Raw genomic sequence first — 56985 nt, forward strand, 5'->3', positions numbered from 1 at the left:
CCATGCGGATCTCCTCTGGGGCAGGCGGGGATCGAACTCATGCGGAAGTGGCTTTAGCTTCTTAGTGCTGTGCTTTAGCCCGCTGCGCCACCAGGGAGGGTCTCATCAGATTTTTTTTAAAGATTTTTACTTTTGTGCAAAAGAACTAGAGTATAGGCCAGAGAGGATTGAGGGGTTTGAAAGGATTTACCAGAGACAGTGGGGAGCAGAACAAATGGATATACTGAAATTCACTGCTGAGGGAAGCAGCAGGCGAGAGGGGAGGTCTGCTGCACCATGTGGGTCAGCTCCCTGGCCAGCTCACACTCAGGCTATTATGGTAGGCCTTTGTAATGGGAGCACTGAGACTTAATCTCTAAGCCCAAGGTTTTATTTTTTAAAAATCTCTGTGCTGGGTTCTGGTTAACTTGATTTTAGAAGGGGGCTTACATGGAGGGATAGTTAGTCCTATTACAAAATTACTAATAGGTCTCCCCCTTCATTTTCAGAAGTGGTCTGAATTGGATGATATAGTATGTAATTATGTTGTATTACCGGCTAGCTTCTAGAATGTCTGGTTGCCAGTTCCTTCTAATCTCTTGTGAAGAAACAGAGATGGCATTTGTGATGAAAGCTTAATACTAGTCTAGAAAGTTTTCTAGGACAGGTTTTTGCATGAGTGCCTTGCCATGTTTGCTTAAGGAAAGGAAGGCTAAGTGTAAGAACCTGTGTGTGTGTGGCCCACTCCAGGAATCCAGGGCAAGTAGCATAGAAGGGAAAGAAAACTGCCCTTACTAGACACACAGGGTGCCTCCGCCCCACCAGGTACCAAGTAGAGTAACTGTGTTCCCCCATTTCACACTCATGCTGTCCTGGGCCTCAACTTCCAAACTAGTTAGAAGCAAATATCTAGCTTTACAGAGCAGAGATCTAAGCTGCAAGTTACCCTCGCATGTCAGCGAGGGTATGTCTAGCTCTTATGTGCCACTCACATGACCGTGCCACAAAGCGGGGTCGCACCGTTACTCCTCCCCATGTAGAATGATACATGGTGTGAGCTACCTCAGCTGCTGCTTAAATACCTAACACAAGTATGTACAGAGCTTTAACAGACTAACTCATACCTTTCTCTTAACAAAGTGGCTTGGCAGCTAAAGCAGCATCAAGCAAGCTCAGTATCAGTAAGGGGAAAACAAATGGGCCACTCAGGAGACAGCTTCCCCAGAGTCCTCATGAAGCCTAAGTTATCCAGTAGTTTGCACTGAGGAGGACATTAAGGAAGGACATGGGCAGAGGTCTGTGGTCAAGTTACCAGATTTCTTGTCTTTCTCAGCAGGCCCATGAGAATAGAAGGGTGTTTTGAAACACCAAAGCCCTGAGTTTAAAGAACCCTGCGAAGGGTGGCACAACGAGGAAACCCTGACTCCCCAATTGATCCTGACCCCCAGACTCAGGCAAAGAAGGAATAAACCGCTGTCAAGATAGAGAAAAAGGGATTGACTCTTATCTATCTTGAGCTCAAAGAGGGCGAAGTTAAGCCTTTGCAGCTTACTCGGGAAATTCTGGAGACTGGATTGATCTTCCAGGTTAGGAGGAACTTGGCAGCTTGTTGTCTCAGTTCTATTAAGGAAGACAGTAGTTTTAACTAGCCTGAAAATTGAAGCAGAGGACAGAGTGAGGGTTATGAATGTAATTATTCTCTTTGACGCCTATTGATGAACCTTCCATGGGTTTATTTTGAATAATTTACCAAATGATTATTAACAAAACTTTTTTTTCTTATGTGCTTTTAAGCAATTTAAGAAAGACATAGATGAGCACCAGTCCCTGACAGAGAGTGTTTTACAGAAAGGGGAGATTCTTCTTCAGTGCCTGCTGGATAACACCCCAGGTGAGATGCTTAAGGTTGTGAATCAAGCCAGCATTTAATCTCTCATCAGCAGGCCCAGGGACCCACGTCACCACAGTAAGGAGCCAGTAGAACAAGAGCCCTTCCCACTTGCCTCACAAGCTTGGCTGCCAGTGATCATGTACCAATCCCTCACCTCACTGCCCCTGCAAACATGGTCATAAAGCTAAGCCGGCCAAAGCTAGGCATCCAGCCTCCAAGAATGCACTCTTGCTTCTGCTTTTATCTTTCCATGGTGCCCTGGGAACTGCTGGTTTTAATCCAGCTTACCATTTGTTTTGACTATGGTATTCATAGTGGGGAGGCCTTGGGGCTCGGCCTTCCCTTCTCAGCACAGGTTGAACTGCTATGAGTATCTGCTTTGGGGAAGGATTCATTTTATGATTTGAGAGCAGTCAGTCTGTTCTAAGGCGAGAGACCCACGAAAGAAGGGAAAGGCACAGGATGGCAGTGGTGGGTAAGCTTAAGCCCATTTTGCAGAATGGATTCCCAATTCAGGAAAATGTAAAGATCACAGGCTTCAAGAACACATCTAAGCACACAGGGCACAAGGTTTACAATCACCATTACCCTTGCTGGACCTGTGCAGTTTGAGCCTTTGTACTGGATCAGATGAAACCTATTGGCATTAAATTGAACCAGGTTCTTTTATGTTTGTGGCCTATTAAAATATGAAAGTCTCACTGGGAAAGATGATTTCACACCCATTCTCCAGCTTTCTTTTCACTTGGTCCCAACTATTCTCTAACACTCTAAAAGTTTTTTTAAAAAAAGGTCTACTACCAACACACAGGACTGAGCAAAGGTCTGGTGAACGTGGAGGGGAGCCCAACCCATTCTGCATGACTCATCCCACTGCAGGGCCTTGCCAGCGCTAGTGAGCTGTCAGGAGGCACTTTGGCCTAATGATGCTTCTCCGATAGGGACTCTCCCTTCATAGGAGCTGAGCTCAGTACAGCCGTCCTGTGCTTTCTCCTTTCTGCCCGTCAGCACCCTCTGCAGATAGCAGCTTCCCCTTTCCCTTCCGCTGCTGGCAGATGTTGCAACTGTGGCAGGATACCAGGGAGTTTTTAACACAGCTGATAAAGGCACAGGAAACTAAAGTAGCCTGTTTATTAACAAAGGAAGCAAAAGTTTTTCAGAGGAAAAAAGCAAGCCTGCTTATTCAGGAACTGCAAAAAAGTTCCACTGGCATTCTGAAATATTACCAGGTCATCCATTCACATGCCCACAGAAGCTGATGGGACCTGGTAGCAGGCCTTGGCATCCTGACAATGGCATGCTTTGTCTCACATAAGCCATCTGCCTCACATATCTGATGTGCATCTTTAAGGTCCTATCATACCAGCCACCAAAAAACTACATCTGTGGCTTATTCTGTGAATGTGGCAGCATATTTTCACTGCAACCTGAATTAGAAATGAAAGAATTCTCAGCTTTAGTCAGAAGTTAGCAACATAAGATTCTCCAGTCTGGGATTTCTGGTAGAAATCCCTAAAGAATCACTTATTTTTAATTTTTTAAAAATTTATTTATTCAGGCACACAGAACTGGTGTACAGGCCAGAGGTGCAGGGGCAGTGAGAGGATTCACCAATGACAGAGCGGGGAGCAGAACAGATCGTCCAAGTACAGTGCGAAGGGGAGCAGCGGGCGGGTCAGGAAGAGGTCTGCCATGCCATGTGGGTCACCTTTGGGGCAGGCGAGGACCAAACTCATGTGGAAGAACTTTAGCTTCTTAGTACTGTGCGTCAACTCACTGCTACCAGGGAGGGCCAAGAATCACTATTTTAAAAAGGCAGGTGTTCTGGAACGACTGCTGTATTTCTCTTTTGTGTAAAATGCTACACCTCTGTATGTTCTCTGAAAGATATGCCTGCGTGGTGGTGGTTTTGTTGTTGTTTTTTGGCCTAATTGCTTTGAATCTCACTTGTAAGTGTTAAAGGATGTCCTCGGGAGGATCTCAAAGCAGCCCAGCGAGCTGGAGGGCCATGCGGATCGCCTGTATGACTCTATCCTCACCTCTCTGGACCTGCTGGCTGGCTGTCCCCTCACCCCACAACATGCCAGTGGCACACAGGAGCACTGATGTGAATGGCTTTTGCCTGTAAGTAGAGAAACCAAAGAGGAGAAAATCCGACCTTGGGCGTCTCAGTGCTAGAGCAGGGTTACCAAGTCTACTTTAGAAGCTAGTTGAACTAAATAAAATAAACGAGATGCTGGGGAAAGCCCCTAAACTGAGATCACATTAAGATATCAGTTGCTATCATTGACAGGAGGACAGCAGAGGGTCTTTCTGTGGTAATGAGGTAAAGCTCACTGTAAGGCTTTCCAACACTCGCCCCCACCCCTGCACCCAAGGACACTAGCAGAAGTCCCTGTTGTTTCTGCACATGGATACTCCTCCATGCAAGGCCATTACCCAGCTTATGTGGGATTCCAGCATGACAGCACCGAGTGCATACAAGAAACAAAATGGCTAGCAGCCTAGATGATGGGGCAATATAGGCCTCTGAGACTTAATCAAGACTTTCTTTTGATCTTTGAGGAAGGTCAGAATGGGAAGATGTGCCCAATATTTATGACCCCACAGGTGCTTTCTCTGAAACTTCCTCCTACAACCAGTGTGATGCTTTATCTCACATTTTCTAGGGGGAATTCACTGTAGACAAAAGACGATGAAGGGAAACAAAGTCCAAGTTATACAAAAGCAGGGAGTCCCTGTGTTTGCATCACAGTTGATTTACTCGTAAAATGAATACAAATTGTTGATTCTCCCTCTGCAGCTTCAACCTGTAACACATGCTTCTCTTTCTCTTTCAGGCATCTTCTTAGAGGTATAATCATTCAGCTAAAACCTGGTTGGTGTGAAACTTACAAGAAGGCCCTTGTAAGAGCCATTTAACACTGAAATCAAGGGGGAAATTAAATCTGCAATGTACTAGCTTTAAAAATGCCTTTCTCTTCCCTCGAGTAAGGGCTATTAAATTACTATTTTCATTTAAAATGATTCCATCCAAACTAAGGTCTTCCTCTTGGTGCAAAGAGCATGTGGCTTTGCAGTTTTAATAAAATGCTAATGAGACTGACAGGTCTCTCCTCCCCTTTTATCTAGGTAAAAAGAGCAACCAGCCCTCCTAATAAACTAGTTTACCTGCTGAGGTCATTTAAAGAAGGCTAGTATGAGAAAGAGGGTACCAAGCAGAGACCACCACTGCTACCATAGCTCTTAGCTATGATGCGGCAGGTTATTTTTTGGATATGTGGATACAGAAGAAAGTTCCATGTAAATTAATGGTAATGGTGTCCCCAGGCCAAGTAACCAACAGATCGATTGGAATGTGCTGTAACGTACAGGTAGCAGGGGAAACCTGTACATGGCATTCTCAGGCAAGTGCAGGCTCCAAGTGACTGAAAGTCAGTGGTTGGCCAGGAACTTGGGTCTTTTCATAGTGAAGCTTAAGTCTGTAAATCTCTTGCTGAAGATTTATTTAAAAGATTTTTAACCCTCTAAATTTAATAGTATGTTGTGAACTTTAACAACTGTTTTGGACTGCAAAGCCAGCTTTTGTCATCTTCAGAGACTTAAGGCACCATCTGCCTACATTACTATTATCTTAAAGAAACTGGCAGTGGCTTGAACAACTGCCACTGAGCATTCATGTGCTCAAACATCTCCCATTCATCCCCTTTGTTGGAAGTGTAAACAAAGGTCAGGGAAGAGAATGGTATGGATAGGCCCACACAGCCTATTCAACATTTTAAAACAAAATGATCAGCTATTACTGCTTATGACAGACAAATAACAAGAGCACATTCTCTACCCTTCCATCATCTTCAGTATTATAGTGGTCATGCTATGACTCAAGGAAAGAATTGCTCACACTTGTGGGTTGAGATGAGCACTATTTGAGGAGGGTGCTTCAGAAAGGAAGACCTTTTATAAAGAAATGAACAATTCACCTTAAACTCAAAAGAGGTGACACTGGAACATCATCCCCAATGTGCAAACATCCCCTCAGAACATAACCTTTTTAATACAAAATTACCTGTTTGAGACATGGTTTTAGTTTTGGGGGGTGTGTGAGCCACATAATTGTCAAACCATCTCATCCACCTCACCAACAGAAGCTTTATGGTGATTTGCCAGCTCCCTATTAACCTTGGTTTTAAACACAGTGAGGTTTTAAAAGACGTAACACGCTTCTAATAACATTTGATAGCCTTAAAAACCTAAATTGGTTAAAAGGGTAAATACATCTAGTGTTACCTGTTCTTAAATTGATATATTTCACCTTCTCTTTGAGGTGGTTAATTGGGATCACCTTAAACTGACAGATTTTTGAATATTTTATTTGGGAGTACCCTCTCTCCTAAGAAAGTTCCTAGAGATGATCTCAACTACTTTTGTTCATCCCCTTTGAAATACAGCCAAAGGGTGCTAACTCTGGACCTGGCTATAAATGTCACTGGAGAGTAGCAATACCCTGTTAATTTTGTCTTCAGCAGTGCTTTAAGAAGTTTAAGACTGCCCTTAAAACTCAAGCTGAAATTGATGTCAGCCTAAGAAGCAGTAACCAGCAGCATTTTCATGAGGAAAGTGCCTGGGTTAGCTTCAAGTAGCCTTGCTGGCCAGTGCACAAGCACTGTGGTAAATATCAGCCTAAAGACAATAATGGCTTATAATCACTCAACAGAGGTTTTGAAATCCCGAGTTTTTTTAATTAGTAGAAGTTAAGCCCACGGGGAAAGAGCAGTACTAATAACTGATTGGCAGATTGGAGACCAGGATTCTTTTTGCAGCTCCATGGCCGAGCTCATCTGCAAACAGGAGACAGTGTTAATAAAGGCTTAAAATAAGAACATAAAGGAAGGTTGCTGCGATGGTATAACATGTATGCAAAAGGAAATTTCTTCTAAGTCAAGTAGAAAGTTACTGCTCAGACCAGAATGGCTGTCATGCTGCAAGGATTTTCCTAGATAGCGCGACTGCTCAGGCATAGAACACTCCCCCTGTTTATATAAGCTAGTTTCAGCGTACACTGAAAATATTGTAGTCACTTTGTTAAATGAACAAGTTACGAAAACCCACAGTGACTTGAAATGTTTGTACTTTGAAATGGGGGTAGAAATGGGAATATACTTTTTTCAAAAAAAAAAAAAAAAAAACTACAGTTAGTGGCATATTCATGAAAGCAAATAGTGAAGCATGCTGAAATATCTTGTGGTAAAAGTCCCAAGTTTGACTGTTTTAACTATTCTGGGAGAAAAGACTAGAATTTTCAAAGTGAAATATGTAAATATGCTTAATGTTTTTTGCTCACTCACCAAGAATAAGCTTATCGTTTAAACTTGCTGTTCAGAGCTGAAGTGCATGGCATTTGACTAACATTTGTCGTCAGTCATCTACTTTAGAAATAGTTTTCTGAATTGTTCCCCCCTTTTTAAAGCAATGAAAATTTTCACCAAGTTAACTACTAATAACTTCAGGAATTTTCCAGTTGCCTTCTGTGAGGATGAATAGATCCAACAAGCACGTCTATAATACAAAGTAAACTATGATTTTATTGTGAAAGTCTCATAGATGGAAAAATTAAGTTTAATATTTATTCTGTCCATTTCATTTTACAATAATCTTACCACTTATTTTTGTACCACGTATTTCAACTGCCTGTTTAGTGAAAATAAAGAAACCTATAATTTTTGGCTTGTTTTTTAGTTTAAATTTTATCATTGAATGAAATAGGCCACCAGAAAACGTGTTGCCAACAGCCACACCCCAAGCCCATAAGAAAAAAAGAACATTTTGGCTGCTACCTTCAATCCCAAGGAAACAATGTTTGATTTGTCACCTTAAGATGTCAGCAAAAGATGTTCCCACAATAAAAACAACCCCTAGGATCTTTAAAATCCCATTTAACAATGTTATCACATGTGCAAAATTCCACTGAAATAAATATCTTCATCTTTTCCAGCCAGCATTTGTGTTTCAGTTAACTTTTAAGGGCTATATTTACTAAAATTAGGGCAATCAGATAATAAATTTCCTGCATTCTAGTTCAATGCTTTTAAACTCTCCTCCAACCTAAGTTTAACAATTGTGGAGGATAAAATAGTTGATAATCTGACTCAGTATGGAAGAAACCGTATTAGCACATGTTAGTCTGATCATCTGTCAAGTAAGGAAGGTATGATGTCGTTTTCCATCTCCACCACACATTAATGTACAAAATGTTAATGATACAGGCTAAAGAGTATACACTCTCAATTTGTCTTCCATACAATTTAATGTCCCCGAACCACTAAGCTTGGTTAGATCCCTACACAGAAGCCAGGCTTCCCTCCGTCATTTACTGGGTGCGTTACCTGGGAAGCATATTGATTGCTGCTCTAAGATAGGTCTACAATGCCCTGGTTGCACACACAAATGGCTATTTTGAATATAATGCAAGGCTCTATTTCCCTTAACCATAAGAATTAAAACAATACTTATCACCATACAGTTTGATATTACTTCCAATAAGTACAATATTTATTAAACATATCTTCAGTTGTTTTGTTACATAGTGTGCAACAAATTACAATATTCTGCAGCCACAAATTATATGCAGAGTATGAAGAAACTATTAATCAGATAGTGTAATCTTTCCGTTTATAACTCTACAAGGAAGAACTAGCAAATCAGATCTTACATATAACATCTCACTAAACTTTATGCATGGAAAGTGACAGACACAGGTTGTGCTGTTTGATACAAAATGGCTGAACTTCATCTTCAGAAGACTAAACCTGACATCTAAACATGCCAATATAAACATCAAAACAAAATATATTCTAACCAACCACGGGAAACAGTCTGGTATCAGGAAAGCAACAAGGATTACACACATTATTTTATAAACCAGCACACAAAGGTTTAAAACAGTTCTGAAAATGAAGTTAGCTGTCTTGAGTCAAGGGAATAAAAAAAAAGTCAGTATTGACCATTTACAATCTCTGACCTTTGTGGAGACGGTAAGAATCTGTTGTAGTGCAGCTACATACAGTACAATTCAGGCAATTTTGTTTTTTCACTTGGGTTCAGATTGCAAATTCATTGCTGTGAGAAAAGGACGGAGGCAAATTTTAGCAGCAACCTCCACCTGACTGCTTGACTGGAGTGCTCTGAATTTTAACATTGGACTTCTCTGCACCACCAGCTGTTGCTCCAGGACCCATTCTCTTTTTAATCTCAGCTGCCATTGTCATGAAAGACTGTTCTACATTCGTTGCGTTCTTAGCACTGGTTTCCAAAAATGGAATCCCAAGGGAATCAGCAAATTCCTAAGGGAATAAATAAGGTAAAATTAACACTGGAAATTTTCTTAAACTTAGTGTATTTTTAATCATGTAAAATGGAGAGTTCAGGACTAAGTCCACTGAATTCAGAGACCAATGAACTGTCATCAGAATATTCTAACACTTTGAAAGTTTAAAGCAGTTGTAGCCATTGTACCCTCTTCTCTATACCCACATGTAATCTGAATTCAACTATCCAAGTTCAGTCTGAAAATCAAACTTTAAACATACCTTGGCTGTTGTGTAGTCTACTACTTTCTTCGTGGTCAGATCACATTTGTTCCCTACCAACAACTTGTTGACGTTTTCACTGGCATAACGATCTATTTCCTGCAGCCACTGTTTGACATTATTGAAGGACTCCTAAGAAGACAGATGTTTTCAGAATGGTATTAGTTCTGGACAGAACTCATGTAAAGCAAGGAATAAACAGAAATGCCTTTGTAGAACTAAGAACTAGTGAGAGACAACTGTGGCTACAAAATAGCAGCTACAGTGCTGAGACCGAGTCAAACAGGTAAGTTCTATATACCTAAATGAAGAAACTAAAAGTTGAAAGCTTGAGGATGAAATATTCTACCCGCGGCTCAACATTAAACTATAAACAAGGCAAATCTAATTGCTCTGGAATGCAATTTAAATGAACTTTGAAACCTGATAAAACTTTTAAGCTAGCCCCGCAGGTAACTATAGATGTCAAAAGATTACTAAGTAAATGAGTCCAAAGTAGAGAAGCTAGTCTTTCAGTCACAGTAACAGGACAAACTTCTCATTTTAAGTACTTCATGGTAATGAGTTGAGGTTTTTGAGGTTAGCGTTTTTTTCTTCTCCTGTGTGATACAGTATTTCTAGTGGCAGTCATCTTAAGTCTGTGATTCTAGTAATCCATTAGCTTTAATTTCACAGTTGAGGTTAACATTTGCTATAAGACAAACTCTAATTTTTCAAAGTTTAAATAACAGACCCTGAAACAACTTTATGATCCAGAACAGTTTTGGCTCTTGGACCACATTTTCACACAATTTTCCCTGCCTTCTCTCAATGGTTCATATTCACTGTTATCTTAAAATCTTCCTTCAGCTCATCCCATTTCTGAACTACATCCTCCAGAGGCAGGGAATCCTAATATCACTTTTGGCAATTCTTACCGGTCTCATTACTGGGCAAATGTCCATTACTACAAAAAAACCAAGAACAGTATAAACCGAACAACTCCACAGTTCTGTAACAAAATCTTGCCAGAATAATCAGTGATTTATAGTTGATAATAAAACCAGAGTCCACTGAAAGCATATGCAAAGTCAATTTTTAATTTTCTACATATTTACTAAAGAAACATAGGAAGTTTTGGTTGAATAATCCATTAGTCAAATGATGGAGGGGAAAAAAAATACCTGTTTTAAAATGACAGCTTTAAAACATGTTTTGAATGTGATTCATTTATTTAGTTGTGAATGAAATTTTCTGCTATATAAAGGACACTGATGCCTTATATGCAAAGTAAAAGAATGATATTTATCTAAGAACTTCAACTTTTATTTTCCATAAGGCAATTTTCTGAAACTTACCTGATCTGTCACATCATACACAACTATGATCCCATGAGCTCCTCTGTAATAACTGGAGGTGATTGTTCGAAATCTTTCTTGGCCTGCTGTGTCCCACTATTAAACACAATCAAGAAATCCAAACAATTTCATTAAAATAAGAATTAGGGCAAGAGGAAGTACTAGTTTTCACAGTTAAGGATATGATTGGATACGGGAACATTAGCCCTGATTTTGCATGTGAGAACACTGCATGCTAACTGCCAAAACAGAAGGTCAAGAAAAGAAAGTGCCTACCATTTAGCTTGTGGCAATGACCAAAGTTATTAGTTAGCTCTTTGAGATGAGGCACTATTGCCATACTTTCCATATTCCCTGCACCCTTTGCAATGTGCAAGTCATTCAGTGTGCTGCAAAGACAAGCTGACAATTAGGAAAGCTACTGCCTAACACCTTTTTAATACAATACACTCCTACATAAGACAAAATTACCTACTAGCACATTTTAGCATCACCATCACTGAACACTGAAAGGACCTAGGTCAGTTAACTTCCAGTCAAGATAGCACTGGAACCATTTTAAAAGCAGGTTACTATACTCAAGCAAATGCTTTTATAAAGGGTTTAGGGAAAAACTGTTAAAAACATCAAGAGGAAAAATGAATTGCTGGACTTCTTAAAGCTTTGGTTTTATCAAGGACAATGATAGCTATGTTTAAATTGCTCCTAGACAAAGGGATCTCCTAAAAAAAAAAAAAAAAGGCTCTCCCTTGTGGCACAGTGGGTTAAAGCACAGCACTAAGAAGCTAAAGCCACTTCAGCATGAGTTTGACCCCCGCCCCAGAGGTGACCCACATGGCACGGCAGATCTCTCCTGGCCCACCCACTGTTCCCCTCAGCAGTGTACTTCGTCTGTCAGCCTGTTCTCCCCACTGTCTCTGGTGAATCCTCTCACCACAGCTGCATCTCTGGCTTGTACACCAGTTCTATATGAATGAAATAAATCTTTTTTTTTTTTTTAAGATTTATTTATGCTTACAGAACTGGGGTACAGGCCAGAAGTGTAGTGGGTGAGAGGATTCACCAGAGACAGAGTGGGGAACAGAACAGGCTGATCTACTGAAATACACTGCTGAGGGGAGCAGTGGGCAGGCAGGAGAGATCTGCCACACCATATGGGTCAACTCCCTGGCTGGAGATCAAACTCTTGCTGCAGTGGCTTCTGAGAGCTTCATAGTGCAGTGCTTTAACACAGTGTGCCACCAGGGAGAGCCCATAAAATACATCTTTTAAAAAAAATTGGTATAATTAGAATAGATACCTATCCCACTAAAAGATACTGATTTAAAAAAAAAACCCTCTTGATTGATGGAGTGACAAGAAAATGTTTACTTAATGCCTGAGGGGGAATACAAATGGAAATGAAAATGTAAGTTTCTACAGAGAAGGAATTGAAGTTTTGGTATGTAATGGAACTGAGAATTCCCCAGCACCTTAAATGGTAAAAAAAAAAGTTCAGGAGCACTCAGTAAAATAACTTTTGTCTAAGGCCCAACCACTACAGGTGTTAAAAAGAAGTTGTGGGCTCTCCCTGGTGGCACAACAGGTTGGGACTCAGCACTCAATCTAGCAACATCTGCTTCAGTGCAAGTTCGATCCCCTGCCCCAGAGGTGATCCACATGGCATGGCAGAGCTCTCCTGTCTCGCCCACTGCTCCCCTTAGCAGTATATTCATCCATCTGCCTGTTCTGCTCCCAACTCTGTCTCTGGTGAAGCCTCTTGCTGCCGCTGCACCTCTGGCCCCAGTTCTGTATGCATAAATAAATCTTAAAAAAAAAAAAGAAGTTGTAATCTGGGGGAAATTGAATACAGACACAAATTATAGTATAGTGTCAACTAGATGGGAGACTATAGAGTGGAGATGTACATGAAAGTATTTTTTGAAATAGAATTGCATATTGACTAACATTAACATATTACCAGAGGAAAATGAAGCCAGTAAGGTAAAATGTTAAAGATCAATTAGCTAAAACAACATTAAGTCACTAAAGCTTCCCTTTTTCCTCTGAAGTGCTAGACTGAAAAGTCAGAAACATTTAAGCCTACTGTCTTAGGAAAATGCTTGAGGATATCCTTACAGAAGTATGAGCTTTAGAATGAAACTAAACTGACTTCAAAAACATCAAATCTAAGTTCCAGGTTATAAAACACAAAGGAGAGTAACCTCACAACTTTTTCATTTATTAATCCTAGGTATCACTCACCTTATATAATGCCTGAAGAGTTTAAATGAATTAATTAGTGTTTGTCAAATGCTAGTAGTACAATTAGTAGTAGCCTAATTGTAGAAACTGCTCAATAAAGTAATATTTCCTTTCTCTGCCCACTAATCCCTTTCACAAAGTAACATGAGAAAAAAAAAAATAGCTTCTGAATGTCTCTCAACAAAGAATTGTATCTAAACAATGGCATCCCAAAAGTAAAATAGCTAGATCTCCTTACTATGAAAACTTCTGCTTCCTCTGTTACTGCTTACCCTATGTATTTAATACTTATTACCTGTCATACTCACGGGATAACAAATTGTCCTATGTTTGTGTCTCCCACTGAAATGGAATCTCCAGTAAGGCTATGTTTCATTTATCTCTGTAACCTCAAATCTATTTGAGTATCGGATATAATCTAAGCATTTCCATAAATGCTTCATGAAAGAAAGACCACATAAAAGGCCTTCTATGGTATGGGGTGGACTCTGGTTCCCTGCGCTGTTTTAATGAGTATTTTATATCATTTATTTTGTAACTGCCACCTCTGATAAAAACCAAGATGGCAATCTTAAAGGAAAAGCTAAAAAAATGAATAAAATATAGATCAACAAAATCATTTTAAAAGACCTATATAACTTAAAAGGATGCCACAAGCCAAACAAGATGAAATATAATGGGTTCAAGAAATAAAATTTTGCATTTAGATTTGAAAAGTACTGGCCACAAAAAGATGACTATTTTTAGATTTAAAAAATCTTAAAATTTAAGCCAAAAAATTACAAACTAACAGGTAATATGGCTTACTGAAACAGCAAATGTTGTTAAACAAGGTTCTTTTTTTAATGTTCTTGAATGGATTGATTGGAAAAGTGGGGTGGGATGGAAGAAATTCAGAGTCCAAACCAAAGAGGAATTACCTCAGTAGTCCATATAAGCTGAGCTAAATCTTCTACATGATTTTAGGAATCACACTGTAACTAAAAGGCACTTATAAAATTGAACCTACATCATAAAAGGTTCTGAAAACACTTCTAGAAATGGCTGACTTCAAAGGTATAGAAGGTTGTGATAAAATGAAGGCTGAAAGGGAGGTTGCCAATGGAAAAGAATTTAGTCTTGTTCAGTTCCCATAAAGAAGTTAAAGGAAATGGCGTCAGTTCAATATAAAGAATTAACAATTAGAAGTAATTTATGAATAGAGCTTGCCGCTTGGAAAAATGGTAAGCATCTCAAAATTGTTCATAAAAAGGCACCAAAGGCACAAAATGATGTAGAAATAAACTATTATATTAAAAAAAAAAAAAAAGGGCACCAGACATGGAAAGGAAATGCCTACTAAAGATGAAGACTGACTGACCTCTAAAACTTCTTCTGCCTCAGGAAAGCTGTAACAATATATGTATTTCACAAATATACATATCTTATGGAGACCAATGATCATACATAACATTCATTTCACATTATTTAAAGCCTTGGCCACATCTTTCTGAAATATTCTGTGTTGCCACGAATAAAGTTAGCACTCTGCATATGCTAGGAAAGATCAGGATGGAAGGAAATCTGTTCAATGACTGAAAGAATTACAACCATCTCTAAATATATCTTTGAAAAATCAAATTTAGAGTATCAGGTGTATTCACTTGTAATATACCAGTATTTTCCTCACCAGGGTCATGTAAGTAAAGGAATAATTTAAAAAAATTCATCCAGCAATGTCGTAACATAAGACTGTGTATTGACCAAAAAAGTTTACAAACATATTTCACATACATTACTGTACAGACATACAAAGTACTAGATTTGGTTCTCATAACCACCTTATGAGTAAGTAAATCAAGTAGGACCACACTTATTTTGCATAAGAAACAGAATCTCAGAGAAAGGCTGACATTATTTAAGCCCACAATTCTCTAGTAAATACCAGAATCAGGCAACAAACCCAAGTTTTCTGACTTCAAGTCCAAACTCCTTCCACTTCGGTGTTGGTAGGACCGTAAAAATAATAGTCAGTGCTTTTCTATGTTACCTCATACTAATAACCTACTCTAAGACACATTTAGATATTTTTTTAAAGACCACAGACATTTCCACACCAGTAATACCAGATCCATATAAAAGTGGTACAACTAAGATAACCTCATGCCATTCACAGCAACATGGATGGAGCTGGAAGGGATTATGTTCAGTAAAATAAGACAGAAAAGAAAAAGAAAAATATTAGATGGCTTCACTTAAGGGATGAATGTAGGGGAAGAAATAAGGGATGGGGTAAATAATTATAATAAATTTAAAAACAAAATTAACAGGCAACTATAAATCAGAGACATTCTGGGGGGTGAAGGTAAGAGGGATGGAAACGGGAAGAGCACAGGGAATTATAGTGACAGTCTACGGGTGAATTGGTGGTGGGATTTTACAGGGACTACACATGTGGGAGAAACAGACATTGTAAAAAGGAACAATGATATGAAATACATACTAAAAACAAAGAAAAAAGGTAAAAATATGGTAAAAATAAACTGGTACAACTGAATGAGTACAATTACCTATTTTTAATTTGGGTTTAGGGATGAAAAGATGGAAGGGGGCAAGTCACAGCACCCATTTACCAAACCGTAAAATAATCATGTTATAAAAGTTCCTTTCCCACAAAATTCTGTTTCTACAGAGTTGGTACATACAACTTAATAAATACAACAGAACAAGGTAAATACTCTTCAACTAAGCCACATATAAAAAACTTCTAGGTTTCTTTTGATGTTTCATAATATTTAGCTCAGTAAACCACACAGAAAATGCCCAATATACTTTCGCTAAAGGACAAGATAAATGTCAGGTTAGACACTTGCTGATAAAACCATGTTCAAGTTTGACTCAATACACTCTATTCTCTTTATAAACAGAAAATTCAATGAGGAAGGTAATCTTTTAAACAATTCTCATTGTTATAGATACATGATTCTTAAGCTATGCCACATTAAATTTTCATATATTAAATAACAATACATTCTAAATTTACCAGAATAATTTCCAAAAAAAATTACTTACTATCTGAAGCTTGATTGTTTTCCCATCTAACTCTATAGTTCTTATTTTGAAATCCACACCAATTGTGCTGATGTAGCTTTCTGTGTAAGTATCATCCTGGGGGGGGGGACAAGGAGGGGGAGTTAATGATTAGTGTTCAACAGAATAAATAAGAAAATATATAATGCTTACTTTTAATCTACAGAGTTGGTAAGTTTACAAAGCATAACATGTTGAGAAAAGCCATTCTACACTGCTCCAATACTCAGTACATGTTACAATTACAAAGCACTACTTAATAGTATTTTCTTGGGCCTCCTAAAGGGAAGAAGGGGGTAAATTTCAGCACTATGAAGCTATCAGCAACCACTGCAACATGAGTCCCATCCCCAACCTGGGAGCTGACCCACATGGCACAGCAGACCTCTCCTGTCCTGCCCGCTGCTCCCCTCGGCAGTGTATTTCAGTATATCTGCCTATTTTGTTCCCAACTCTGTCTGGTGAATCTACTCACCACCCCCGCACCTCTGACCTATACCCCAGTTCTTGTATGCATAAATAAATAGATCTTAAAAAAAAAAAAAGTGGTAAATACCAAAACTATGAGTACAAGTTGGGGCTTGGCACCATCTTGTCATAATGTGCACCGGTTTTATCCACTATTGCTTTCTCTTTTTTTAAAATTTTCTATTTAGTTTTGCTTAGAACTGGGGTGTAGGGCAGAGGTGGAGGAGGCTAAAAGGATTCACCCGAAATAGAGTATAGAACAGAACAGGCAGATTACTGAAATACACTGCTGAAGGGAGCAGCAAGTGAGACAGGAGAGGTCTGCTGTGCAGTACGTGGGTCAGCTCCATGGCCAGGATTTCACTCAGGCCACCGTAGCAGTGATAGCTCTGAGACTTAACCCCTAGGCCAGCAGGGAGGTCCCCCACCACTACTTGAGCAAATGTAAATGCAATGCAAAAGGCAAATGTCTTTTGTCTTATAACTACTTCTGTGCAGTTATTTACTCAGGAAATGTTAATAATATTAATAGTTTTGATCTCCAGAATCCTGAGAGGTTCTTCATAATTGCCAGGGATCATTGGTTCACACTCTGAGAAGCAGTATCTAGACAGTGAGCAGGACAAATATGCTAAATGTGAGTGCAGTTGATGACTATAAAGGAGGTTGTGGATTCTATTCATTGGGCTGAAAGTAATTTATCCGTAAATTTCAACATATACCAGACCATTGTCGAAAAAGTTTTATTAAAGGTTTCCTTTTTCTATTACTATAGTTATACTCAAAGAGTCCTTTCCATCAAATCATCTTTAATACTGGCCAATTATTTTCTCCTTCGTCACTATCTCTGCTGGAATGAAACATTCTTTGACCTCTATCAAGAGCATTAGACACTTGATAAACTTCTTTTAAGAACAATAGTATTTCTTTTATTTAAGAGCCCAAGATATCACCCCCCCTCCAGGAGGTTGCAACTGAGATGGAAAAATGCCCAAAATGAGGTGAAAATAAATAAATAAATATATAAATTCTGGAAGAACTAACAACTTTTTAATCTTTGTCTACCTAGAAGACAATGCATTAATTTCTTTAAAGGCATTTCAACTTACTGCAAACCTAAGAAGGAGGCAAGACTTTCCAACTCCAGAGTCGCCAATCAGAAGTAACTTGAATAAATAATCACTGCAAAAAGTAAAAGAAAATCTTATTAATAAAAAAGTAGATTGCATTTTAAGTTCCACAATAACGGCAATATAACTAAGAATAATAACTTGATAGCAGACTATAACACCTGAAAAACTCACATGTGACAAAACAGAAGCCAGAGCTATAAGCCAAGAACAGAAAACTTCCTGATGAGTCACTAAGACTTAATTGTATAAAATAGGCAATGCCACCCATGATCTGAGATAGTGAATTTCCATTTCCGGGAAAAGGAGGGAAGGAAACACTAACTGCTGTGTATTCCTAAAAATCCAAGAGAGTTATGCTGGATCAATCCCACTCCTCTGTTCTATTAGAATACAGGGAATTATTTCCATTGTTCTTGCCAACAAAACAAACCGTTCCTTCATTCTAAGATCAAATCAGTATTTTATAGCGTTCCTCAAAAAAAGGGGCCTTTTCTTTTATGATTCTTTCCTAGAATCTACCTGGAAATCTCCCTTTTAAAAAAAGGATCATTTAACTTCTGAAAGTCTGTACTATGAATTTATTTTTAATTATCTATCTTTTACATCATTCTTCATTTTGTTCATTTTATTATCTTGGTTGTACTATAAAGATATTAAAGATGGATAAACTAAAAACTATTTATGCAAAAGTACAACTTTACCAACACTCTAAAAGCTCTTATTAAAGCAGTCTTCAAAAAAATTTTTTGAAGAAAATGTCTTCAAAAAACATTTTTTGAAGAAAACAGAAACTAGGCTCTGTTTATGTACATTTACCATTGTGGGATCTAACTCAACTCATACCTAGGGACTCCTTCATGTACATGAAGACAAGAGACTACCCCATACTCAAGGGAATCTGTTCTATTGTGTATGCTCTTTTAAGCAATTCAAAACAACAAAAGAATCCAGCATTTACAGATTGCCTTTTTAGAAGATATATAAAATTTTCAATTGTTTTTTTTTAGAACATGCTACTTAAGATAAATCCCAATTTTATTCGTGATTTAAATTTATATTCAAATAATTATCATTTACATGTAAGCAAAATGTGTACCTTTTAGATGCAACTAACTGTGAATATTCATTAGTTGTTACCTAGTTTTACACAATGAAAATGTACAGCTGGCCCTCCTTATCAGGTAAATTCCACATTCACGGATTCAACCACCATGGATAGGTATTAGGTAGTTAGGCCAACGAAGTTTGCAAGGTAAACCACCTGAACATGCAGACAGGGTTTTTTTTCTTGTCATTATTCCCTCAAATTAATATAGCTATTTACATTTTATCAAGTAAAAGAGATGATTTGCAGTATATGAGAAGATGTGCATAGATTATAAGCAAACATTATGTATATACCCTTTTATATAAGGGACTCACACATTTGTTAATTTTAGAATCTGTATGTGTTCTGGAACTAACACCCCATAGTTACTGAGGAGCAACTACATCACCTAAAACACATCTTTTTGGCTTTACCAACTCTTCACAATACATTTATTGTCCCATATATCTGAAGGAAAGAATTAAAAGTGCCAGTTAGCTGCAAAATGAAGGTCACAGAAGGAAATAAAGCTTTTAAATAAGTAATTGAAGAGCTTGAAATACAGGATGAACTGACTATATAATATCCAATTTGAAATCCTAAAGAGGAGCAGAGGATGACTAAAAATTTACCTTTTATTTTGTGGGGGTGGAGTGGAGGATGGGATCAAAAATAGTGGAGGGAGGGAAATGCACTGGACTATGGTGATGGCACATGGGTGATTTGGTGATGGGAAGCCCAAGGGGATTGCAACGGAGATAGAAAAATGCACAAAAATATGTAAAAATAAACTATTACACATTTTTTAAAAATTAAAAGAAAACTACCTTTAATAAACTGATAAATACTCAACTTTTATTAAGTTATATAACTGCTGACTTTAATACTGCCGATCATTTCCTCTTTAATCATACCAAATAAATTCTTATGAATACTAAACACTTGCAGTGAGTAGAAAATTTACATTTCAGTTAATAAGAATAATCACACCATTGATATAGTTACTTCATTTTCAGAAATTCTGACACAACAGATGGCCTGAATTTATCAATCTCCCTGAGCACAGTACCTATAATACAAGTCAACACTAAACACTGAACATCCCTTCAATCAGTTGTACTGGACTCTGTTGCAATAAAGGCTAGCACAGGCCATAGATGTCAATCATTCATTACCTTAAAGTTCAAATTCTCTGTTTCAGAGTAACCATAAGGCTGGAAAAAATAAAATGCTTCCCTAATTCTGTTTCAATTACATTCTGGTTTCAAGAAAGTTAGATTTGTAAAAATTATCTTTTTTGATTATCAGACTCTTTAGTTTTATGAACAGCAGCATCTGAAACCATTATTTTGAGTTTCTGATCCTCTAAAGTTCTTAGAAATAAGTAAAGAAGAGTTGAACACTCCTCTGCAATGAGAGAAACACTGCTTACAACAGAGGAAAGTAAACAAAATCAAAATCACAAGCGTCTCCTTACTGAATATATATATATTACAGATTATCATCAATAGCATGTTAGTTGCACTGGAGCATTTAAAATTACCCACATTATGGTGGTTTATTAGTAAACTACTAATAGTCAAATGTTCAGCAGATATGAGATTGCTTAAAGATATTAAGTGATTTATAAAACAGTAAAAAATTTTTAAAATATGCAAATCCAGGACCTCCCTGGTGGCGCAGCGGGTTAATACACTGCACTGAGAAACTAAAGCCACTTCTGCATGAGTTCGATCCCCGCCTGCCCCGGAGGTGACCACATGGCTGGCAGACCTCTCCTGACCCGCCCACTGCTCCCCTCGGCAGTGTACTTCGCTGATCTGCCTGTTCTGCTCCCCACTCTGTTCATGGTGAATCCTCTCACCCTCCCCATCTCTGGCCTGTACCCCAGTTCTGTATGAATAAATAAATAAATCTTTAAAAAAAAATATGCAAATCCAAAATTGGAGCACAGGGTCAGAATTTACTACAAAGACTCAAGGAATAATTTAGCAAATGGGAAAATTTAAATGTAGTTTTCCTTTATTTCCTAAGAATGGCAATAAAGTCTGTAATATCTATATTATCATTTTATGTGGGAAAAAAATGGATCATGCTCATACAGAAATCTAGTTACAATGGTAATCACCTCTCCTATTGTTATATTATTCTAATAAATCATAATGCTTATACTCAAATCAGAGCCTCCTCTTGTGTTTTTTCATGTCTAATTTACTAAAACATTAATATTTCCTCCCCCTAAGTAATCTGGAGTATGTCCCCACTCCCGACACTTGACATATCTGTGAGTGCAAAGGCAAACTGGCATCACGTGTGTATCCAAAATCTACATTGTGCCTTTTACAAAAGGTGCTAAGAGGTCAGAAGACATTCTAAACTTTGCCATTTTCAAGTTTCTTTGTGAGATACAATGAAAAAAAATGTTCATGATATCCTTGATTTATATTTTGAGCAAAATACAAGAGGGAAAAAGTGGATGGGGACATGATGTGTAAGGGACATGATGTGTAAGGGACACATAAGCCAACCTGAAAAGGGCAGTCAACCTGAAAGTTCTCATAATGCCCAGTCGGAACAATCTGGCCCATCAAGTAAATAAACACATACTGGAACACTGGATTGTAACCCAAAAAATAAGATAACTATCCATGAGTTTATAAGTAAGAGTGACAAGAGGCAAATCTTCCTTACAGAATATTATAATTAATACATGTAAGAGGGAATGAAACACAGTGAAATATTATAATTAATACATGTAAGAGGGAATGAAACACAGTGAAAACCATCAGCAAATCATTACAATAGTAACTGCTGCAGGCAAGATTCACCAATTAAAGCTAGAAATTAATCTGTGAAACTTTTAGGGGAAACAGGATATTTGCATGAACTCAAAGCATGCCCCCCCAAATATGGATATTGGAATATGCCCAGAAATTCACTAAATACCACATCCTACCAAAGATGGAGCCTAGTTATTAACTCCCTTCCTTGAGTGTGAGTTCTTAGTGACTGGCTTCCAATAGAGTATGGAAATGGAAAACTTTCTTTTAATTTTAATTTTAATATATACCAAGTAAGATGCTAATATTTTTGGTGAATGGCATGCAGTAATTCATTGTACTAATCTTACTCTTCTGTTAACCTAAATTGTATCAAGATAAAAGTTTAAAAAAAAAAGCACAGGACATTAACAAAAGGGGTACAAACAATCTCTTTGAAAAGCTAGCTCCTGATATTTTTTAAACTTGATAAATATACTTTATCTCAAATTAAATCAAATCATATATCATGCTGGAATATATAAAAATAAAATCTTAAATGAAAAGTTGCTTTTGAGGCAAAGTACTGTTAATACAGAAAAAAAAAGAAAAACTTCAACATCTTTAATTTTTAATTTAATACGCAGGTACTAGGTTTTAATTTAAAGAGGAGAAAATTCAGTGAAAAAGTTAAGATAGTTAAGACTGATATAAGGTTAAGGCTAGATGTTAAGCTAGGTAAATAACAGGCTTTTACTATCTTGATGGTAGGGATCAAAGATAATTTCAATTGAAAATTATGCTGGCTCTTAGTTTCTCCAATAAATCTTCACGGTCTAATTACACTGGAAATTTTCTACTCTCATTATTTATAATCTGAACATAATCTTCATACCTATGTATGTGAACACTAACATTTTTACTTTTCACTTAAAAAAATGACTACTGTGAAAGCATAAAACAATGTCCTTTTAAAAAGTTACTAAAACAGATTTTGGTTCAAAATTCTATTTAGATGTAATATCTTCACTTTCATAAAGTTATCAAACTGCCTATATAAAATAGGAGATGAATCTAATGACTGTTAAGTGAAATACTGGTATGTGAAAAGATTATAGAACATCATGTTTATTATAACCCATTTTTATATACTTTATCATTATAATAGTTTCCTTTTATTTTTAAACAAGTTGCACACATGTAAGATTTGGAGAAAAACAGGCGCTTCTAAATTGTACGATTACAGTGAATCAATATATTCTGTATACTTTTTAAAAACAGTCTAGCGTTAAGTATAAATTACTTTTACAATCAAAAAAAAATTTGAAGGGAGGAAAATGTTTAATCAGAGACATTATTCACTGACTTATAGCCCTTACACATTCATTCAGTGTATCTGTCACAACAAAAATGATTCCTAAGTAGAGTAGTGGACAAGACCACATGCAGACAACACTGGCACATTATTATTACAGCCACAAGTATATGAAATCAACCTTTTGGATTAAATGAGAACACATACTTTTTCTTCTTTATGAAATAAAATTTGGATTATCAGATAACAGTGAATATTTTCAAGAGTTGACTGACAATAACATGTTGACAACTTCCAAGATTCTCCCCTTCAGAAACATATACCAAGGGAAAAAAGTCAAAAGTAAACCAACACAAGACTGTATGTTTGTTTTCATCCAAACAGTACCCCCAAAACATAACCTTCATAATGTCAACTACAACATTAGTGATCCTTGGCAAAAGCCTGCTATTTTACAAAGCTTAATGGAAATTTGTCTTCTTTTGTCTAGAAAACAAATTCACTTAATGACAGGAATCATGTTACATTTTTATAAATCTCACACACTTAAACACACACTTAGCTATCCCTAAGCTCACATATCAAATTTAAAACAAAATCATGTTACGATTATTATGATATAGTAGCCAAATTTTAACTCACTACTGAACTACACACTGTTCAATGGGGGTATAGAATGATTAATAAAATTTGGGTTGTAATAATTGTGCCCGGCATCCTTTCTACATTCACTTTAATTCCACAGAACACAATTCAAAATGGACCACCAGACTAGAAAAAAGAGAATTTTTATTTATTTAATGTTTCTTTTATGTTGTTTGACTTTAATGGATTATGATTACCTTTAAAATGTAAATTTTAAGGGTCCTCCCTGGTGGCACAATGGGTTAAAGCTCCACACTATTAAGTACCCAGAAGCCACTGGAGCAGGAGCTCAATCCCCATCCTGGGAGGTGACACACTTGGAGAGCAGACCTTTCCTGACCCACCCACTATACCCCTCAGCAGTGTTTTCCATACTTCTGCTTGTTTTGTTCCCTACTCTGTCTCTGGTGAATCCTCTCACCCACCACACCTCTGGCCTGTACCCCAGTTCTGTAAGCCTAAGTAAATAAATCTTAAAATAAATTAAAAATATGAACAAATGTCAGTTATGAACAGAAACAGCTTGTTATTCAAAATAATCAAACAATAATTACCACGAATCTGAGAAATAGCCTTTCTTCCATATATAAGGAAGTATCAAAGTAAATTTTAAAAATAAACTTCCCATAATCAGTTCCTAAAACTGCAGGTTTTCCTTTACTATTTAGAGAAAATGGGCTAATTTTTTCCATGTTCCATTTTAGTTGTTCAGAACAGTGTTCCAAAAATTCAAAGCTGGAATTCTGAAAAGGGAATTTTGGTAGTGCTGAAGGAAGTGGCAAATCATATAAGAGCACAAAAGAATAGTCTTGCAACTCATATAGCAAATATTTGTTGGAAAACACACCATGGAAAGGATGTAAATGTCCCTTATTTCTTTACCTTTCAAAGTCTACATGGGTTCTAGAGTTAGACCTGTATTTGGGGCCCTCCCGAGGGGTGCAGTAGGTTAAAGCACAGCACTAAAAAACTAAAGCCATGTCAGCATGAGTTCAATCCCCACCATGAGTTGATCCACATGGTACAGCAAACTTCTCCTGATGTGCCCACTGCTCCCCTCAGCAGTGTACTTCATCATCAGTCAGCCTGTTCTGCTCCCCGTTGTCTCTGGTGAATCCTCTCACGCCCCTGCACTTCTCACCTGTACCCCAGTTCTGTATGCATAAATAAATAAATCTTTAAAAAACAAAACAAAACAAAAAACCTGTATTTGAATTCTTGCACCACACCATACTAGCTATAAGATCTTTAGGTAAACTATTCAATTATTAACCTTTACCACCTAATTAGGTTCCTTGTCAGGATGAGAAATAATTCCTCTAAAACAACTAGCAGTATCTGAAACATTACAGGAACACAGTAAGTGGCAATTATTATTTTTCCTTCCTCCCCACAAACCAAGAGGTAGCTTGATGAAAATTTAATAGTTATGTACTAAAACTTTGAAGCTATTTATCCAAATCTTCTGTTCAGATGATGGGTGTCAAAGTACCACAGGTGCTTACTAGCATTATCTAAAGTAAAAAGTTTAAAGTAACCAGCTAATAGTTATTAAAACTATGGTTCTACCAGTCACAACTCCCAAAATCAGGAAGAAACAAAAATAGTAACAAGATCTGCACCAAGTGTGTCCTCTCCAGCAGTTCTTTGCTTCACTTACAAAAAAAAAATCCATGACTCCTAAAGTCATGATTTCTACGTATAAATATTCAATAGTCATGTAAGTAGAAAAAGTGAGAATGGAGACAAGACAGTAATTAACTTCAAGCGTAAGAAATCTTCAAGTATCAATCTAACAAAAAAGGAGAATGTCAAAGGCCTTTTCAATGTATCTCTAAACTCAACATTTATAAAAGACCGCTCTGATTATGAATGTTAAAGGTAACTGGCCACAAAAAATGTTAATGGTCTAATTAACTGACTTAAAATTTAAATTCCCAGAAATCAACCATAGTAAACTGGCAAAAGTATAAATGGAATGATATCACAGGTTCTTGAGTTAAAAATCCCAATTCTCTCGCTTACTCCAAATACTTCTAGGCAAGTCATTTACCTCTACTCTGCCTGTCTCATCTGTAAAACTAGGACATTATTTCTTCAAAGAATTAAAAGTGTTCACAAATAATTTTCTGGTTGGTGATGGGAAGCCAAAATTGTTGGCTGTTGATCCCACCACAAGGCTAGTATCAAGGTTTCAGGAGAATCTCCAGGGTGTTCTGTTCCTCTATAAATAAATCAAACATAAGTAAACACTTTATTACTAAAAAAAATTTAAGTTCCTCCTCCAAATCTTTTGCACTGTTGTGCGTTTTGCCATCCTGTTCTTTACAAGATCTAATTCGTGTTGATACTGTTCAATTGATTATACTTGTCTGAGCCTAAGTTACCTTAACTAATTGGAAAGCATCTAGGAGTAAAATCATGTTTTATAATTAAGAAACAAAAACAAAACCTTCAACTATTGGCTGTACTTTTATCAAGCTTTCTTCAAGGTGAAATTAACTGTGCGTGTATATGTGTGTGCACACATGCATCAACATATTCAATGAAACAGTGAAAGAACCTATACTGAAAAAACTTGAGGACAAAAATGTATGACAAAAATATTAAAAGAGAAAACATATTGTTTACATGTCTTAATATCTGCTTAGCATTGTACAGTTCACACATAACTGAGATGTTACTAATCAGATTCTATAGATAAACTGACCCAAAAAAGCATAAACTACTTCTATGAGGGAGTGACAAGCTGAACCTAAACCCAAGGTTTATAATGCCAAATGCTATGTTCTTTTTATCACACCACTTCCCTCAATGACATATTTTATATATTCAGATAAAAGTGTCTATATTTATAAACAAAAAACCTATCAGAATGAATCATACCATATGTGAACTAACACACAGGACCAAACCAAAGTTCTGCTTACATGAACTCAGAACATTTCTGTTAGTTGTGAATAAATTAGCTCAGCTCAAAAGGACATGGTAAAAATACCTATTTTGGAGTTCAGACTTCATTAACTTTAGTAAGTAAAGAATACAAATGCTCTTCTAGTAAGGATAGGTGTTAGCCACCAACCTGCAAATAAAGCTCTAAATAATCATCCACAGTGTACATTTCACAAAGTTGCTTAAAGGTCTTTTTATAAATCTGACTATTCAATCTTTTCTATAAATTCCACTTAATCTGCTTAAGACTATATTACACTTTGCTGGGCATTTATCTTAAAGACATATATATAAATTCTAAGTTAGTACAGACACCACAGAGATGAACTATTGTTCTCATTGTGAACATTAGTGTTCCATGAACTCAGTGTACCTTTGTTTCAAGACTCCTGAAAACAATTAATATACTGATAACTTAATGAGAAAGTTAACCATTAAAAAAAAAGCACACTAAATGATCAAGAGCGAGCTATATCTGAAACAAATCTCACATTTTAAAATATATTTTTAAAGACTGGTAATTAACACTCTCTTTTCTGTTTTCAATCCCCTACATCAGGTATTCTTAATCTCTTGAGGTTCATAAAGAGGCCCAGGGAATGTGGACAGCTTGTAATTGAAGGCAAAGTGTTATGAGTGCGTATGTATGCACAGAGGGCACAGGCGCCCTGGGTTCATCAAACGCTCACAGCAGTACATGGTTAGAAACGGGTTAAGAATAAATGTCCTAAACCAAGTTTCTGAAAAAACCTATAAGCAGAGTGGAAAGGACAAAGAATAATTCCAGTTAAGTACAACTATTACACAAAGGGAAGAGATTCAGACAAATCAAGCCCATTAGTGTTTTTAGGAAACTTCAATTAGATACTTTACTCAATCTCATTTGTAAAACTCACTAGTGTGAGGTGCAAATACATAATAGTGTCCCACACAAAGGTCTCAGCCTAGTAGTACTTACAGAGGCTGTTATTTTTAAAAATGATGCTTTCAAAGAGTGATCGCCCTTTGTGAGCAAAAGTGCACAGACATATAATACAACTTTGTCAGAATTAGAAACCTATAAGCATGAATTAGGTTTTCTCTAGAACTAATTGGAACCTACCACAACCATGGATTTCATAGAACAAGTGTGTTCTGATCAGTGGAGCTAGCCACATTAGTACCAAGTAAACTTTGTTTCTTACTTTTGCTGTACCCTACTTCTTCACATGCTTGTCAAGTCAGCCAAAAAGCTAACTAACATTTGTTAACTGGATCCTTCTAGTCTCAGGACTTTTTCCCCAAAGAATCATCATTATCTTCTTATAACATGAAACATTCACAGGGAGGTTCCAAAGAACAGCTAAGACCTAAGTTTTCTTCCTGAAATTCTATTCCAGACATCATAGTAGCAACCTCAGATCCAATCTTCAACTAGCCAAGAGTAAAAGAATCTGACCACTCCATCTCCCTGTAAGAAAAGATGCAGACATTTTGCCTACATCTCTTATTAAAAACTCCAAAACAGCAGACAAAGAGTTTGGTTAAAAAAAAAACTGATAAGCTACACATCTGAAATATTTCATGCAGGGCATCCACACCCATTTTCCAAATTTCTTCATCTTAAAACGCTCAAACTTCAATTTTGTGGTAATTTTCTTTTTAATTCTCAAAACTTTAAAAGTGTTTTATTTAACCCCAACATTTTCATGTAGGAAACAAGAGTTTCCTAGCAAAAGGGAGCTATTCTTAACTATCTAAAACAAAACTTAACTAATGCAACTGCAAAATAGTAATATCATATATAATATGTACAGTAGTCAAAAGTTGCGAAGGAGAGAAAACAGGAAATAAAGATAACAAGATGTTGGCACACAGGTAAATTATTCACAACTTAAAAAAATAACGCTGAAACATCTAAGAAAGAAAATTACTCAGAAGGCAAAATTCTCTTTAAAACCAACTAAAGATTTAGCAAGAGAAAATTTGAACTTGAAGCTCCCCTTCCATTTCTTGAGACACTTAATTAGGATGAAATGAGGAAATTATAAATGTGAAATTTCATATATTTTAAATAAAACTAACAAGATCATCCATTCATGTAAAACTCTTAATGTGCATCTTGTAGAGATTCTAGATAGCAAAGGGAAACATAATCATCCAAAGGACTGCGTGTGTGATTCTCCAGACATTAAGAAATCATATTCTAGGTAGTGAAAACAATGGTTCCTTTTCTTCTTTAAACTTTCCTAAATTTTTCAGAACACTCCCACCAACAGCTCTAAGTAATCTAGACAACCAACAAAAAGACCATTTCCTCTTAGATTTAGTTGATTTCTGCTTCTTTTCTAACAAAAAAACCCTCAAAATTTCATGAAAGTCAATAATGCTATAGTTATTGAAGAAATTACACTGTCAGAGCTGAACTGATTCACTTACTTTTACTTTCAAATGTTTAAGTTAAAAGGTCTTTTCAAAGCACAGTGCTGGCCAAAAAAAGTTAAAATATTCCTTGAGTCTATCAGATAGAGGAGCAAAGTTTTGAAGCCTGATTAAATCTTGAGTCAGGATTTTAAATATCACTGCAGAGCCATTAAAAAAAAAAAAAACTAAACTGAAAACAAAGCAATTACTATAAATTCTTTCTGCATTAAATAACTACAGTTGATCCAGATAGACTTCTACCATTCTTCCTATTGTCTTTAACTACTATCTTCATGATAGGTACACAGGATTCATTGTTAATGCATTCCTTATAATTGAAACAGCCAAAATCATTTTCACTAAAATGATTCATTACCATAATTCATAATCACTAAAAAAAATCCCGTAGAAATTAAAGGATTATGAAAAATGTTTCAGGTATGAAAATAATGTTAAGTATTTAACCAGTGTGCTGAAATAATCTCTGCTGGCCTCACCATCTAGTTCAGAAAATCAAAATCTTTCTTCAAATCCCTGAAAAAGAAAACTCAGATCCTTTTCATCTATTTTTTCCAAGGTTCAGATTCCACTTCCAGTTTTTTTTTTTTTTTTTTTGGTGTTTGTACTTAAAATTTAAATGAGTCAGCTATTATTACCCTTAAGTTCACCATTATGATAACCAAAGGTAATCATTTCTTTGAAAGCAGTCAAAACTAAAAGTTTACAACTGAAAGCTCATTAAGTAAAAAACATTCAGTGATAAAGCTAACAGGTAATCTTATGTCAATCAACAGAAGCCTAAAACCAAATTTTTTTCTTTTATCAAAAACCCATTTTCATTATCAAATTTTAAAAAGCAACAAAGTAATTTTTAAACAGCAGACTTTAAAAGTTTCCCAAATGTATATGTATATAAACAAGTAAATTAATAAACAGGATCATGGGGTGCACATGTCAACATTAGCTAGTAAACTGCTGTTTCATATTAGCATATAATGTGTATGCGATAATACATACAGTCCCTGCAAATTAAGTGGCCATAAATGTTAGCTGTTAAAACATGATGGTATCTGGAAAGGCACACAGGGTTCAAAAGCTTAATTTAAGAAAAGCAGGGTTTAAAGTGTTAACAAAAATACATTTCTATTAGGGTAATAAAACTAAGAATTTTTAAATTTCTTTTTCTCTACTTTCCAATTTTTCTCTAATTACTTTTACAGTGGTAACAAACTTCATTAAAGACCAAAAAAACTGCTAGTCAGTATACTAAAAATCTATTTTGCTAGTAGCTCTTGTGACCTTCCCTATTTAATCCATTATCCCCTTACCTCAATTTTCATTAATACTTTTCCAAAAGTTTTCCTCGGCACCTACATTATTTTCCTAGAAACAATCTAGAATATGATTATAGTAGGCCAGGTGCCTGCATATTCGATGCCAGGAAAATATGTGAAAATGATTTCTGGGTTTGATTTTGTTGAAGTTGTTAATTTACAGTCCTCAAAAGAAAGGTTTGGCACTGTATTTACCTCAAGAATTACTGTGCTTGACATGTATTAACCATCCTTCCTCTTTTCTCCCCTTTGAAAAATACTCTCTTCTGCTTCTCCAAATGTACTGCTAATAATTTCCTTACAAGATTCTTTTTCTACAGTCTTCCTTAATCCAACTATGCCAACCACAACACTCCAAGGACCTTTGAAGTCTGCTCCAATTCATACCACACATCTGGAACTTGACATATATACCATCTACTTTCTATTTTCCCTTATAAACTCCTTGAGGGTTAAGGACTGCATGCCTGTATCCTAGTATTAGCAGAAGACCTTCAATGATCTGCCTTCAATGATAGTGATGTAAACCACTTACATGCTCTCTTACATCTTTCTAACTCTTCTACGTAGCCTTGAACTTCACAACTATTCCCTCTTAGGAATAATGACTCCTCTTATACTATTTTACAGATGGAGAAACAAATTCAGAGGCTAAATAATTTGTCATGGTTCTACTCAACTAATCTTCAAGACCCATTAACAGTACTAAATATATGAAGCTAACAGAAGAAACTCCTTTAACAGAAGGTTTACAAACCTTCAAGTGGCAAATCTATGTATATTACTGTTACCAAGAAAACTACTAAATTAGGGAACTCATGTTCAACTCTGACCTATGCAAAACCAACTGTCTCTGGAGCCCTTGCTAAACAAAAAACTGCCAAAATAGTAAGTAAGACATTCTTAGAACACAATCCTCTACTTCTTAAAGTACATAAAATTTTAGTAAAATATTAGGGTTTCTGTTTAGTAAAAAAGCGGACATTTCAGCATTAAACCACAGTATTACAAAACTTGAGGTCAGAATGCATTTTGCAAGAGCCATGTGACACACACATGAGAGTCAGCTAAACTGATGGGTGGACCTTTCAGGAGAAACATTTAGCAGTAATTGACCAAAGCAACAAACTCAACTTTTAGAACAAATACTGATTTTTTGCTTTTAACAAATCCCCCCTTGTCTTCAAAGCATTCTGACATTGAAGAGGGCTACCACTTAAATCTTCTCCAATTACTCACAAACTGTAGGAGGACTTTCCTTAAGGTTCATTAAGTGACAAATGAAATCTTCCCAAGGAATGTGAACACAAATGCCCAGGAAAGGTAAAGGTGCCAGGTGTGTCACATCTGCTATGGTGACTTCTTGAGTAAGCAAGAAAAAGAAATGCATTAACTTTTCATGACACGTCATGGAACCTCATTCCCTATCAGCAAGCATTCAAGTAGGTAATGCAAAACCTACAGATCTTTCATAGGGTCCATTCGTTTTTCTTTTAACTTGACAGCAAAGTCTCCCTTCAATTTAGTAACATCAGAACGATGCTCCTACGATTTAGTTCTGTTTTGTTCTCTTGACCTACACGAGACAAATGACTTTAGTGTCCTCTAAAAACAAATTTCACATTCCCAGATTTCTAAGATGCAAGAGGTCCGGAGTTCTTCAGAACTCCAGGAAATAACTCAAAAAGAGAACTAACATTTCCAAAATGCATCTCACCATCTACTCATTCCCCTCAATCCCACGCAGTCCTGAAAAGCATCCATATTATCTGCAACCTGGCGGGGAGGGTGGAAGAAGAGAGAGCCAACAAGCTCAGGATTTACAAGTAAAGCTGGTTTCCACCCTGACGATTCTGACAGCTCCGCAGAGTGCGGGCGCCGGGTCCGACGGTGCCCTCTAGCAGAGCTCTCCCACCACACATCCTCCCCTCAAAAACAAGTCCTCCTTCAAAAGCCACTGCCTCCAAGAGAAACTACCCGTTTCCACCGCCCCACGCCGACTCCCAATAGCCCAAGCCCATAAGTAGATTGTTCCTCCGCAGCCGCACCGCTCTTAGGCCCTTTCACCACACACTGTCCGGACCCCGAGGCTCACCCCTACGGCCCGACCCCTCCCCCCGGCCGCCCCTCGCCGTCAGACAATGGGGTCCGGCTCCCGGCCGCCAGCCTCTCCAGCCCCTTCACCTTCACCTCACCGTGGCCGAAACCCCCCCCCTCGCTCCAGACCTCCTCCCGCCTTTGAGCATTCCCAAGCCGGCCCAAGGACTCAGTCGACCGGTGCTCTCCTGCACTCACTATTCGGGATTCATGCTGGACATGTCACTGCAGCTGCCGCCGCCGCCACCGCCGCCCTTGCTGCCGCAGCCGCTGCCCTGACTCTCCGCGCCACGGGTAATCGAAGGAGAGGAATGAGATAGGCTGTTCCGGGAGAGCAAACGTCTTCCCCCACTTGGTCCCCTTAGAACACAATCAGCAGCCGCCGCCACTCAGCTATCGCTTCCACCCAAAATGGCCGCCGGCGAACCAGGAAATAGGAAAGTCTTCGACCGAGGGGCCTTTACACAGCCCAGAGGGCGGACGCACCGCCTAGCATGCCGGGAAACAGAGTCCCGCGTGTGGATGTGGGCGCTAGAGACCTATGGTGCGTCGCGGCCGCCAGAACTCAATTTCCCGCCAAGCCCCGCGTCTGTGGGGCATGCGTATTTGAGGGGCTGTCGCCCACCCCATTCCCCGCACTCTCACCCCCGCCCCTGGCCCTCCCCGTACCCCTCCCTGCTGACTCGCTGGCTAGGACTTCGCTCGGACTCCCCCTAGCGGATTGGTTAAGACCGAGCGGCCCTGGTGATGTCATCAGTGAGACGTGGCAGCTGGGCGAGTCAGCGCCCGGTGGGGGAGGAGGAGGGATGAGGAGAGGGGCGGAGGGCGGTGCCGCTTGCGGACGAAGGTTGGCAGTGAGGGTCAGAGTTGGGCACCCAGAGGGGTGAGAGGGAGGGGCCCCCTAGAGGGGCCGGCCTCAGTGCCAAAGAGAGAGTGGGACTGATGTGTGTCCTGCTGGCCTGACAGCTTGAGATTTGAGCTTGCCGGCTATTGCGAGGATTTCTGCCGCTCTAAGGACCGAAAAGAATCGAGGGGTCGCTGCTGAAAACTTTGGAAAACACGAAGTTCTCTTTCTGTTCTCCCTCATTTCACCCAACGCCACTAGGCCATCATTCGGTGTTGGTCGCAGGCACTACCATTTTCCTAACATTCCCAAAGTGGAGTGGAAAAATTTCCAGTCCACTCTGTTCACCCCAACCTGTATATTGCAGTATCCTCCAGTGGACTTAAGCCTCTATTTTTTTTTCTCTGCCCCAGGCCATATGCACACACAAGATTTACCTTTCTGAAACAGCTCCATCATGACCTCACAACTCTCTGTGGCTCCGCAGAAACGGGACCAGACATTGCCCAGGTTAGCCAAAAATTCCGGGTCTTCCTGCCGGGAACCCAGCCTTAGAATGGAATTGTACTTGTTTTTAGTTATTTAATTCTGAACCATTCTGTAGAATTGGAAAGTAGTGAGTGACAGAAACGTGCAGACCACTGTAATGAGTAAGTCTGGAAGAATATTAACACATATTTTTCAACAGCTTTAATCAGCTCAGGAATTTAAATCTCCACTAAACTTTAACATATTATCTTGGGTTATTTTATTACTAAGGGCATAGTATAATACATTGTCCAAAGTTTATCTTCCAGTTGGTTCTAAGAATCAAGAAAATTCTCTGGAAACTCATGGCAAAATTACTTTAAAGTCCTATGATTCTATATATGGAAAGGCCATTTACAAGCTACATGACTTAACCCCTAAATTCCAGCATATACCTTCATTGACAAACTCATCAAACAGTACATTAAAGCACCTGCACATTATATAGGCTTCTGAAAGGAACATGGTGACCCAGAATGGATCAATGATGGACAAGAGTGCAAAAATGTTTATTCCACCCAGACTATTGTCCCTATCTAATTGTTGTGATCTCACAAAAGAAAGAACTCATCCTGAACCAAAAATGCAACCTTTAACCTGCCTCTTCCTTTGAACTTTCTTTAATTGCTTGTTTCCTTTCCCAACGAAGAGTTACCTCCTAACTAATCTAAAAGAGTAGTTGTGAGAATTAAGTAAAACATCATAAAGTAGATTATGACTTTGAGGGCACTTGGTAATTACCTTTCTCCCTTCCAAATTTCCCTGACAGTTTTCAGCATACCTATTGTCTGCTAAGAACAGGAAGCCACTTTTCTTAGTTAGGGTGTGGTAGTGGTAATAATAATAACATCAGAAGCAGCTTAAATTGGGAGTGGTGGGTGATTGTTTCCTATCCCCTGCTACCAATTACAGTCATTTCATTAAAACATCCTTCACAAACTTAAAATATCTATTTTCCTGATTGAAACTTTAATATATTTTATGTTTAGGTGTTTAGAATAGCTGCTATTATTCTGTTTAATAATTAAGAATTCTTTAAATTATTATGATCCTTGTTTATTGCTCTTTGTTGAATCATAACTTTTCCTAGTGTTGATTCCATTTGTTGTCTCATTCTTTTTTTTCTTCCTTCCTTCCTTCCTTTTCCTTTCTTCCCTTTTTCTTTCATCAAATATTCATGACCTGGCTCATGATAAATGTGTTTGGAATCATGAAGAACACGACGGTGAACTTACAGGGTTACAACCCAGTGGAGAAAGTTTTATAGGGGGAAATGCAAAAGTAAATTAAGATGACATAAGGTGTATAGGGGTAGGGACAGAAGTCAGATCAGTGATTGCCAGGAACTAGGAATGGAAGGAGAGAACTGTGTACAAAGAGACATAAGGGAACTTTTTGCCTTGATGGAAACATACACTGTCTACATTGTGGTGATGTTACAGTAAACAGCTGTGAAGGGGAGGTACCACTTTCCTTGCCCTCACTTACATGCAGCTGCTGTGGATTATAACCCCAGGATGGCATGGACCCGACTTCCTGAGTTGGGGAGCTACTGTGAACTTGGGGTGGAGCAGAGCAGCCAGGTAGACCTATATAACACAGAAGCAGGCTGGCCTGCTGCTCTTGCTTTTCTGGCTTTCACTTGCATTGTGGTACATGGGAGGGGACGTGTGGAAGGAGAGGCACAGAGATACTTGGAGGACATGGATGGTGATATTTGAAGGAGAGACTTAGAAAATAGACATGTGGGAGGAGACACGAGGGGAGGCTGCTCTTGGTCTTGGCAAGACAATGGCCGTCATTATCTTGACCTAGTTGTGATTATGATTGTTGTGCCAGCATGCACAGGGGGACAGGCAGGGGGCCTCAGCAAGAGCTTGACTCTGGGCTGCTGCACACCATCCTCTAAGTGACCCCATCCCTATACAGTCAGCCTCTCAGCTCAGGTGTACCCACTTATGCCAGTCCACCTCACACTCCAGGTGTCCACCATCAGGTGTGTGCATCCTGAGCCCACACTCCCAAGTGCCTCCTGCATTCAAGGTCGCAGGTGATAGCCACTGAGGACAACAGTGCAACCATCACTTTCCCTAAAGTGATGTATTTTGCATTTACTCTCTCCTTCAATTCTAGCTCTCTGGGACCTGCCTAACCCCTTTCTTGGGTTCTTTGCCAGAAATACCTTAGACTTGTGGCAAGCTTTCAGGCCTCAGTGGCCCTGCCTTGGGCCAAACCTCTTTTGCTGAGTTTTTGCCCACTAGATTTTGGAAGGTTTTGTCTTTGTTTTTCTTTTATATCCTAAAAGGGAAGTTTTATTATATAAAGGGGGAGAAGAGCAAAGGACACTTGCACAGGCACAAGTGATCAGAAGGAGCTGCCTGCCCCCAAAAGGGACAGGTTTGCTAAGAGAGAGGCCTGCCTAGGCCCAGGGGGCAGAAGGGCTGCCGCCCAATTTTGTAGTTTTATTAGGAATAGCTTTTCTTCTCTTTCTCTCTATATATATTCTATTAAAAATCTTTCACACTAAGATTGTGCTTCCTTTGCCTTTGTGTATATGGATACACAGATCCCTTTTAGAGCATGAACCCCTTAATAATTTGGGGTCTGTGGGCAATCCTATGTCTTACATACAGTGGTGGGTTTGTTATTCAACTTTGCTTGTCAAAACTCATAGAACTCTATGCCTAAAAGTGGTGGATATGAGTGTAAATAAATTATACCTCAATTATGAACCTATCATCTAAAAATGACATGAAGTGAAAATACAAAGGAGGGAAATAATTCCAACTTATACTGTTGGCAATGATTTCATGGTATTTGAACAAGGTCTTGAAAAACAGTAAAATTTGATCATTGACAGAAATGGGGAGAGAGAGTTGTTTATCCCAGAATGACAAAAGAATGTGAGATACCCCTAGAAATGTGATGGTACACACATAATTTATTTATTTATTTTATATATTTATACACACAGAACTCGGGTACAAACCAGAGGTGCAGGGGGTAAGAGGATTCATCCGAGATAGAGTGGGAAGCAGAACAGGCAGATTGCCTGAAATGGGCAGATTGCTGAGAGGAGCAGCGGGCAGGTCAGGAGAGATGTGCTGTGCCATATGGGTCACCTCCCTGATTAGGGATCCAACTTGTGCTGCAGTGGCTGGGATAGCTTCATAACACTGAACCTTTAACCCTGCACCATAGAGAGGCCCTACATACATATTTATAGAATGGTGTCACAGGTTCCATGGGAAACAGGGATAGAGACATTTAAGTCAAGGCAAGGCCATGGGAAGTGTAAATGCCTGTTAAGGAATTTCAGCTTTGTTTAATAGGCAGTGAAGAATGAAGAAAAGTAAGAAAATCAGCTTGGTGTTTTAGAATGAGTATTTTGAAGTTCTGTGGCATTTGGAGGTAAGGAGGATGTTAAAAGGATAATTAGGCCCTCCCTGGTGGCTCAGCGGGTTTAAGCGCCGCACTAAGAAGCTAAAGCCACTTCCACATGAGTTCGATCCACACCTGCCCCGGAGGTGACCACATGGCGGGCAGACCTCTCCTGACCCGCTGCTCCCCTCAGCAGTGTACTTCATCGATCTGCCTGTTCTGCTCCCGGCTCTGTGTGTGGTGAATCCTCTCACCATCCCTGCACCTCTGGCCTGTACCCCAGTTCTGTATCCATAAATAAATAAATATTTGAAACAAACAAACAAAAAAAAAGATGATTAGATTTATTTAGTCAAGACATGGTGAGTCCTGACCCAAGGTCCTTGCATCAAGGAGACATGTCAGAGAAGAGATGGAATCTGAAGGTGTGGCAGCAAGGGAAGACCTAAAAATATCTCAAAGATAGCCTGTTTACCAGCCATGCTGGGAACCAAGTTCCCGACAAAGTCACAGCACAGAGAAGAGGGGCTTGACATGGGGTAGAAAAGGAGAAAGACTGGAGTGCTATGTCGTTTGATGTCAGAGTGAAAGCTGCCCCAGTGTGGAATCCATAAAACCATCAGAAATTGTCAACATCCCCTCTCCCCAATCAGAGTGCAGCGTGTGCACACACACACACATGCGCACACACACACACATACACACACACAACAAACAAACAAAAAACCCAAAACTGAAGACTATCAAAGACAGACAAAGACAGACACCAGTCAAAGGAGGACACACAGATTTTATTCAGTAATAACTATAGCAATAGGAACAAGGGCCCAGTGTGAATTGTATTTAATGTCACTGAAATAAGAGACATTTTAGTAACTAGGGTGTACCAAAAGAAAGTCCTGAGAGGTGTTAAGGGGACTGTTCCTTGTCACTAACAAATCAACCGGGTTTGTTAATTGGCACTTACTCAGAAGACAAACATTTGGCATCTGTGTGTTAGGAGGCAGCAGTGTGAGTTAGAGCAGGGTGCCCAGTGAGCTGGGCATGAGAATTATCTCCTCCAATGTTTGCATTTCAAAGAGACAGGAAGCAGGAAAGGATTCATAATTGCAAACACTCCCAAGTAACTGTAAAAATAAGAGATTCTGAGGCCTGTCTTCCTGTTATCAGATTTTAACTGGAACAGACATTAAATTCTCTAGGCAACACTGAGGTTTCTCAGGCATTTTAAACTTCTGGTGTTATCATAAGGATCTGCTAGAAACTATCCTGATGTTTCTTCAATCTCAGTGTTTCTGGACACAAAATCATTTGTGCATAGGCAAAGGTTGAGGTCTAGTTGAGAAAGGGGAACCTAACCTAGAGTTTGGTCAAAGAGAGAATCTGTCAAGACACAACTCTCAATTTAAGATGTCCAATGACTATGTGAGAACTATGCCTTCATCTCGAAAGTGTCTGTTTTGATCTCCAGAAGAAGGCAGCAATGGTGAAAATATCTAAAGGGAAATGGTAAAGTTGGAAAATATTTCCAGCACTTGAACTTCCCAGTTGGCACCAGCCCCTTCCAGATGCCCTCTCCCCACACACAACTTGTCCCAAACATATACTCTAAACACATTTAAACTCATTCCCACTTTACTTTAAGGTATTTCCCCTTCCTTCTCTATCTTTCCCCAACTCTCTCAACCTACAAAAGATCCCCAGTTGCATTAGGAGCGAGGAATAATACTTTAGAGGTGCTTTTGTCACTCTGCTTTCTCCCTGCAAATCAGGAGGGTAGGGAGAATGTAAATTTTGCATCCTTACATCTCTCACATTGAGCAATATTTTAAGCTGGGTGGCAATGGGCTGCAACGGCCTATTTCACTAAAATGTGATGAAAATCAGTGTGCTGGTGCAGGACAGAACCTTGGGGAACATTTATTAATGAACCCTTGACTTGTTTTAGGCAAGAAAGCTAAATCCTGTGGCTGAGTTAATGATAGCAAGAATAGAATCCACTTCTTTCAACTCCCACTCTTCCCATTTTCTTTAATATTATTTGCTCCAGACACTGGAAAGAAAGAATCCAAAGACATAAAGACAGATAATTGTATTATGAAATCCTAATGTCTTTTTAACACAATAGATAAAATGAAACTCAGAAGTGTTTAGTCTATTCAAAACTGTAAAAAATGCACACTTGTATTTATGAAACAATTAGAAATTTAATTACTGACTAGATGGTTTATGAAATTAAATAATTATTAAGAAATTATAATCATTAGGTGGGGGAAAGGGAGTTTATTCTATTCAATATCTACCCTCTGGTATCCCTAGAAGTGTTCTGAAAATTCCCAGAAATTAATTTATTCCCCCCTCAGAGCCCTAGAAATCTCTAAGGATCCAGATCTAATCATATTCCTTCCTGGAATCCTTCCCTGTTCATATCAACCCTCCTCAAATGGATGGTCTTCTCCTTCTCTTGCTTACTTCACCTCTTTTTTAGCACTCATGTAATGCCTCACTCAACAACAATGTGATCTTCCCAGCTCTCACCTACTTTAGTGATCTTGCTCAGGAAGGCTTTTTTTTTTTTTTTAAAGATTTATTTATTTATGCATACAAGAAGGCCAGAGGTGGAGGTAGGGGTGAGAGGATTCACCGGAGGTAGAATGGGGAGCAGAACAGATGAAATACACTGCTGATGAGAGCAGTGGGTGGGACAGGAGAGATCCGCTGCACATGTGGGTCAGCTTGCTGGCCAGGCATAGAACTCACTCGGGCTGCAGTGGCCGTGGACACCTCCATAACACTGCTATTCAACTTGTTGTGCCACCAGGGAGGGCCCAAGAGGGCTTTTGGACTCAGTTACTAAAATGTAATCTCAGGGAACTCCATTTAGCTGCAAGAACTGAACCATGCTTGATTATATTCAACCCAGTATTTTCTTGTCTGATATCTTCTATTGTCTTGTAGTTATTTTAAGCATAATACTTATGCCCTTGAGAGCAGGGACTCCCTTGCAATCATTGCCCTACATGGTACCATCTCAGAGCTGATAAGGGTGTAGAGGAGTTTCCTGTCCTTCATGATGGAGCGGAAGAGGTGGATATACCCTTACAAATTTATACCCTGCTTTTAGGCAAACAGAAAGGACAAAGAGTTTTACTTATAGCTGCTTCTTCTCAGTGGTCTTCAGTTCAAAATAATCCTTATGCCAAGGTAGCATATTTTGTGGCCGCACATTCTGCTAACTACCTTTTACTTTTGAATCAGATGGCCTCACTAATACTTTACATGCACCATGGAACTTGTTTTCACTCCCTTGTCAAACAGTGACAACTTCTATTTTATCCAATGGTGATAGGACACAACTAGGCTGGACAAGTCATGACCAGCAGAAAAGCAGTGTATGACTACATGAAGGTCACCATCCTGGATGCATGTAGAAACCGACAGTGTGCTGTTGGGGGGAAAGGACATCCTACACAAACTCCACAAATAGGTTTTATGGACTTCACCCCTACTCCAGACCAGAGATATCCAAGACACCAAGAACTACAAATCCTATAATGTCATTATCACCAAAGGACGGATTGCTGGCAAACAAGCGTGGAGATAAACAGCCAGGTTTGATAAAATCAAAATCAGTCATGTGGGCCTTGGGGGTCTCTTGGTTTTCTGCCACTTTCAGTGTGCTGTGGGATTCTAGCTGAGTGGAACTGGTAGGATGAATTCACCAATTTATATCCCTCTCTTTCTCTCTGAGTTATTCATTTCATCATTTCCCCTTCTTTTGTAAACGAATCCATTATTAACCTTTTTGTGTGTTCCTGCAGCTGAGTCTCAGTATAAGTCCCTTATAGGCACATGGGTGAGGACCCACAGTCAGGCCCTACTTTGTATCTGGGTTGCCCTGTCATACAGTGATTTCTGGAATTGGTGAGAAGGGTGAGAGAGTGCGGTGATCTTTTCCACAAGAGGCTCATTTCTGAAGTCTAATCAGTGAGAATTCAACAGGTATGTATGGCCCACCTGTTTTGTTCAGACCAAGAGATAAACCAGTGATGACCAGGTCTGTGCCCTATGAAGAATGTAAACTCTGTGCTTGCTTCAGCAACACATCTACTAAAATTGGAGCAATACAGAGTAGGTTAGCATGGCCCCTGTGTGAGGATGACATGCAAATTCGTGAAGGCTTCCATGTTTTTCATCCATTATGAAAAAAAGAAAAAGTAAATTATTATGAGGGAGATTTATCAATCAGTTACTGCTCTTTTTTTTTTTAAACTATAAAGCATCATTGCTTTCCATTATGAATTTAATAATAGTTTTTCAGGAAGAGAAAGAAACCAGAAATGCTATCCCATTAAATATACACATTGATTAAATGTTAGCATCAAGAGTGCTGCCCAGAATATCACCAAAGCAATGTGTTAATATGACAAAGCTCAGTGTGTTGCTTTCCATTGTAAGGGAGAGCACTTTCTTGATAGTGCTTTGTAGTACCTTAAAGGAGAATAAGGACAAATTTGGGCTTTATTGAACTTTAATTTTCTGGCTTATGGTAGGTCTTTCAGAGAGGCTAGAGGAAGGTCTTGGTTATCAGCAGATAATATTTAGGGTTGGTTCATACAGCAACTGAAGCAAGGGGAACTAAGAATCTAGATATGTATATTGTCATTTTGTGCTCTATTTTGAAGAACTAATGGGTCTTTCAGGAAGGTTCCAGGATCAAAAAGTAATTTGCTACTTTTTCTTCCTGGTCAAGAGCTTCCTAAAAGATTAAAGTCACACCATGCCAGCAAAAGCATGTCCACGCATAGAGTAAGCTATGTAGATGGTCTTATGAACATGTAAATGCATCTTAGGAGAAATAAAGTAATTACACAATTAATTGCTATTGCAAAGTATGCTATGGTGGAAAAATATAGAGCACTATAAGAGCATGTAACTATAGTACTTCACCAGAAGTACAAATACCAGAAAAAGCATCTTTTGAGTAGCCTATGTTTGTGTGGTTGTTTTGTCTTGTTGTTTCTTGGCATAGAAGAACTAGGGTGTAGACCAGAAGTGCAGGGAGTGAGAGGATTCACCAAAGACAAAGTAGGAGTAGAAAAGGTGGATTTAGTGAGTATACTGTGTTTGAACTGAGGCAAAATTATGAGTTTGGCAAAATGAAGAAATGGAAAGGTGGGAATGAGAGGCTGAGATAGCATATGCAAAGGTCCTGTGGAAGGAAGATACATGGTACATTTGTGGACTTAAAAGGTCAGCAAATGAAGCATAGGAGTGAGAGGAAAGTAGCAAATAGTAAGGACTCTGACCAGAGATGGGTGAGAGAGGGTAGAGAAGATTACTGTTACTACTATGCTTCAGTTGTTTTTTTTTGGTAGAGACACTTTATCCTGTGAGATCTCAAAACAGTATTCCCAGAATCATGATATAACATTCTTAAAGTTTTGAAGTGTGATGAATGAGGCTTTATGTTGGGCTGCCATAACAACATTAGGTGCAAGTTGTTGCCCAGTGATAGCAAAACCAGTTCTAGAATTTCCTCCTACATAAACTTGTGATCAAACAGGTTGCCTTGATTCTGGCCTAGTGAGCAGGTCATGAACAGGAACCCAGAAAAATTTAAATCAAAGGGACTGTTTTCAAGTATTTCATTTGTAAGTAGGGAAATCAGCATTTTTTTTAAATCTAGGATTAAAGCCACTGCTTTATAGTGACTTTTACTTTATGTACATTCATTTACTAATTCATAAAAATATTCCATAATGTTTGATAAGTGCAAGCTGCCATGTTAGATCTTGAATAAAACTTGCTTCCTGTTTTTAAGCACCAGAGGATAGGTTTAGCACTACAGAGTCAAATGAAATTATTTCTTTAGGGCCCTCATTTTTCTGGTTTTCTTTGCTGTGTAACATGCTCCCACCAAACAACATTTTTTTTTTTTTATTTTCTTTCATGGTTTTATGAGCTGACTGAATTCAGTTCAGCAATCCTTGGTTGGTGTCTCTCATGAGACCACAGTTACCAGGTGATGGCTGGTGAGAAAACTAAAGTAGATCAGACATCTAAGATGGCTGACTCACCTGGCTGGCAGTTGGCCCCAACTCTTGGTGAGGCACACAGCAGAAGCTGTTACCAGACCACCTACACGTGGCTTCTCACAACAACAAGCCTGAGTTATGAGAGGAAGCAGCTCAAGAACAAGCATTCTAAGAAGGAACAGAGCTGCTGGGCTAGTAGAGGGCTGTGCTTGGGACTTCCATAGTGTTACTTCTGTCACATCCTATTGGCTAGAGCTGTCACAGGGGCTTCCAGATTTAAGGGGATAAAGAAATAGACTCCATTATTTTATACATGTAAATTTTATTTTATATTTTTAAAGATTTATTTATGTATACATACAAGAGCTGGGGTGTAGGCCAGAGGTGGGGGTGGGGAATGAGAAGATTCATCAGAGACAGAATGGGGAGCAGAGCAGGTAGATCTCCTGAATACACTTCTGAGGGAAACATCAGGCAAGACAGGAGAGGTCTGCCAAACCATGTGGGTCAGCTCCCTGGCCAGGGATTGAACTTGCACTGAAGCAGCTACAGTGAGCTTCACAATGCTGCGCTTTAACCCATTGTGCCACCAAGGAGGACCTTATTCTATTTTCAAGTTAACAAGTTACTCTGCTCCAGTTTTGTGGCTACTGACCAGAAATCAGACTCTTGGGTTAGTGACAAAGAACAGTCTATTATTCACAGCAATGGCAGCAGCAAAAGATTGTTTCTTTCTTGCACTAGTTCCCTGACTCCAGATCCTATAGGTGGCACAATGAAGGCCAGGTGATACTCCAGCATGCTGTGGGTTGCAATACAGGAAAGTATCCCCAAGTTTAGGAAACTCGAATTTTACAGAATGAGCTGCAAACAGATCCATTGCCCAACTGCTGACCCATGAAAACATTATCTTTATTGCACTGCACAGCAAGCAGTTCTGCTCTCTGGTTCCACTTTCCTGGGCTGTGCTATCCTTGAAATGACAGTTCAGAATCAAAGACTGTTGGGCCTCCCTGGTGCCTGGTGGCTTAGAAGTTAAGGCCCAGCACTATCACTGTGTTGGCCTGCATTAGATCTCCAGACAGGGAGCTGACCCACAGGCACAGCAGACCTCTCCTGACCCGCCCGCTGCTCCCTTTAGCAGTGTATATTTCAGTCTATCCAACTATTCTGCTCCCCACTCTGTCCCTGGTGAATCCTCTCAACCCCAGCACCTCTGGCCTACACCCCAGTTCTTCTATACAATAAATAAATAAATCTTCCCCAAAAATTAAAAAAGGAAAGACTTGGTACTTCACCTCACAAGACATAAAAAAACAGCGCCCAATCGAGAATTGTCTCTCAACACTTTGTGGACAGTAAAATGCTATTTCCTAGCTGAATTCCGTGCCTCCTTTGGCATTTCAGAATATCTATGTGGAATTCTGATGTTCTATTCCTTGTGTTTAGAATAAAACAAAACATTTTCTTGGACATGATTTTGTTAATCAGACTTAAAAAGAAAGACAATTGGGAATATACATCTCTTTGAACCACCAATATGCTGATGAATACTGAAGTCATGAAAGGGGATGAGCTTACCTTTTAACCATCTGATTATTTCACTCATTCATAATTTGATTAACAAGTTATTACTTTGACTCAAGGAATTATAGAAGTGAAAAAGATAGACATGCTTCCTGCTGTCATGGAGCTTATGATCCAATGGAAGAGAAAGACATTAGATAACTAATTACAAAAATGAATTGTTTATTAAAATTGTGGTAAGTACTCTAAAGAGGGAAATCTGATCTCACATGGGGAGCCAGGAAGGCTTACCTGAGCTAGGGAGGGTAAAAGATGAGTAGTAGCTAATCAGGCAGTGATGGAGGGAAGACTAAGGAGCACAAAGACCTTAGACAATCCCCGAAAATAAAACCTTGAAGAATACCATTACTTAAAGGAAGATAGAGGGAAGGAAATCCATAAAGAAGATTGGAAAGGAGGAGCTAGGGAAGTTGGAGGAATATTAGCATCAAGAAAATTATCCAAAACTTTGAAATGAGGAAAAAGGGTGGGCGTGTTCCTTCAGTATTATAGGGAAGCAGTTTACTGGCCCACCAAAGGATGATACAATTTTTGAGAAGAATATACCATTGTTTGACTTCACTCTTTACTATGGAGACCTAAGACTCTGTAGGATTATTTACTAATGTGTTAATATGTGTCTGGTAGAGATTTGAATAGTTTCATCCCAGTACAAATGATAACATCAATGATGCACTGGTAAGGTGGCGGGGCAGAGAGGTGCTAACTTATAAAATTCCTGAGTATCTAATAATCAGCGAGCCTGAGTCAGCTCTAGTACACACTACCTGGTAAACTCAAAAGCTGTGGTTTATTACTCTGTAAGACATTAACCAATTTTCTCTAACCCAGTGATCTTATTGTAAGATTCTTTTTCTCAAAAAGAATTATATAAACTCCAATTTCATAAAACAGTCTTTGAATGAGCTTTACCACCTTACTAGGTACATCATTAACTAGAAAGTTGATTAAATTTTGACACACTTTCATTTTATATTTATATAAGTCATGTTTTTGACTTTCTGAAATTTATATTTTAATACTAAAATTACAACTTCATGAAACTGAAGGGAATAATTCATATTCAGAAAACTACTGTGTCCCACTGAGAAAACACTGCATGCTCACCAGTAATAGATCAAAATGTTAGAAGTGTTAGGCCTCCCTGGTGATGCAAGGAATTAAGTCTCAACACTATGAAGCTACCCAGCACAGTATCGATCCCAGGCCAGGGAGTTAACTCTTGTGATCCACCCACTGCTCCCCTCAGCAGTGTATTTCAGTCAACCTGCCTGTTCTGCTCCCCACTGTGACTCTGGTGAAGCCTCCCACTGCCCCTGCACCTCTGGCCTGCACCCCAGCTCTTGTAGACATAAATAAAATAAATCTTTTCTTTTAAAGATCTATTTATTTATTTATTTTTATGCATACAGAATATTATTCAGATATAAAAAGGAAATAAAGTACTGATGCACACTATAAGTTGGATGAATCCTGAAAGCACACTAAGTGAAAGAAACCAATCCCAAAAGTCCACATATCATGTGATTCCATCTATGAGAGTACAGACTAGGCAAGTCAGTTGAGATGGAAAGTAGAACCATGGTTGTGTAAGGGAGGTTAGGAAGGATGGGGAGAATAGGGAGTGACAGCCGAATGGTATTGGGTTTCTATGAAGAAATGAGAATGTTCTCAAACTGAGTGCAGTGATGGTTACCCATATCTGTAAATATGCTAAAAAACCATTGTATTGTGAACTTTAAATGGATGGGTTATATCACTATTTTTAAAAATGGAATGGTGTGATTCATAGTGTTATGTGCTCAGAGAAACCAAATAGGAAAAGAATAGCAGAGTAGTGAGTAAAGAGATGAGTCAGATGACTTTTTAAAGGAAGGTTGGCTGAGAAGGGGAAGGTAGATGTCTCAGGTGCATGTAGTATAGAGACAATATTTATTTTAAGACTGGAGCTTTTTTAAAAAAACAAAACATTTGCTTATTTATACATACAGCTGGGGTACAGGCCAGAGATGCAGAAAGTGAGAGGATTCACCAGAGACAGAGTGGGGAGCAGAACAGGTAGAGTGAGTGAAACACACTGCTGAGGGAAGTAGCGGACAGGATAGGAGAGGTCTGCCACGCCATGTAGCCAGGGATGGAACTCATGCTGCAGTGGCTGCAGAGAGCTTCATGGGGCTGTGCTTTAACTTCTTGCACCACCAAGGAGGCCCAAGACTGGAGATTTTTTAAAAATATGCCTTAAAATGTTAGTAGGGAGAAAATGGGGAGACAAGAGAAAAGATTTATTGATCAGTGGAGACCTCTGAAACAGTAGCGGTAGGAAAAGGCAGGGCCCCAGCAGAGGGCATAAGCTGAGACAGCATGGAGCACCACTGTTGGCAAAATGGTGGGGTGGGGAAAGGTAAGTAGGCGTGGAGCAGATGGGCTGGTAGGTTGGGTCACAGAAAGCAGAAGTTCTCTGAGGGCTTCTGTTCTTGCTGTGGTTATCTGAGAGGGTGAGGAGGAAGGTGATAGGGCAGAAAGGCTAAGGAGCAGAGCAAGTTTGAAGTGCTCCTGAGAAGGCTATTTGCAAAGTTGCAGGAAAGGCTGTAGTTGGAGGAATTTTATCTGGCCCCTACCCAGCAAGGCCCAAAGTTGGAGTCATACATACATCTACCAAGATGAGCAGGAGAGTGATGGGTTCCAGGCTTAAGGTGATCTCTGGGAACCTATTTTTAGGAGAAACAGTTCTGGACTGCATTCTAGTTCTGCATTCTAGTTTCAGATAAACTTCTTATCTGTTGTGTGACCTAAGCCATTAGGTAACCTGTTCTTCTGTAGTTTTCCCCACTGAATTGGATTTTTAAACTTTACCTTGAAATAATTTTAAATGTATAGAAAAGTTTCAAAGGTAGTATACAGAAAGTTTCCACATACCTTTCACTTAGCGTCTTCTAATGTTAACATTATATATGGTTATGGTACATTTATCAAAATTTAGAAATTAATATTGTGTAATACCATTACACTATTGCTATATTGAGCCCATATATTTTAGGGTTATTTGTAGTAAAAAAAAAAATAGATGACTAATAAAGTGTTATGTAACTGTTTATTAAAATAAATAAGTAAAATCATAGACATATAAGAAGAGAGGAAGGAAGGATTCCTGTCTAGTTAGTAAATGCATCTGGGAAAGGAGGGAAGAAAAGTGAGACAGGAGGTCTTAATGTACTAGTTTGTTAAATGCAGACAAAAAATAAAATATAAAAATTAAAAAGGATAAAATTGGCATCTGTTAATTATGAGCTTGAATTTTTCTATTTTTTAATAATATGTTTATTTTTACATCATTTTGTGCCTTTTTCCATCTCAGTTGTAAGAGTTTGAAATTTTTTAATGAAAATATTGTCCAGTCCCCTACCTTCTATACCTTCAATATATGTATGTATATGTGTATATGTATATGTATGTGTGTGTGTGTGTGTGTGTGTATAGATATATACACTCTTCCAGAAAAGAAGATATAGGTATCTAAAAAGGTCAAATGCCATTCAGCGTTCATCCACTGCTCTGCTGACGTCGCTTTGGGCCAGAGAGGTTCCTGTACCTGGCTGTCAGGGCCCAAGGGTGGGGAGAATAAACAGAGGCCAGAGGCTGCCTACAGTCAGCCAGGCTTCCTTGACAGTCTGGCACTGTTTATAAGAAGGAAGATCACACATATCCTATTGAAGGTTACCACACAGCTCACTTAACCTGTCTCATGTTTGATGTAACAATGATAATGACATAGCAGCTCCTCCTGGGATTGAGTCAGGCGTGTGCAGTGCCAGAGAGGACTTGGTCCCAAACACCCCTCCAAATGCAGGGACCCAGCCAGAGTAGCGCAGCACTCTTACAAAGGACACACTTTTGATATTGTCTAAGACCTGGAAGGAAAGTGAGTTCCAGTTGGCAAAGATTAAGGAGGCTCGAAGGGCAGAAGGAACAGCAATGGGTTCTCGGTCAAGAAGCTAATATGTGCAGGTGAAAACACCAGATAGTATGTGTCTTCACACTTTGAAGCAGAGCAGCTAAGGAGAGAACAATATTCTGTTGCCTAAGAAAAATTTATGAGTGCAGTCATCCTTGGAGAAAATTGTATAATGCAGAACAAATTTTCTACAACAGCATTTCTCAACCTATCTAAGTGGAGAATCAGTTTTTTCCACTTCAGATCCAACATGTACCAATGCTTTGACCAAATGAGATGAAAATAAAGTACTAGAAAAAGAAATCACGTGCTTAGGTTGCTGTAACACTTTCTGGATGGTTACTCGCAATTTCTGTGTTTTTGTTGCCAGGAACAGGTAGCAATTTGCCAACCGGTACCAGTTTGAGACGCTTAGGAAGGCAGATCTTATACTGTCCAGTATTCTAGTAAATAGATCTCTTGTAAATGAACTGTCAGAGGGAGGAAGGTGAGAATTATTTATTACATTCTTTATTCTTTTTTTTTTAAAGATTTATTTATTCATATAGAACTAGGGTTCAGGCCAGAGATGAGGAGGGTGAGAGGATTCACCAGAGACAGAGCAGGAAGCAGAACAGGCAGATCTACGAAGTACACTGCTGAGGGGAGCAGAGGGCAGGTCAGGAGAGGTCTGCCTCGCCATGTGGATCTCCTCCAGGGAATGCCGAAATTGAACTTATGCGGAAGTGGCTTAAGCTTCCCAGTGCTGTGCTTTAACCCACTGCACCACCAGGGAGGGCCACATTCTTTATTCTTAAAGAATATTTAAATACCATTTTAGTTTTCATGGCTGCATCAAAGGAAGTTGGCTTATTCTAAGCAAATATATTTTAAAACGTTTTGGTATGAAAAATTGGGACTGGCTTACATTTTATAAAATTCCATTTCAAAGTCTGAAATATTTAGACTGTGTGTCCAAAATCTCAAGAAGCAAGCTACTTTCCTTATAGCAATTTTTATTAATTGATCTACCAGTTAATCAAAAAAAAAAGAAAGAAAGAAAGAAAGAAAGAAAAGAAAAGGCAGGAACCCTGATAGTTAATTTAGAGCATGGATTGTCAAAAATGATGAGCATCAAATTTCACTCACACCTGCCTAACTCTGAGCAGTGCACCTGTCTCCCAAGACAGCCCCCCAAAGACAATGCATCTCATCAGGCTAGCAAGACTAGGAGTGAGTTTCATGCAGGTACATGTATCTGGGGGTTAATGAGGCACACAGGATTATTATTTATAATGCAACCAACATATACAACTTGTGATATAATTAAATCTTGTCCCCTAAGAGCTCACATGGATCTATGCCATGAAGGCCCAATTATTTTGAGGACTTTCTTTCTCTTCTGTCATAATTTACTCTCTTGTGGTCAGAAAAAGATGTGAACTATTTTGAGATAAAATTCAAGGCCCTAATGATTTTGTTTTCCCCAAATGAATGGTAACAGAAACAAAGACTTAGCTTAAAAGGCAAAACAAACTAAAAAGAATCCTCTTGTGGGCCTTGTGTGTCTTGATTTTGGGGTTTGTCAACCTCAGTATTTTCATGTCCTTTTATTCAACTTAGTATCTTATATTAATATGAAATTCTTTCAAAGAAATCTTACTACTATACAGGATCCTTCCAAACCCACTGGGGTGAGCAGTATAATTATTATGTTGATTTGCTGTGCAATCCTAAAAATATTTGGTTTGGACACCAACCAGTACAAATGAGGCATGAACTATTGAGAAGTGACAGTGAACCTCAGAACAGTCCAAGCAGAGCCCAGGAGGAAAACTGGCCCTGCCCACTTGTGAAAGGAGGAAATGGATAGTCAGGACAATTATCCTGCCAGCACATTGTGAATATTCTCCCCCATCAGGTGGGAGGCATGTTCCAGGCTGCCTGACTTCCAGTCTGAATCCTGACCCGTCATCATAATTCTTACTACTTTTTTTTTAAAGATTTATTTATTTATGCATAAGAACTGGGATACAGGCCAGATGTGCAGCGGCAGTGAGAGGATTCACCAGAGACAGAGTGAATTGACTGAACAAGCAGATTGACTGAAAGACACTGCTGAGGAGAGCAGCAGGCAGGCCAGGAGAGGTCTACTGTGCCATGTGGGTCACCTCCCTGGCAGTGGCTCTGGGAATAGCTTCAGATTTCTTGTTTCAATCCCTTGCACCACCAATGAGGGCCCAGTTCTTACTACTTTAAATAATGCTGAAACTTCAAAATGAGCAGAGAAGATGATAGATAAGCTTCTTTTCTGTCATTACAAAAGGAAAAAAGTGAAGGAGGGAGGGAAAAAGCGAGAAGAGAGAAATTTTGGAGCACACAATCAGCATTCTTTATGAGAACTATAAATATAACCTCATTGTGGTCAACTGTTTTCAAATATCAATTCTGCTGGGGTTGATTGTAATTCTTTGCTATTCTTTGTTTGGGGCTAAGTTTCTCAATAGTGGCACCACTGACATTTGATATTTGATATTTGAACCACATAGTTCTTTCTTGCTGTCCTGTTCATTGTAAGATATTTAGTAGCATCTTTACCTGGCTATTACCTACCAAATGCCAGTAAGCACTGCCCCCCTCAAGATGCAACACCAAAATTGGCTTCAAGGTCAGACAAAGATAAACACTCTGGTGGCCTAAGGTTAAGTCTCAACGCTATCACCATGACAGCCCACACGGAAGGCCTGGGTTCAATCCCCAACCAGGGAGCTGGCTTGCATGTATAGCAGACCTCTTTTTGTCTCAGCAGTGTATTTCAGTCAGTCTTCCTGTTCTGCTGCCCACTCTATCTCTGGTGGATCCTCTTGCCCCCCACACACACCTTGGCCTGTACCCCAATTCTCAATTAATTCTTTTATACAAAAATAAATAAATAAATGCCTTATACAAAAAAAAAAGAAAAAAAAAACAGAAACAAACAAAAAATGGGCAATAAGCCCTTGAAAGTTCACAGTAGACCTGAGGTGTTCAGAGTGGAATGGGAGGGGAAGAACGGAAAGGGTCACAGTGGACTATAGTAGAGGACTTCAGTGGCGTTGTAGAGAATTGGGTGCTTTGGCGGCAGAATAGCTATGGTGACACCTGTCAAAATATTAACAAGGATGCATAATAATGATGCAAATGATGTAAAATAAAATCCCAGTTGAAAAAGTGAATAATAATATAAAACCACAAAAATATCATCAACAACAAAAAGTTGGCTTCAGACAGTGCCAATTCAGAAAGTTCTCTAATTGTGAACCACTGATTTAGTGTGTTTGTTTTAAATGAATTTTCAAAATTAGTTCCCTTTACACCTGAAGATGAGCTGAGAAATAGAATTTATATACACAAGAAAATGCACGATTCTTTCAATAAGGGAATGCTATAAACTGACCCAAATTTTCCCCTGTGCCCATTGTCTGATTGAATTTTTAAGGTAAGTGGAATTACTAAACAAACAGGCAGTCAAGAACAGACAGCTGTTGTTGAATTGTATGGCTCAAAGACTCAATAAAAGGTTTGTGTTCCATGATAGGTGTATCATGTATGTCATATATAGTGCTCTCTATATATTGATATATTAAAAAATTTTTCTAACATTTCCAATAATTATATTTGTTTTCAATTTTAGCATATTTTCTTAAGGATAATAACTCTACAGTATTATAGGAAGTTGATTTAATTTCTTTTAAATTTGCTCGTGCAAAAGTTATTTTCAAAGTGCTTTGAGGTAAATGAAGAGAGCTTCCTAAGAAATGGCCCCTCCAGCTTAGTCTACACTAATGTTCACAGCAACTTTACTTACAAGAGCACAAGATGGGATCACCCAAAATGTCCATCAAGAGGTGGAAAAAATGGAGAAACAAACATGACATATACAGACAGTGAAATGTTATTCCATGTTATTCTTTTTTTTTAATAAAATGTTATTCCATGTTATTCTTTTTTTTAAAAAATAAAATGTAAACCTTATAGATCAGATTTATCTTTTAAAAATACTTTCCATGAGCCCTCCCTGGTGGCTCAGAGGGATACAGCACTGCACTAAGAATCTTAAGCCACTTCGCGGCATGAGGATCCCTGCCTGCCCTGGAGGAGACCACATGGCGTGGCAGACCTCTCCTGCTCCCCTCAGCAGTGTACTTTGATCATCTGCCTGTTCTGCTCCCCGCTCTGTCTCTGGTGAATCCTCTCACCCTCTGCATCTCTGGCCTGTTCCCCAGTTCTGTATGAATAAATAAATAAATCTTTAAAAAAAATACTTTCCATTAGGTTCAACTCATAAACTTAAACAATTAATAGATTTAATTTTTAGGGCAGTTTTAGATTTACAGAAAAATTGAGCAGAGTTCCCATATACTTCTTTCTCATCATTCCCCCCTCTCCCCCTGACCCCACTGCAGTTTCTGCAGTTAGTAACATCTTGCATTAGAATGGTACCTTTGTTGTGATTGAGCCAATTTTAATACATTATGATAATTAAGGATCCATGTTATTCTTTAAAAGGGAAGGAAATTCTCACCCATGCTATATGGTATGGATGAACTTGAAGACATCATGCTAAGTGAAAAATAAGCCTGTCACAAAACGACAAATACGATATACCTAGAGTATGTGATTATATGTATATTATATGACCTACTTGGAATAGTTAAATTTATAGAGGCAGAAACTAGAATGAGGATTACCAGAGTCTGGAGGGAATGGAAAGTGGCATATATTGTTTAATGGGTACAGGGATATAAGAAAGTTCTGAAGATAGATAGTGGGGATCATTTGCACAACATCATTTGAACATACTTAATGCCACTAAGTTGGGTATTTAAAATGATAAATAGCAACTTGTGTGTATTTTACCGCATCCAAAAAAGTCAGTATTTTAGGTATATAGAAAATATGCAACTGTAATACTTCATTCACAAAGATCCCACTTCTTTGGAGGATAGTATATGGCTTTAATGTGAAATTCAGTAATATGCCCTTTATTCCTTGGGATTTAGCCTAATGTGTTTCCAGATGTCCTGCTGGACTTCATTGCAACGAAGTCAACCATTTCAATAATCACTGAAATCCAATAGCCAAAGCAAGGCAATCCCATAGGAATTCACTGAGCTCTTTGAGACAACTCAGAAAAATAAATTGGCTTTCTCTGTCATTTTTTTCTCAATCAAAACCTTAGATTAAGCTCATTAACCTCAAAAATAATTCAGATCATTAAGAGTTGAGAATAAATATTGTTTCTTTCACCCACTGGAAAGCAAGACAGAAGCAACAGCCCATTTTTTTTATTATACATAACTCTGTTAATACATATTTGACACTGTTTGTGGAATTGATTTGTACCATCAGGAATACAAAAACTTCAGTGTCTTTAGTAGAGCACATGGTGCGCAAAACTGTACTTTATATCACTCAATTAAATTAAAAACTGGGACCTCCTTGGTGGTACAAGGGGTTAAGTCTCAGCACTATGAAGCTCTCAGCAGCCACTTCAGCCTGAGTTCTATCCCCAGCCAGGGGGCTGACCCACATAGCACAGCAAACCTCTTCTATCTTGCCTGCTGCTCCCCTCAGCACTGTTTTTCAGTTAATCTGTTCTGCTCCCTATTCTGTCTCTGGTGAATCCTCTCACCTCCTGTGCTCCTGCACTACACTCCTGATTTTGTATGCATAACTAAATAAATAAATCTTTAAAAATAATTAATTAAAAACTGTAAAAGAGAATTGCCATATGTGAGGTGAAGTACAATTGTTATCTAAATGTGACATATAGTATCTAATATCTGGTGACTGCCTGTGTAGTCTCCCTACTTGCACCACCAATTCTACATGAGTATCCGTGAGCATATATGCACAGATGTAAGGAACTTTTATTTTGTAGCAGCACAAAACTTTTCTTTGGTGGAGAAGTCCGGAGCATTGGAGAGGGTGTCGATACAGGGTTGGAGAATGGAAGATAAAAGGTGTTCCAGTAACCTGCTCCTCAGACTGGATTTGACTCACTAGTGAGAGAAAGTTAGAGGCAGAAGTTGATGGAACCGTTCAAGAATGCCTTTGAGAGACTTTTCAACAGCCACTTTCAATAGCAGGGAAGGAAGAGGTGGAGGCCCCTTCCTCCCACTTCTGCTTACACCCCTCCCTCCGCCACTGTTTATGGGCGCTGAGAAGAGAAATTGTCAGGAGCGCCCAGAAGCCAACACTTGGGCATGGGAATCAGAGAATGTCACTCAAAGGCTACAGAGAGCAGCTGAGGACAAGTTCCAAATGGGGAGAAGTGGAGGGGCATGTCATGAAACCCCTCTGATTATGCCCAACAGTAAAGAAGTCAGGGGTTGTGTGAGAGAAGGAGATAGGAATCTCTTTTTCATATTATATAGGAATTTTATTTCTTTAGAAACACTTGGTTTTATATATATTGAACTTATTTAATTGATATATCTTACAAATATAATTTTTCCAGTTTCATGTTTCAAGATTTTCTGTTTTCTGTTTCAAGATTGCAACTCCCTTGCAAATTCTTGTAAATCATAATATCACCTTTTCCATTTCTGTGAAAAAGCTGTTGAGATATTGAGAAAAAAAATTTAGCTATAGCACTGGATAAGTTGTGGTGTACTGCAGCAAGCAGTACTTGCTGCTTACAAATATTGTGAAATGTTTATTATAATAGGTCCACTACCATCCATCTTTTCATATAGATACAATAAAAGAAAGTCTTTTTACTAGGATAGCAATTTATGTCAGTAAATATTGAATCGCATGTAGATTTTCTTCAACCCCTATAATTATCATGTGTGAGTGATATTATTGGTCATTCCATTATAAATGAGGAAGTTGAGACTCAGAGAGCTTAATAGTTTTCCTGAAGTCACATGTCTCCCAACAAATAGAGATGGAACTAAACCCAAGTATTTTTTACTCCAAAGTCTATATTCTAAACCACTGAACTTCACAGTGAAGGTGGTAACACTACTACCTAACATGAGGTACAGGTTCTGTGTGACCCCTATCAATATCTCAACAGCTTTTTCACAGAAATGGAAAAGGTGAGTGAATTTTCAAGGAAGTTGCAATCTTGAAACAGACAATAGAAAGCCAAAGGGTTTATACTTCCTGATCTCAAAACTTGCCATAAAAAAACACAATAATCAAGACAATGTGTTTGATATTGCAACAAGGGTACCCAGAACATTCAAAGAGAGAAAGAGTAATCTCTTCAACAAAAAGTACTGGGACAGGGCCCTCCCTGGTGGTGCAATGGGTTAGGAAGCAGCATTGCAAGCTGGCCCCTGAAGTGCAAATTCAGTCCCCTCCCTGGAGGTGACCCACATGGGCAACAGACCTCTACTGACCACGCCCACTGCTTCCCTCAGCAGTGTACTTTGTCAGTCTGCCTGTTCTACTCTCCACTCTGTCTCTGGTGAATCCTCTCACCATCCCTGCACCTCTGACTTGTACTCCAGTGTATGCATAAATAAATAAATCTTTAAAAAAAAAAAAAAGACTATGACATCATTTAAAAAAAAAAGTACTGGGACAACTGGATGCTTTCATGCAAAAGAAAGAAGTTAGGTCCCTCCCTTAGAGCATATACACTTATATTTTTTCCACAGAGAAAGAGACATGGCAACCATGTGCTAGCAGCCAAACACAGGGACATAATTTGGCATGATCTTTTTTTCCTTTGTAAAAAGACAATCTAAACTACCACTAAAATGTACATTCCTCATAAAGATGCCACTCGATTTGCAAAAAATTAACACATAGTCCTCTACTTAGTGACTGGAGGAGGTATGTAAGATAAAAATGGAAAATAAATAATACAGTGGTTCCCTTTTCTGAGGAAGACCACGGGGTGCTGGTAGGCAGCATATGGCATGTGCTGTGCACCAGGAGCTCAAATTGGGTCAAAGATGTAAATAAAAGAGCTAAAAATACAAAACTTTCAAAGAAAACAGAAAACTCTGTATGGCCTTGGATTAGGCAATGGTTTCATAGATATGGCACCGAAAACAAACTACAAAGAAAAAAATAGTTTGGGTTTTATCAAAATTGGAAAAGTTTTGTGTATTAAAAAACACTATCAAGAAAGTAAAAAGGCAGGCCATCCCTGGTAGTTAAGACGCAGCACTATGAAGCTCTCAGCAGCCACTGTAACACCAAGTTTGATCCCCAGCCCCAGAGCTGACCCATATGGTGGGGTAGACCTCTCCTGTCCCACCTGCTGCTCCCCTAAGCAGTATATTTCAGTCAGTCTGCCTGTTCTGTCTCTGGTGAATCCTCTCACACATACCCCATTTCTGGCCTGCACCCCATCTCTTCTATGCATAAATAA

General features: G+C 38.7%; 2 protein-coding genes across 2 annotated transcripts in view; one reads left to right on the forward strand and one right to left on the reverse strand.

The window, feature by feature from the left end:
- CEP68 (centrosomal protein 68kDa) overlaps positions 1-4978 on the forward strand; it is a 19577-nt gene extending 14599 nt beyond the window's left edge. Inside the window, exons 5-7 of the mRNA XM_004691344.2 lie at positions 1774-1870; positions 3825-3994; positions 4711-4978. Of these exons, the coding sequence (XP_004691401.1) occupies positions 1774-1870; positions 3825-3976 (249 nt within the window). The 3' untranslated portion in view covers positions 3977-3994; positions 4711-4978. The remainder of the gene's footprint in view (positions 1-1773; positions 1871-3824; positions 3995-4710) is intronic.
- Positions 4979-6961: 1983 nt separating this feature from the next.
- RAB1A (RAB1A, member RAS oncogene family) lies at positions 6962-32904 on the reverse strand. Its single transcript, XM_004691455.2, has 6 exons — positions 32498-32904; positions 17684-17756; positions 16089-16184; positions 10794-10889; positions 9457-9588; positions 6962-9210 (listed from the first exon to the last, which is right to left on the reverse strand). Exons 1-6 carry the CDS (start codon positions 32518-32520, stop codon positions 9013-9015), a joined length of 618 nt encoding a protein of 205 aa, XP_004691512.1. The 5' UTR covers positions 32521-32904; the 3' UTR covers positions 6962-9012.
- Positions 32905-56985: the final 24081 nt, after the last annotated feature.

This window comes from Condylura cristata, unplaced genomic scaffold (genome assembly GCF_000260355.1).
Source record: "Condylura cristata isolate star-nosed mole 26May11 unplaced genomic scaffold, ConCri1.0 scaffold00031, whole genome shotgun sequence".
Classification (NCBI taxonomy): Eukaryota; Metazoa; Chordata; class Mammalia; order Eulipotyphla; family Talpidae; genus Condylura; species Condylura cristata.

Coding starts and splice junctions, on each gene's coding strand:
- RAB1A (XM_004691455.2), bottom strand. CDS start 32,520: ATGTCCAGCATGAATCCCGAATA. Junction 10,890..16,088: donor AAACAATCAAGCTTCAGATA/GTAAGTAATTTT, acceptor TGTGTTTAATAG/TGGGACACAGCAGGCCAAGA. Junction 9,589..10,793: donor TGTATGATGTGACAGATCAG/GTAAGTTTCAGA, acceptor CTGTCTTCTTAG/GAGTCCTTCAATAATGTCAA.